The sequence below is a fragment of the Triticum urartu genome, chromosome 3 (assembly GCF_003073215.2).
Source record: "Triticum urartu cultivar G1812 chromosome 3, Tu2.1, whole genome shotgun sequence".
Classification (NCBI taxonomy): domain Eukaryota; kingdom Viridiplantae; phylum Streptophyta; class Magnoliopsida; order Poales; family Poaceae; genus Triticum; species Triticum urartu.
This window is the reverse complement of record NC_053024.1, coordinates 184,235,295-184,307,383: the sequence shown is the minus strand read 5'-3', so window position 1 is coordinate 184,307,383 and position 72,089 is coordinate 184,235,295. Positions and strand designations below refer to the sequence as shown.

General features: G+C 44.1%; 1 protein-coding gene across 2 annotated transcripts; it reads right to left on the bottom strand.

Moving 5' to 3' along the window:
• Positions 1 to 44,885: 44,885 nt before the first annotated feature.
• Positions 44,886 to 49,066, bottom strand: LOC125543525. Of its 2 annotated transcripts, none has more exons than XM_048706896.1 (5): positions 48,753 to 49,066; positions 47,134 to 47,587; positions 46,383 to 46,417; positions 45,301 to 46,258; positions 44,886 to 45,211 (listed from the first exon to the last, which is right to left on the bottom strand). In XM_048706896.1, the coding sequence occupies exons 2-4, from the start codon at positions 47,459 to 47,461 to the stop codon at positions 45,335 to 45,337; spliced, it is 1,287 nt and encodes a 428-aa protein (XP_048562853.1). In that variant the 5' UTR covers positions 47,462 to 47,587; positions 48,753 to 49,066; the 3' UTR covers positions 44,886 to 45,211; positions 45,301 to 45,334. The 2 variants fall into 2 exon arrangements, with proteins under 2 accessions (XP_048562853.1, XP_048562852.1); XM_048706895.1 differs by having other exon boundaries at positions 45,313 to 46,258.
• Positions 49,067 to 72,089: the final 23,023 nt, after the last annotated feature.

The window sequence follows — 72,089 nt, the reverse complement described above, 5'->3', positions numbered from 1 at the left end:
GACGCGACCACTAGGAAAAGCCACTGGATACTCTTCTCTACTCATTTCTAACTCTTCTTTATTTCTACACTATAGATGTCGGACCCAAGGAACAAGTTCACTCAACCGGATGACGAGACCCCTTTCGGACGACACTTGAAGGAAGTCACTAGGTACCTGAACATCGGTATACCAAGCTTCACCGGAACCTTCACCGCCACTTTACTAGAAGAGAAGCGCTGGACGATACAAGTTCGTGTTCCAGGAATGACTTTTGCACCAATTACCGAGCCCATCGAGTTTTCTTTTGACGCACCAACCTGGAGTTTAGGAAAGCGTTGATACGTCTCCAACGTATCTATAATTTTTTTGGTTGTTCCATGCAATTATATATTCTGTTTTGGATGTTTAATGGGATTTATTATACACTTCTATATTATTTTTGGGACTAACCTATTAACCCAAGGCCCAGTGCAAATTGTTGTTTTTTTGCCTATTTCAGTGTTTTGCAGAAAAGGAATATCAAACGGAGTCCAAACGGAATGAAACCTTTGGGAACGTGATTTTTGGAACAAACGTGATCCAGAGGACTTGGAGTGGACGTCAAGAAACAACTGAGGAGGCCACGAGGCAAGGGGCGCGCCTACCCCCTAGGCGCACCCTCCCCCCTCGTGGGCCCCTCGTGGCTCAACCGACCTACTTCTTCCTCCTATATATACTCATATACCCTGAAAACATCCAGGAGCACCACGAAACCCTATTTCCACTGCCGCAACCTTCTGTACCCAAGAGATCCCATCTTGAGGCCTTTTCCGGAGCTCTTCCCGAGGGGGCATCGATCACGGAGGGCCTCTACATCAACTCCATGGCCCCTCCGATGATGTGTGAGTAGTTTACTTCAGACCTTCGGGTCCATAGCTATTATCTAGATGGCTTCTTCTCTCTCTTTGGATCTCAATACAAAGTTCTCCTCGATCTTCTTCGAGATCTATTCGATGTAACTCTTTTTGTGGTGTGTTTGTAGAGATCCGATGAATTGTGGGTTTATGATCAAGTCTATCTATGAACAATATTTGATTCTTCTCTAAAATCTTTTATGTATGATTGGTTGTCTTTGCAAGTCTCTTCGAATTATCAGTTTGGTTTGGCCTACTAGATTGATCTTTCTTGCAATGGGAGAAGTGCTTAGCTTTGGGTTCAATCTTGCGGTGTTCGATCCCAGTGACAGAAAGGGAAACGACACGTATTGTATTGTTGCCATCGAGGATAAAAAGACGGGGTTTATATCATATTGTTTCAGTTTATCCCTCTACATCATGTCATCTTACCTAATGTGTTACTCCGTTCTTATGAACTTAATACTCTAGATGCATGCTGGATAGCGGTCGATGTGTGGAGTATAATAGTAGTAGATGCAGGCAAGAGTCGGTCTACTTGTCATGGACGTGATGCCTATATACATGATCATGCCTAGATATTCTCATAATTATTCGCTTTTCTATCAATTGCTCGATAGTAATTTGTTCACCCACCGTAATACTTATGCTATCTTGAGAGAAGCCACTAGTGAAACCTATGGCCCCCGGGTCTATTCTCCATTATATTAATATTCTGTCAACAAGCTATTTCTATTACCTTTTATTTTGCAATCTTTACTTTTAATCTTTATTATAAAAATAACAAAAATATTATCTTGTCATCTCCATCAGATCTCACTCTCGTAAGTGACCGTGAAGGGATTGACAACCCCTTTATCGCATTGGTTGCGAGGTTCCTATTTGTTTGTGTAGGTACGAGGGACTTGCGTGTGGCCTCCTACTGGATTGATACCTTGGTTCTCAAAAACTGAGGGAAATACTTACGCTACTTTGCTGCATCACCCTTTCCTCTTCAAGGGAAAACCAACACAGTGCTCAAGAGGTAGCAAGAAGGATTTATGGCGCCGTTGTCGAGGAGTCTACGCACAAGTCAAGACATACCAAGTACCCATCACAAACTCTTATCCCTCGCATTACATTATTTTCCATTTGCCTCTCGTTTTCCTCTCCCCCACTTCACCCTTGCCGTTTTGTTCGCTCTCTTTTTCCGATTGCTTTTTCTTTCGCTTGCCCCTTGTATCCCGTGTGTCGTCATGGCTAGTCTTTTATCCACTCCTTTATCTCCCGAGAATGAAGTCCTTAATTTTAAACAAAGGGAGGGAGAAAATCTAAAAGATGCTTGGTACAGAATTTGTAATGCGCAAAATAGATCTATTAGGAAGCAATCTACTTCCGTTCTTATTCGCAATTTTTATGTAGGAATCACTCCTTGGAATAGATATATTCTTGGTACCATTACCGGAGTAAATTTCTTGGGTGGCCACATTTTTTATTCTTATAATGCTATGATAGATTTGTTTGGCACACCACCTCTCTTGGTTAATGGAACTATGTTAACTTTGGAACATGTTATGCAAAGGCTCGTAATTATTGAAAATAAAGTTGCCACTGTGGAATTGATTGAGAATTTGGATAAAAATATCCACAACAAAATTACCCAATATGGATCTAAGGTAGGAGTTACTATGAAAAGTTTTAAAGAAAAAGAACCCATAGTTAATGAAAGAATAGACCAAGATTCCGCTAGAATGGATAAACTTGAGGGTATTATTACCAACTTGGGGTCCGCTTTTTCTGCCGTAAGGAATACTCCAAATCCTCCTACCACCAAAGTTGCCAAATTAATGTATGTTCCTAAAAATAATGGTGAAACTTCTAGTAAGGAAAATGCGGATCTCAAATCCATAGGTGTTCACCCCAACTTTCTCGCTATCATTAAGGAACCTTTTGCTACAAATGATTTTCTTGATTTCTTGCCTAGGAGTTTAATCATTAATAGAAATAAGGAAACTCCTAAGGGTTATAAGTGTTCTATTGAAGAATTGCACACCAAAGATGATAATACTTGGATCTATCCTTGCTTTTATGCCTAGCTAGGGGTGTTAAACGATAGCGCTTGTTGGGAGGCAACCCAATTTTATTTTTGTTTCTTGCTTTTTGATTCTGTTTATTAATAAATAATTCTTCTAGCCTCTGTTTAGATGTGGTTTTATGCTTTTAATTAGTGTTTGTGCCAAGTAGAACCTTTGGGAAGACTTGGGGAAAGTCTTTGCGATCTTGCTGTAAAAACAGAAACTTTAGCGCTCACGAGATTTGCTGCCGTTTTTTACTGAAGAGTGCTATTTAGTTAATTATTTTTTAAGATGATTAATAGATAAATTCCTCACCTCCAGAAATTTAGTTTAGAATTTTTGGGGTTCCAGAAGTATTTGAAACCTACAGATTACTACAGACTGTTCTGTTTTTGATAGATACTGTTTTTCCTGTGTTGTTTGCTTATTTTGATGAATCTATGGCTAGTAATAGAGTTTATGAACCATAGAAAAGTTGGAATACAGTAGGTTTAACACAAATATAAATAAATAATGAGTTAATTACAGTACCTTAAGTGGTGGTTTGTTTTGTTTTACTAACGGAGCTCACGAGATTTTCTGTTTAAGTTTTGTGTTGTGAAGTTTTCAAGTTTTGGGTAAAAGATTTGATGGATTATGGAACAAGGAGTGGAAAGAGCCTAAGCTTGGGGATTCCCAAGGCACACCAAGGTAAAATCCAAGGACAACCAAAATCCTAAGCTTGGGGATGCCCCGGAAGGCATCCCCTCTTTCGTCTCCGTCCATCGGTAACTTTACTTGGAGCTATATTTTTATTCACCACATGATATGTGTTTTGCTTGGAGCGTCTTGTATGATTTGAGTCTTTGTTTTTTAATTTACCATAATCATCCTTGCTGTACACACCTTTTGAGAGAGACACACATGAATCGGAATTTAGTATAATACTCTATGTGCTTCACTTATATCTTTTGAGTTGGATAATTTTGCTCTAGTGCTTCGCTTATATCTTTTGGAGCACGGCGGTGGTTCTATTTTATAGAAATAATTGAGCTCTCATGCTTCACTTATATTATTTGAGAGTCCTTTAGAACAGCATGGTAATTTTCTTTGGTTATAAAATTAGTCCTAATATCATAGGCATCCAAGATAAAAACCTGAAAGTGCATTAAAAACTAAGAGAAGTTTGATACTTGATAGTTGTTTTGAGATATAAAGGTGGTAATATTAGAGGTGTGCTAGTTGAGTAATTGTGAAATTGAGAAATAATTGTGTTGAAGTTTGCAAGTCCCGTAGCATGCATGTATGGTAAATGTTGTGTGACAAATTTGAAGCATGAGGTGTTCTTTGATTGCTTTCCTTATGAGTGGCGGTCGGGGACGAGCGATGGTCTTTTCCTACCAATCTATCCCCCTAGGAGCATGCGCGTAGTGCTAGGTTTTGATGACTTGTAGATTTTTGCAATAAGTACGTGAGTTATTTATGACTAATGTTGAGTCCATGGATTATACGCACTCTCATCCTTCCATCATTGCTAGCCTCTTCGGTACCGTGCATTGCCCTTTCTCACCTTGAGAGTTGGTGCAAACTTCGCCGGTGCATCCAAACCCCGTGATATGATACGCTCTATCACACATAAGCCTCCTTATATCTTCCTCAAAACAGCCACCATACCTACCTATTATGGCATTTCCATAGCCATTCCGAGATATATTGCCATGCAACTTTCCACCGTTCCGTTTATTATGACATGCATCATCATTGTCATATTGCCTTGCATGATCATGTAGTTGACATCGTATTTGTGGCAAAGCCACCATGCTTAATTTTTCATACATGTCACTCTTGATTCATCGCATATCCCAGTACACAGCCGGAGGCATTCACATAGAGTAATATTTTGTTCTAAGTATTGAGTTGTAATTCTTGAGTTGTAAGTAAATAAAAGTGTGATGATCATCATTAGAGCATTGTCCCAAGTGAGGAAAGGATGATGGAGACTATGATTCCCCCACAAATCGGGATGAGACTCCGGACGAACAAAAAAGAGAGAAAGAAAAAAGGCCAAGAAAGAAAAAAAAGAAGGCCCAAATAAAAAATGAAAGAAAAAGAGAGAAGGGACAATGTTACTATCCTTTTTCCACACTTGTGCTTCAAAGTAGCACCAAGATCTTCATGATAGAGAGTCTCTTATTTTGTCACTTTCATATAATAGTGAGAATTTTTAATTATAGAACTTGGCTTGTATATTCCAATGATGGGCTTCCTCAAATGCCCTAGGTCTTCGTGAGAAAGCAAGTTGGATGAACATCCACTTAGTTTCTTTGATGAGCTTTCATATATTTATAGCTCTAGTGCATCCGTTGCATGGCAATCCCTACTCCTTGCATTCACATCAATCGGTGGGCATCTCCATAGCAAATTGATTAGCCGCATCAATGTGAGACTTTCTCCTTTTTTGTCTTCTCACACAACCTCAATCATTATATTCTATTCCACCCATAGTGCTATGTCCATGGCTCATGCTCATATATTCCGTGAAAGTTGAAAGAGTTTGAAAAGGCTAAGTATGAAACAATTGCTTGGCTTGTCATCGAGGTTGTGCATGATGAGAGCATTTTGTGTGACGAAAATGAAGCATGGCCAAACTATATGATTTTGTAGGGATAAGCTTTCTTTGGCTATGTTATTTTGATAAGATATAATTGCTTGGTTAGCATGCTTGAAGTATTATTATTTTTATGTCAACATTAAACTTTTATCTTGAATCTTTCGGATATGAACATTCATGTTGAAATAAAGAAAATCACATTGAAGAATATGCTAGAAAGCATTCCACATCAAAAATTCTGTTTTTATCATTTACCTACTCGAGGACGAGCAGGAATTAAGCTTGGGAATGCTTGAAACGTCTCCAACGTATCTATAATTTTTTATTGTTCCATGCTATTATATATTCTATTTTGGATGTTTAATGGGCTTTATTATACACTTTTATATTATTTTTAGGACTAACCTATTAACCCAAGGCCCAGTGCAAATTGCTGTTTTTTTTGCCTATTTCAGTGTTTCGCGGAAAAGGAATATCAAACGGAGTCCAAACAGAATGAAACCTTCGGGAACGTGATTTTTGGAACAAATGTGATCCAGAGGACTTGGGGTGGAAGTCAAGAAACAACCGAGCAGGCCACGAGGCAGGGGGCGCGCCTACCCACCTGGGCGTGCCCTCCCCCTCGTGGGCCCCTCGTGGCTCAACCGACCTACTTCTTCCTCCTATATATACTCATATACCCTGAAAACATCCAGGAGCACCACGAAACCCTATTTCCACCGCCGCAACCTTCTGTACCCAAGAGATCCCATCTTGGGGCCTTTTCCGGAGCTCCGCCGGAGGGGGCATCGATCATGGAGGGCCTCTACATCAAATCCATGGCCCCTCCGATGATGTGTGAGTAGTTTACTTCAGACCTTCGGGTCTATATCTTTAGCTAGATGGCTTCTTCTCTCTCTTTGGATCTCAATACAAAGTTCTTCTCGATCTTCTTGGAGATCTATTCGATGTAACTCTTTTTGCGGTGTGTTTGTCGAGATCCGATGAATTGTGGGTTTATGATCAAGTCTATCTATGAACAATATTTGATTCTTCTCTAAAATCTTTTATGTATGATTGGTTGTCTTTGCAAGTCTCTTCGAATTATCAGTTTGGTTTGGCCTACTACATTGATCTTTCTTGCAATGGGAGAAGTGCTTAGCTTTGGGTTCAATCTTGCGGTGCTCGATCCCAGTGACAGAAAGGGAAACGACACATATTCTATTGTTGCCATCGAGGATAAAAAATGGGGTTTATATCATACTGCTTGAGTTTATCCCTCTATATCATGTCATCTTACCTAATGCGTTACTCTGTTCTTATGAACTTAATACTCTAGATGCATGCTGGATAGCGGTCGATGTGTGGAGTAATAGTAGTAGATGCAGGCAGGAGTCGGTCTACTTGTCACGGACATGATGCCTATATACATGATCATGCCTAGATATTCTCATAATTATTCGCTTTTCTATCGATTGCTCGACAGTAATTTGTTCACCCACCGTAATACTTATGCTATCTTGAGAGAAGCCACTAGTGAAACCTATGGCCCCCGGGTCTATTCTCCATTATATTAATCTTCCATCAACAAGCTATTTATATTACCTTTTATTTTGTGATCTTCACTTTTAATCATTATCATAAAAATACCAAAACTATTATCTTATCATCTCTATCAGATCTCACTCTCGTAAGTGACCGTGAAGGGATTGACAACCCCTTTATGGCGTTGGTTGCGAGGTTCTTATTTGTTTGTGTAGGTACAAGGGACTTGCGTGTGGCCTCCTACTGGATTGATACCTTGTTTCTCAAAAACTGAGGGAAATACTTACGCTACTTTGTTGCATCACCCTTTCCTCTTCAAGGGAAAACCAACGCAGTGCTCAAGAGGTAGCAAGCTCCCACATCGCCATTGGACGCATAGACGAGGTGTACAACAAGGATCTTAAAGACACCACCTACTAGATATGTGGACGCCGAGATGAGGAATGGGAGATGATTCGCACCAGGAAGGATAAATCTATTGCAGCCTACATACATGAGTTGAATCAGCATATTTGTCGTTATGAGAACCAGATGTGCGCTAACATGATAGATATGAAGAAGGTGATGACCCGGAACATGGAGCTAGAAGAACTCAAGGCTACACGTGATGGATATGGAGAAGAAATTTCTATACTACTGCAGAAGAATGAAGACCTGAAGAAGAAGCTAGGAATACCAGTGGTGATGCCCGAGCATGGAGTGGACATTCGTTCTGAAGACTACATCATACTAGATGACACAGACTCCGACCCCGACAGCGATGATGATTATGAAGACGAAGCTGGAGCAGATATTATGGAGTCTTCTACCGATCAAAATTTTTAGTCGACCACCATATCACTATTAGTATTCTTCCAAGTAGTTACAAATCATGCGAGATCTTGTAATAGTAGTTAGGTCAATTGTATGAATCTTGTTTGAATTGAGTGGTGTGAATTGAATATGTTTGTCTCATGTGCATATGGGTAGTGAAATATCTCTTTAGACCTTACTCTATTCTGTTCTCACCCCTATAAACCTATCAGATGCCTCCGAGACGTGACCCCGGATTCGTTTTCCCGCCGGAGCTCACTCAGTTGATCCAACAGCAGAATGCGTTGATGTAGTTGCTACAACAACAACAACAAACCCACCGCCACCACCCCTAGTTGATAACTTAGCCCGTTTTCTAAGGTTGAATCCGCTGGTGTTCTCTAGCAGCATCGAGCCGATTGTTGCTGATGACTGGCTCCACAAGATTGGAAGGGAGCTGACAACTGCAGGTTGCACAGATGCTGAGAATGTGCGCTTTGCCGCACATCAACTGGATGGACCCGCAGCATCATGGTGGGAGAACTACACCGCCACTTTCCCCGTGGCCAATGTCACTTGGGATCAGTTTTGGCAAGCATTCCGCATTGCACATGTCTCAACTGGAGCCATGAGTATGAAGAAGCTTGAGTTCCGCAACTTACGCCAGGGGAATCGTACTGTGGCGCGGTACGTGGATGAGTTTAGCAAGTTAGTACGCTACGCCCCAAATGATGTGGCCACAGATGCCGCGAAGCAAGAGAAGTTCCTGGAGGGACTGAATGATGAGCTGAGTATGCAGTTGATGGTGGCAACTGAAGCAAATATGCCCTAGAGTGGTAGACTTCTTCGATCATATATAGTCCTTCCCACTTGGAAAGAAGTTTTCCTGCAAAAAATCTAAAAAAAGAATTGTGTAGTAGAACATGTTCACCTACTTTGAATTCCCGTATTTGGATTCTCTTATCATGTAATCTTTTAACTTTCTCTTTAAACAATTTGGCATTTTCCTAAGCTTGGGTTCTCCATTCGTCTAATGAGCTAACATCAAATAAGCTCTTTTCACCGGCAAGTTTCAAATCATAATTGAACTCCTTAATTGCCCAATATGCTTTATGCTCTAACTGAAGGAAATATGCCCTAGAGGCAATAATAAAGATGTTATTTATATTTCCTTATATCATGATAAATGTTTATTATTCATGCTAGAATTGTATTAACGGGAAATTTAGTACATGTGTGAATGCATAGACAAAACAGAGTGTCCCTAGTATGCCTCTACTTGACTAGCTCGTTAATCAATGATGGTTAAGTTTCCTGACCATAGACATGTGTTGTCATTTGATGAACGGGATCACATCATTAGAGAACGATGTGATGGACAAGACACATCCATTAGCTTAGCATTATGATCATTTAGCTTTATTGCTATTGCTTTCTTCATGACTTATACATATTCCTCTGACTATGAGATTATGCAACTCCCGAATACCGGAGGAACACTTTGTGTGCTACCAAATGTCACAACGTAACTGAGTGATTATAAATGTGCTCTACAGGTGTCTCCGATGGTGTTTGTTGAGTTGGCATAGATCAAAATTAGGATTTGTCACTCCGAGTATCGAAGAGGTATCTCTGGGCCCTCTCGGTAATGCACATCACTATAAGCCTTGCAAGCAATGTAACTAATGAGTTAGTTACGGGATGATGCATTATGGAACGAGCAAAGAGACTTACCAGTAACGAGATTAAACTAGGTATTGAGATACCGACGATCGAATCTTGGGCAAGTAACATACCGATGACAAAGGGAACAACTAATGTTGTTATGCGGTTTGACCAATAAAGATCTTCGTAGAATATGTAGGAGCCAATATGAGCATCTAGGTTCCTCTATTTGTTATTGACCGGAGACGTGTCTCGGTCATGTCTACATAGTTCTCGAACCCGTAGGGTCCGCACGCTTAACGTTCGATGACGATCGGTAATATGAGTTTATGTGTTTTGATGTACCGAAGGTAGTTCGGAGTCCCGAATGAGATCGGGGACATGACGAGGAGTCTTGAAATGGTCGAGACGTAAAGATCGATATATTGGACGACTATATTCGGACATCGGAAAGGTTCCGAGTGATTCGGGTATTTTTCGGAGTACCGGAGAGTTACGAGAATTCGTCGGGGAGTATATGGGCCTTATTGGGCTTTAGGGGAAACAGAGAGGGGAGGCTGCGCCCCCCCCCCAAGGCTTAGTCCGAATTGGACGAGGGGGAGCGGCGGCGCCCCTCCTTCCTTCTCTTCTCTTTTCCCTTTCCTTCTCTCCTACTCCTACTATATGGAAGGGGGGAATCCTACTCCCAGTGGGAGTAGGACTCCCCAGGGCACGCCGTAGTAGAGGCCGGCCCTCCCCCTCCTCCACTCCTTCATATACGAGGGAGGGGGCACCCCATGGACACACAAGTTGATCAGTTGATCTTTTAGCCATGTGCGGTGCCCCCCTCCATCATAATCCACCTCGGTCATATCGTAGCGGTGCTTAGGCGAAGCCCTGCATCGGTAGCATCATCATCACCGTCATCACGCCGTCGTGCTGACGGAACTCTCCCTCGATGCTCTGCTGGATCAGAGTTCGTGGGCCGTCACCGAGCTGAATGTGTGCTGAACTTGGAGGTGGCGTACGTTCGGTACTTGGATCGGTCGGATCGTGAAGACGTACGACTACATCAACCGCGTTCTCATAACGCTTCCGCTTACGGTCTACCAGGGTACGTGGACGACACTCTCCCCTCTCATTGCTATGCATCACCATGATCTTGCGTGTGCGTAGGATTTTTTTTGAAATTACTGCGTTCCCCAATAGTGGTATCCGAGCCAGGTTTATGCGTAGATATTATATGCACAAGTAGAACACAAAGGAGTTGTGGGCATGGGTATATACATATCGCTTGCCATCACTAGTTGATTCTTGATTCAGCGGCATTGTTGGATGAAGCGGCCCAGACCAACGTTACGTGTACGCTTACGCGAGACTGGTTCTACCGACGTGCTTCGCACACAGGTGGCTAGTGGGTGTCTGTTTCTCCAGCTTTAGTTGAATCAGATTCAATGAACAGGGTTCATTCTGAAGATCAAAAAGCAATCACTATACCGCGTTGTGGTTTTTGATGCGTAGGTAAGAATGGTTCTTGCTCAGCCTGTAGCAGCCATGTAAAACTTGCAACAACAAAGTAGAAGACGTCTAACTTGTTTTTGCAGGGCATGTTGTGATGTGATATGGTCAAGACATGATGCTAAATTTTATAGTATGAGATGATCACAGGCACAAGATGATGATGGCCATATCATATCACTTATATTGATTGTATGTGATGTTTATCTTTTATGCATCTTATTTTGCTTAGATCGACGGTAGCATTATAAGATGACCTCTCACTAAATTTCAAGGTGTAAGTGTTCTCCCTGAGTATGCACCATTGCGAAAGTTCGTTGTGCCGAGACACCACGTGATGATCGGGTGTGATAAGCTCTACGTTCACATACAATTGGTGCAAGCCAATTTTGCACACGCAGAATACTCGGGTTAAACTTGACGAGCCTAGCATATGCAGATATGGCCTCGAAACACTGAGACCGAAAGGTCGAGCGTGAATCATATAGTAGATATGATCAACATAGTGATGTTCACCATTGAAAACTACTCCATCTCACGTGATGATCGGACATGGTTTAGTTGATTTGGATCGCGTGATCACTTAGATGACTAGAGGGATGTCTATCTAAGTGGGAGTTCTTAAGTAATATGATTAACTGAACTTTAATTTATCATGAACTTAATCCTGATAGTATTTGCATATCTATGTTGTAGATCAATAGCTTGTGATGTAGCTCCCCGTTTATTTTTGAAATGTTCCTAGAGAAAAATAAGTTGAAAGATGTTAGTAGCAATGATGCAGAGTAGCTCTATGGTTTGAGGGTTATCCTCATTGCTGCACACAAGTATTATGCCCTTGATGCACCGCTAGGTGACGGACCTATTGCAGGAGCAAATACAAACATTATGATGAACGTTTGACAAAGCTCGGTATGATGACTACTTAACTGTTTAGTGCACCATGCTTTACGGCTTAGAACCGGGACGTCAAAAACGTTTTGAATGCCATGGAGAATATAAGATGTTCCAAGAGCTGAAATTGGTATTTCAGACTCATGCCCGAGTCGAGAGGTATGAGACCTCTAACAAGTACTTTGCCTACAAGATGGAGGAGAATAGCTCAACCAGTGAGCATGTGCTCAGATTGTCTGAGTACTACAATCACTTAAATCAAGTGGGAGTTAATCTTCCAGATAAGATAGTGATTGACAGAGTTCTTTAGTCACTATCACCAAGTTATTAGAACTTCGTGATGAACTATAAAATGCAAGGGATAGCGGAAATGATTCCCAAGCTCTTCATGATGCTAAAATCGACGAAGGTAGAAATCAAGAAAAGCATCAAGTGTTGATGGTTGACAAGACCACTAGTTTCAAGTAAAAGGGCAAGGAAAGAAAGGGAACTTCAAGAATAATGGCAAGCAAGTTTCCACTCCCATGAAGAAGCCCAAAGCTAGACCCAAGCCTGAAACTGAGTGCTTCTACTGCAAAGAAAATGGTCACTGGAAGTGGAACTGCCCTAGATAACTGGCGGATAAGAAGGATGGCAAAGTGAACAAAGGTATATTTGATATACATGTTATTGATGTGTACGTTACTAGTGTTTATAGAAGACCCCTCGATATTTGATACTGGTTCAGTTGCTAAAAGTAGTAACTCGAAACGAGATTTGCAAAATAAACAGAGACTAGTTAAGGGCGAGGTGATGTGTAATGCCCCGTGACCGATGTGCTAGGTGTCATGCAGTTATTCGCTGTTGTTGCCTTGTCATTGCTTGCGTGTCATGCATTGCATATCATGTCATCATGTGCATTTCATTTGCATACATGTTCGTCTCATGCATCCGAGCATTTTTCCCGTTGTCCGTTTTGCAATCCGGCGCTCCGTTCTCCTCCGGTGGTCATTTCTACCTTTCTTTCGTGTGTGGGGATTAAACATTTCCGGATTGGACCGAGACTTGCCAAGCGGCCTTGGTTTACTACCGGTAGACCGCCTGTCAAGTTTCGTATCATTTGGACTTCGTTTGATACTCCAACGGTTAACCGAGGGACCGAAAAGGCCTCGTGTGTGTTGCAGCCCAACACCCTTCCAATTTGGCCCAAAACCCACCTAAACCTCTTCCATCATCTCGGTCGTTCGATCACGATCACGTGGCCGCAAACCGCACCTCATTTGGAATCTCCTAGCTCCCTCCACCTATATATATGTGTTCCACTCCGAAATTCGCGGTGCAAACCCTAAAAATCCTTCTCCTCGCGCCGCCGGATGCGTCCACGCCGCCCGGACATGTCCGCCGCCCCGCCGCCACATCGCTCCGTCCAATCAGGACGCGACACGTCGCCCCGCCACCGATCTCCACCAACCATTCGCCGCCACCTCATCGCGCCGGCCCTCCCCTCTCTCCTCCCCGCCGCCAGGCCCGCCAGGCCCGTGACCGGCCCACGCCTCGCCGCTCCGGGCCGCGCGCTTCCCTCCTCCGCCTCAGGAGCCCGCCGCCTCCCGCTCGCGGCCGAGCCTCCCGCCGCCCGGCTGCCATTCACCGGCGCAGCCGCCCGCCGGGGCTGCAGGCCGCCGGCGCCCTGCTCCTCCACCGCCGCGGGCCGCCATCTCCGATCTCCGCCGCGTGCTTCACCACCGGAAGCCGTCCCCGCCACCCGCGCCGCGCCGCTCCAGTCGCCGGCCGCCGCCGCCGTCGCCGGAGCTCGCCGGAGAAGACTCCGGCCGGATCCACCCAGTGTGGACCAGATCCACCCGCTCGCTCAACCAAACTCCTCCCCTCGTCCCGATCCGCTCCGTCCGGGATATCTTCGTCCCGGTTTGACTTTTTCTGGAGGTATATTTTCACTAAGTCCCGAAAATCCCAGATCCAAGTGCCTCTGTTCGTGGCCCCATAACTTTGCAACCGTAGCTCCGATTCATGCATATAGCATATCAAAATGTTCATCTCAGAGAGTACATCATTTCATTCCATTGCGTCATTTTAATTTGAGTTCATATTGATGCCCGAAATGCTGTTAGAAGAGGGCTACTTGAGTTAATTGTCAGACCTGCTACTCCGTTTAGGTTTTTGTTATTTTTGCCATGATTAATGTGTGCATGCTATGCCCATGAGTTCTACATGTGTTTTGTTAAGGGTTTTGTCATCTTCCCAGAGGTGCAACCCATGTATTTTTGTGATGTGCTTGGTGACTTGTGCAAGCTTGCAAAGTGGTGCACTTGCTAATTCTGTTTTGAGGGACTTAGTAATTTCACTAAGTCCTGCAGCTGTTTACCTCATGTTGCCATATGTTCATATTGTTTCCTAGTGATCTGTGCCTCTTTTGAGGATGATCAGTAAGGATGTTTTGTTAATTTTGTAGTTCTCTTTCCATCTATGTCTTTTTTTGCAATTATGGAGCACCCTAGCTTGAATCAATCGAGCTCTACTTTTGCTACTTTGTGAATCTGGGCAGATTGTCAACTTGTTTGCAATTTTGCCGGTGATGTTGTAGTTGATCCATGCATGCTATGCTATTGTTCTTGCCATGTCTAGATTGCATTTTGTGCCTTCTTGATGGGTGTATGCTTGTCTTGCCATGACTTGCACCGTAGTGAGTGCATCGAGCTCATAAACATGCCTACTTGAGTTATATTTCAGCATGTGCCAGTTTTCACTAAGTCTGAAAACTGATTATGTTTTTGCTATGTTCACATGCTTGCAATTGTATTTTCTGATCCCTTTTGGCTCAAGGTCACTAAGGGACTTTTGTTAAGCTCTTTGAGTAGCTCCATTCCATGCTTTACTTTGCCATGTTCAGGTCCTATAGCATGTAGTTTTGTGGCTCCGAAGAGGGCTACCTGATCTGAAATTCTAGACAAGTGTTGATTTCACTAAGTCTGAGATCTGTTTGCCATATGCATTTTTGCCATGCTTGTTTGAACCTGTTAATGGACGAATTGGCTGTAGCTCAGTGCTAGACTTTTGTTAAGCATATTGTGTGCATCCCTGCCATGTATTTTGTTGTCATGTTTGGGTGCTGTAGCATGTTCATTTCGTTGCATTTAGATGCCTACTTGCTGTAAATCGCAGACCGGTGTCATTTTTGAATCGCTTGCCATTTCCAAACCGTAACTCCGTTTCCGGCGTTCTTTATATCGTTTTCAAGCGATTTCATCTCATCTTTCCAGTGGCACACTTGGATTTCCAATTTGAGGCCAGGTTCATGCTTTCCTTGTCAATTCTTGCATATGCATCGCATCCCGCATCTTGCATATCATATCATGTTCATGTGTTGGTTGTTTACTATGTCGTGTGCTTCTTTTCCGGTGTTTGCTTCTTCGGGTTGGTTCCGGTAACGTCGTGTTTGTGAGGATCCGTTCGTCTATGTGCGTTTGTCTTCTTCATGGACTCGTTCTTCTTCCTTGCGGGACTTCAGGCAAGATGATCATACCCTCGAAATCACTTCTATCTTTGCTTGCTAGTTGCTCGCTCTTTTGCTATGCCTATGCTGCGATACCTACCACTTGCTTATCATGCCTCCCATATTGTTGAACCAAGCCTCTAACCCACCTTGTCCTAGCAAACCGTTGTTTGGCTATGTTACCGCTTTGCTCAGCCCCTCTTATAGCGTTGTTAGTTGCAGGTGAAGATTGAAGTTTGTTCCTTGTTGGAACATAGAGATGTTGTTCCTTGCTTGGAACATGTTTACTTGTTGGGATATCACAATATCTCTTATTTAATTAATGCATCTATATACTTGGTAAAGGGTGGAAGGCTCGGCCTTATGCCTGGTGTTTTGTTCCACTCTTGCCGCCCTAGTTTCCGTCATATCGGTGTTATGTTCCCGGATTTTGCGTTCCTTACACGGTTGGGTTATAATGGGAACCCCTTGATAGTTCGCCTTGAATAAAACTCCTCCAGCAAGGCCCAACATTGGTTTTACCATTTGCCACCTAGCCTTTTTTTCCCTTGGGTTCTGCAGACTCAAGGGTCATCTTTATTTAAACCCCCGGGCCAATGCTCCTCTGAGTGTTGGTCCAACCCAGAGCATCGTGCAGGGCCATCCCTTGGAAACTTGGGTTACGTCGGCTCCTGTACGCTTAGCTTATCCGGTGTGCCCTGAGAACGAGATATGTGCAGCTCCTATCGGGATTTGTCGGCACAGCGGGTGGTCTTGCTGGACTTGTTTTACCATTGTCGAGGATGTCTTGTAGAACCGGGATACCGAGTCTGATCGGAATGTATCGGGAGGAGGTCTATTCCTTTGTTGACCGTGAGAGCTTGTGATGGGCTAAGTTGGGACACCCCTGCAGGGATTTGAACTTTCGAAAGCCGTGCCCGCGGTTATGGGCAGATGGGAATTTGTTAATGTCTGGTTGTAGAAAACCTGAACTTGACCTTAATTAATATGAATCAACAGCGTGTGTAACCGTGATGGTCTCTTTCCGGCAGAGTCCGGGAAGTGAACACGGTTGTTGGAGTTATGCTTGACGTAGGTTGGTTTAGGATCACTTCTTGATCATAGTTTCATCGACCGTGCTTTGCCTTCTCTTCTTGCTCTCATTTGCGTATGTTAGCCACCATATATGCTAGTCGCTTGCTGCAGCTCCACCTCATCCCTTTTACCTTACCCATAAGCTTAAATAGTCTTGATCGCGAGGGTGCGAGATTGCTGAGTCCCCGTGGCTCACAGATACTTCCAAAACCAGCTTGCAGGTGCCGATGAGTCCGTGCAGATGACGCAACCAAGCTCAGGAGGAGCTCGTTGATGATCTTGTCCTTTGTGTTGTTCCGTTCTAGTTGATCAGTAGTGGAGCCCAGTTGGGGTCGATCGAGGACCTTTGTCGCATTTGGGGTTCTTCTTTTATTTTGGTTCCGTAGTCGGACCTTGAGTGTATTTGGATGATGTAATGCTTTATTCATGTAATTGTGTGAAGTGGCGATTGTAAGCCAACTATGTGTCCTTTTCCCTTATGTATTACATGGGTTGTGTGAAGATTACCTCTCTTGCGACATTGCTTTCAATGCGGTTATGCCTCTAAGTCGTGCTTCGACACGTGGGAGATATAGCCGCATCGAGGGTGTTACATGATGATGTGAGTTGGAAGTGATTCCAAGGTTGATAAGATCACCAACACACACTCTGTTTACCTTCGGGATTAGTGTTAAACCTAAAATAAATGTTATTTGGTGTTTGCGTAAAGCATAATATGATTGGATCATGGTTATTGCAATACGGTTATTCATTTAAGTCAAGGATAATTGTTATTCTGTTTACATGAGTAAAACCTTCTGAGGTCATACACCCAAGGTGAATGGTTTATTGAATCTTGATCGTAGTAATACACATATTTATAATATTGAAGCCAAAAGATGCAAAGTTAATAATGATAGTGAAAATTATATGTGGCACTGCCGTTTAGGTCATATTGGTGTAAAGCGCATGAAGAAACTCCATGCTGATGGGCTTTTGGAATCACTTGATTATGAATCACTTGATATTTGTGAACCATGCCTCATGGGCAAAATGACTAAGACTCCATTCTCCGGAACAATGGAGCGAGCAACTGACTTATTGAAAATAATACATACTGATGCATGCGGTCCGATGAGTGTTGAGGCTCGCGGCGGGTATCGTTATTTTCTGACCTTCACAAATGATTTGAGAAGATATGGGTATATCTACTTGATGAAACATAAGTCTAAAACATTTCAAAAGTTCAAAGAATTTTAGAGTGAAGTGGAAAATCATCCTAACAAGAAAATAAAGTTTCTACAATCTGATCGTGGAGGAGAATATTTGAGTTATGAGTTTGGTCTTCATTTGAAACAATGCAGAATAGTTTCACAACTCACGCCACCAGGAACACCACAGCGTAATGGTGTGTCCGAACGTCGTAATCGCACTTTACTAGATATGGTGCGATCTATGATGTCTCTTACTGATTTACCGCTATTGTTTTGGGGTTATGCATTAGAGACAGCTGCATTCATGTTAAATAGGGCACCATCTAAATCTGTTGAGATGACACTGTATGAACTGTGGTTTGGCAAGAAACCAAAGTTGTCGTTTCTTAAAGTTTGGGGTTGTGATGCTTATGTGAAAAAGTTTCATCCTGATAAGCTCAAACCCAAATCAGAGAAATGTGTCTTCATAGGATACCCAAAGGAGAAAGTTGGGTACACCTTCTATCGTAGATCCGAAGGCAAGACATTCGTTGCTAAGAATGGATCCTTTCTAGAGAAGGAGTTTCTCTCGAAAGAAGTGAGTGGGAGGAATGTAGAACTTGATGAGGTAACTATACCTGCTCCCTTATTGGAAAGTAGTTCATCACAGAAATTTGTTACTGTGACTCCTACACCAATTAGTGAGAAAGATAATGATGATGATCATATAACTTCAGATCAAGTTACTACCGAACCTCGTAGGTCAACCAGAGTGAGATCCGCACCAGAGTGGTACGGTAATCTTGTTCTGGATGTCATGTTACTTGACCATGACGAACCTACGAACTATGAGGAAGCAATGATGAGCCCAGATTCTGCGAAATGGCTTGAGGCCATGAAATCTGAGATGGGATCCATGTATGAGAACAAAGTATGGACTTTGATTGACTTGCCCGATGATCGGTGAGTCATTAAGAATAAATGGATCTTCAAGAGGAAGACGAATGCTGATAGTAGTGTTACTATCTACAAAGCTCGAATTGTCGCAAAATGTTTTCGACAAGTTCAAGGTGTTGAATACGATGAGATTTTTTCACTCATATCGATGCTTAAAAGTCTGTCCGAATCATATTAGTAGTTGCCGCATTTTATGAAATCTGGCAAATGGATGTCAAAATTGTATTCCTTCATGGATTTCTTAAAAGAAGAGTTGTATATGATGCAACCAGAAGGTTTTGCCGATCCTAAAGGTGCTAACAAAATGAGCAAGCTCCAGCGATCCATCTATGGACTGGTGCAAGCATCTCAGAGTTGGAATATATACTTTGATAAGTTGATCAAAGCATATAGTGGTGTAGCCTATATTTACAAGAAAGTGAGTGGGAGCACTACAACATTTCTGATAAGTATATGTGAATGACATATTGTTGATCAGAAATAATGTAGAATTTTCTAGAAAGCATAAAGGATTGTTTGAAAAGAGTTTTCAAAGAAAGACCTCGATGAAGCTGCTTACACATTGAGCATCAAGATCTATAGAGATAGATCAAGACGCTTGATAAGTTTTTTCAATGAGTACGTACCTTGACAAAGATTTTGAAGTAGTTCAAAATGGAGCAGTCAAAGAAGGAGTTCTTGCCTGTGTTGCAAGGTGCGAAGTTGAGTAAAGACTCAAAACCCAGCCACAACAGAAAATAGAAAGAGAATGAAAAGTCATTCCTTATGCCTCAGTCATAGGTTCTATAAAGTATGCTATGTTGTTTACTAGTCCTATTGTATACCTTAGCATCTTTCTGGCAAGGGAGTACAATAGTGATCTAGGAGTAGATCACTGGACAACAGTCAAAATTATCCTTAGAGGACTAAGGAAATATTTCTCAGTTATAGGAGGTGATAAAAGAGTTCGTCGTAAAGAGTTACGTCGATGCAAGATTTTTACATCGATCTAGATGACTCTAAGTCTCGATCTGGATACATATTGAAAGTGGGAGCAATTAGCTAGAGTAGCTCCATGTAGAGCATTGTAGACATAGAAAATTTGCAAAATACATATGGCTCTGAATGTGGCAGGCCCGTTGACTAAATTTCTCTCGCAAGCAAAACATGATCACTCTTTGGGTGTTAATCACATAGCGATGTGAACTAGATTATCGACTCTAGTAAACCCTTTGGGTGTTAGTCACATGGAGATGTGAACTAATCACATAAAGATGTGAACCATTGGTGTTAAATCACATGATGGTGTGAACTAGATTATTGACTGTAGTGCAAGTGGGAGACTGAAGGAAATATGCCCTAGAGGCAATAACAAAGTTGTTATTTATATTTCCTTATACCATGATAAATGTTTATTATTCATGCTAGAATTTTATTAACCGGAAACTTGGTACATGTGTGAATACATAGACAAACATAGTGTCACTAGTATTCCTCTACTTGACTAGCTCGTTGAATCAAAGATGGTTAAGTTTCCTAGCCATAGACATGAGTTGTCATTTGATTAACGGGATTACATCATTAGAGAATGATGTGATTGACTTGACCCATCCGTTAGCTTAGCACGATGATCGTTTAGTTTGTTGCTATTGCTTTCTTCATGACTTATACATGTTCCTATGACTATGAGATTATTCAACTCCCGAATACCGGAGGAACACTTTGTGTGCTACCAAATGTCACAACGTAACTGAGTGATTATAAATGTGCTCTACAGGTGTCTCCGGTGGTGTTTGTTGAGTTGGCATAGATCAAGATTAGGATTTGTCACTCAGAGTATCGGAGAGGTATCTCTGGGCCCTCTCGGTAATGCACATCACTATAAGCCTTGCAAGCAATGTAACTAATGAGTTAGTTATGGGATGATGTTGGAAATATGCCCTAGAGGCAATAATAAAATGGTTATTATTATATTTCCTTGTTCATGGTAATTGTCTATTATTCATGCTATAATTGTGTTATCCGGAAATCATAATACATGTGTGAATACATAGACCACAACATGTCCCTAGTGAGCCTCTAGTTAACTAGCTCGTTGATCAATAGATAGTCATGGTTTCCTGACTATGGACATTAGATGTCATTGATAACGGGATCACATCATTAGGAGAATGATGTGATGGAAAAGACCCAATCCTAAGCATAGCACAAGATCGTGTAGTTCATTTGCTAGAGCTTTTCCAATGCCAAGTATCATTTCCTTAGACCATGAGATCGTGTAACTCCCGGATGCCGTAGGAGTGCTTTGGGTGTATCAAACGTCACAACGTAACTGGGTGACTATAAAGGTATACTACAGGTATCCCCGAAAGTATCTGTTGAGTTGACACGGATCGAGACTGGGATTTGTCACTCCGTATGACAGAGAGGTATCTCTGGGCCCACTCAGTAATGCATCATCATAATGAGCTCAAAGTGACCAAGTGTTTGGTCACGGGATCATGCATTACGGTACGAGTAAAGTGACTTTCCGGTAACGAGATTGAACGAGGTATTGGGATACCGACGATCGAATCTCGGGCAAGTAACGTATCGATTGACAAAGGGAATTGAATACGGGATTGACTGAATCCTCGACATCGTGGTTCATCCGATGAGATCATCGAGGAACATGTGGGAGCCAACATGGGTATCCAGATCCCACTATTGGTTATTGACTGGAGAGTCGTGTCGGTCATGTCTGCGTGTCTCCCGAACTCGTAGGGTCTACACACTTAAGGTTCGGTGACGCTAGGGTTGTAGAGATATTAGTATGCGGTAACCCAAAAGTTGTTCGCGGTCCCGGATGAGATCCCAGAAGTCACGAGGAGTTCCGGAATGGTCCGGAGGTGAAGATTTATATATAGGAAGTCCAGTTTCGGCCATCGGGAAAGTTTCGGGGGTAATCGGTATTGTACCGGGACCACCGGAAGGGTCCCGGGGGTCCACCGGGTGGGGCCACCTATCCCGGAGGGCCCCATGGGCTGAAGTGGGAGGGGAACCAGCCCCCGGTGGGCTGGTGCGCCCCCATGGGCCTCCCCCTACGCCTAGGGTTGGAAACCCTAGGGGTGGGGGGCGCCCCACCTGACTTGGGGGCCAAGCCCCCCCCCTTGCCCCCCCCCTTGGAGATCCCATCTCCTAGGGCCGGAGCCCCCCCCCCTAGGGGTCCTATATATAGTGGGGGGAGGGAGGGCAGCTGCACCAAGTCCCTGGCACCTCCCTCTCCCCTCGTAACACCTCTCTCTCTCGTTGGAGCTTGGCGAAGCCCTGCCGAGATCACCGCTGCTTCCACCACCACGCCGTCGTGCTGCTGGATCTTCATCAACTTATCCTTCCCCTTGCTGGATCAAGAAAGAGGAGACGTCTTCCCAACCGTACGTGTGTTGAACGCGGAGGTGCCGTCCGTTCGGCGCTAGGTCATCGGTGATTTGGATCACGACGAGTACGACTCCATCATCCCCGTTCTCTTGAACGCTTCCGCTCACGATCTACAAGGGTATGTAGATGCACTCCCCTCTCCCTCATTGCTAGATGACTCCATAGATTGATCTTGGTGATGCGTAGAAAAATTTTAAAATTCTGCTACGTTCCCCAACAGTGGCATCATGAGCCAGGTCTATGCGTAGTTTCTATGCACGAGTAGAACACAAGTTGTTGTGGGCGTCGATTTTGTCAATTTGCTTGCCGTTACTAGTCTTATCTTGATTCGGCGGCATCATGGGATGAAGCGGCCCGGACCGACCTTACACGTACGCTTACGTGAGACTGGTTCCACCGACTGACATGCACTAGTTGCATAAGGTGGCTAGCAGGTGTCTATCTCTCCCACTTTAGTCGGATCGGATTCGATGAAAAGGGTCCTTATGAAGGGTAAATAGAAATTGGCATATCACGTTGTGGTTTTGGCGTAGGTAAGAAACGTTCTTGCTAGAAACCTATAGCAGCCACGTAAAAACTTGCAACAACAATTAGAGGACGCCTAACTTGTTTTTGCAGCATATGTCGTGTGATGTGATATGGCCAAAAGGATGTGATGAATGATATATGTGATGTATGAGATTGATCATGTTCTTGTAATAGGAATCACGACTTGCATGTTGATGAGTATGACAACCGGCAGGAGCCATAGGAGTTGTCTTAATTTATTTATGACCTGCGTGTCAACTTATACGTCATGTAATTACTTTAGTTTATCGCTAACCGTTAGCCATAGTAGTAGAAGTAATAGTTGATGAGACAACTTCATGAAGACACGATGATGGAGATCATGGTGTCATGCCGGTGACGACGATGATCATGGCGCCCCGAAGATGGAGATCAAAAGGAGCAAAATGGTATTGGCCATATCATGTCATTTTTTGATTGCATGTGATGTTTATCATGTTTTACATCTTATTTGCTTAGATCGACGGTAGCTTAAATAAGATGATCCCTCACAATAATTTCAAGAAAGTGTTCCCCCTAACTGTGCACCGTTGCGAAGGTTCGTTGTTTCGAAGCACCACGTGATGATCGGGTGTGATAGATTCCAACATTTGAATACAACGGGTGTAAGCCAGATTTACACACGCAATACACTTAGGTTGACTTGACGAGCCTAGCATGTACAGACATGGCCTCGGAACACAAGAGACCGAAAGGTCGAACATGAGTCGTATGGAAGATACGATCAACATGGAGATGTTCACCGATGATGACTAGTCCGTCTCACGTGATGATCAGACACGGCCTAGTTGACTCAGATCATGTATCACTTAGATGACTAGAGGGATGTCTGTCTGAGTGGGAGTTCATTAAATAATTTGATTAGATGAACTTAATTATCATGAACTTAGTCTAAAAACCTTTGCAAAATATCTTGTAGATCAAATGGCCAACACTCATGTCAACCTCAATTTCAACGTGTTCCTAGAGAAAACCAAGCTGAAAGATGATGGCAGCAACTATACGGACTGGGTCCGGAACCTGAGGATCATCCTCATAGCTGCTAGGAAAGCATATGTCCTAGAAGCACCGCTAGGTGATGCACCCATCCCAGAGAACCAAGACGTTATGAACGCTTGGCAGTAACGTGCTGATGATTACTCCCTCATTCAGTGCCGCATGCTTTACAGCTTAGAACTGGGGCTCCAAAAGTGTTTTGAGCGACATGGAGCATATGAGATGTTCGAAGAGCTGAAAATGGTTTTCCAAGCTCACGCTCGGGTCGAGAGATATGAAGTCTCCGACAAGTTCTACAGTTGTAAGATGGAGGAAAATAGTTCTGTCAGTGAGCACATACTCAAAATGTCTGGGTTGCACAACCGCTTGTCCCAGCTGGACATTAACCTCCCGGACGAGGCGGTCATTGACAGAATCCTTCAGTCGCTCCCACCTAGCTATAAGAGCTTTTTGATGAACTACAATATGCAGGGGATGGTGAAAACTATTCCTGAAGTATTTTCAATGCTGAAATCAGAGGAGGTGGAAATCAAAAAGGAACATCAAGTGTTGATGGTCAATAAAACCACTAGTTTCAAGAAAGACAAGGGTAAGAAGAACTTCAAGAAGGACGACAAGGGAGTTGCCGCGCCCGGTAAACCAGTTGCCGCGAAGAAGTCAAAGAATGGACCCAAACCTGAGACTGAGTGCTTTTATTGCAAGGGAAAGGGACACTGGAAGCGGAACTGCCCCAAATACTTAGCGGACAAGAAGGCCGGCAACACTAAAGGTATATGTGATATACATGTAATTGATGTGTACCTTACCAGTACTCGTAGTAGCTCCTGGGTATTTGATACCGGTGCGGTTGCTCACATTTGTAACTCAAAACAGGAGCTGCAGAATAAGCGGAGACTGGCGAAGGACGAGGTGGCAATGCGCGTCGGGAATGGTTCCAAGGTCGATGTGATCGCCGTCGGCACGCTACCTCTACATTTACCTACGGGGTTAGTTTTAAACCTCAATAATTGTTATTTAATGCCAGCTTTGAGCATGAACATTGTATCTGGATCTCGTTTAATACAAGATGGCTACTCATTTAAATCCGAGAATAATGGTTGTTCTATTTATATGAGAGATATGTTTTATGGTCATGCCCCGCTGGTTAATGGTTTATTCTTAATGAATCTCGAACGTGATGTTACACATATTCATAGTGTGAATACCAAAAGATGTAAGGTTGATAATGATAGTCCCACATACCTGTGGCACTGCCGCCTTGGTCACATCGGTGTCAAACGCATGAAGAAGCTCCATACAGATGGACTTTTAGAGTCTCTTGATCTCGAATCATTTGACACGTGCGAACCATGCCTCATGGGTAAAATGACCAAGACTCCGTTATCCGGAACAATGGAGTGAGCAACCAACTTATTGGAAATTATACATACTGATGTGTGCGGTCCAATGAGTGTTGAGGCTCGCGGTGGCTATCGTTATGTTCTCACTCTCACTGATGACTTAAGTAGATATGGGTATGCCTATTTGATGAAACACAAGTCTGAGACCTTTGAAAAGTTCAAGGAATTTCAGAATGAGGTAGAGAATCAATGTGACCGAAAGATAAAATTCTTACGATCAAATCATGGGGGAGAATATTTAAGTCATGAATTTGGTACGCACTTAAGGAAATGTGGAATCGTTTCACAACTCACGCCGCCTGGAACACCTCAGCGTAACGGTGTGTCCGAACATCGTAATCGCACTCTATTGGATATGGTGCGATCTATGATGTCACTCACTGATTTACCGCTATCATTTTGGGGATACGCTCTAGAGACAGCTACATTCACTTTAAATAGGGCACCGTCTAAATCCGTTGAGATGACACCGTATGAATTATGGTTTGGGAAGAAACCTAAGCTGTCGTTTCTAAAAGTTTGGGGATGCGATGCTTATGTCAAGAAACTTCAACCTGAAAAGCTCAAACCCAAGTCGGAAAAGAGCGTCTTCATAGGATACCCTAAGGAAACCATTGGGTATACCTTCTACCTCAGGTCCGAAGGCAAGATCTTTGTTGCCAAGAACGGGTCCTTTCTGGAGAAAGAGTTTCTCTCGAGAGAAGTAAGTGGGAGGAAAGTAGAACTCAATGAAGTACTGCCTCTTGAACCGGAAAGTAGCGCAGCTCAGGAAGATGTTCCTGTGGTGCCTGCACCGACTAGAGAGGAAGTTAATGATAATGATCAAGGTACTTCGGAACAAGTTACTACTAAACTTCGAAGGTCCACAAGGACATGTTCCACACCAGAATGGTATGGCAACCCTGTCCTGGAAATCATGTTGTTAGACAACGGTGAACCTTCGAACTATGAAGAAGCAATGGCGGGCCCAGATTCCAACAAATGGCTTGAAGCCATGCAATCCGAGATAGGATCCATGTATGAAAACAAAGTATGGACTTTGACACCCGATGATCGGCGAGCAATAGAGAATAAATGGATCTTCAAGAAGAAGACAGACGCGGATGGTAATGTTACCATCTATAAGGCTCGACTTGTCGCTAAGGGTTATCGACAAGTTCAAGGGGTTGATTACGATGAGACCTTCTCACCCGTAGCGAAGCTGAAGTCCGTCCGAATCATGTTAGCAATTGCCACATACTATGATTATGAGATATGGCAAATGGACATCAAAACGGCATTCCTTAACGGCTTTCTTAAGGAAGAATTGTATATGATGCAGCCGGAAGGTTTTGTCGATCCTAAGAATGCTAACAAGGTATGCAAGCTCCAACGCTCCATCTATGGGCTGGTGCAAGCATCTCGGAGTTGGAACATTCGCTTTAATGAAATGATTAAAGCGTTTGGGTTTATGCAGACTTATGGAGAAGCCTGCGTTTACAAGAAAGTGAGTAGGAGCTCTGTAGCATTTCTCATATTATATGTGGATGACATACTTTTGATGGGAAATGATATAGAACTTTTGGACAGTATTAAGGCCTACTTGAATACGTGTTTTTCAATGAAGGACCTTGGAGAAGCTGCTTACATATTAGGCATCAAGATCTATAGAGATAGATCGAGACGACTCATAGGTCTTTCACAAAGCACATACCTTGATAAGATATTGAAGAAGTTCAATATGGATCAGTCCAAGAAGGGGTTCTTGCCTGTGTTGCAAGGTGTGAAATTGAGCTCAGCTCAATGTCCGACCACGGCAGAAGATAGAGAAAAGATGAGTGTCGTCCCCTATGCCTCAACCATAGGGTCTATCATGTATGCCATGCTGTGTACCAGACCTGATGTAAACCTTGTCGTGAGTTTGGTAGGAAGGTACCAAAGTAATCCCGGCATGGAACACTGGACAGCGGTCAAGAACATCTTGAAGTACCTAAAAAGTACTAAGGATATGTTTCTTGTATATGGAGGTGACGAGGAGCTCGTCGTAAAGGGTTACGTCGACGCTAGCTTCGACACAGATCTGGATGACTCTAAGTCACAAACCGGATACGTGTATATTTTGAATGGTGGGGCAGTAAGCTGGTGCAGTTGCAAGCAAAGCGTCGTGGCGGGATCTACATGTAAAGCGGAGTACATGGCAGCCTCGGAGGCAGTGCATGAAGCAATCTGGATGAAGGAGTTCATCACCAACCTAGGAGTCATACCCAATGCGTCGGGGCCAATCACTCTCTTCTGTGACAACACTGGAGCTATTGCCCTTGCTAAGGAGCCCAGGTTTCACAAGAAGACCAGGCACATCAAGCGTCGCTTCAACTCCATTCGTGAAAATGTTCAAGATGGAGACATAGATATTTGCAAAGTACATACGGATCTGAATGTCGCAGATCCGTTGACTAAACCTCTTCCGCGAGCAAAACATGATCAACACCAGAACTCTATGGGTGTTCGATTCATCACAATGTAACTAGATTATTGACTCTAGTGCAAGTGGGAGACTGTTGTAAATATGCCCTAGAGGCAATAATAAAATGGTTATTATTATATTTCCTTGTTCATGGTAATTGTCTATTGTTCATGCTATAATTGTGTTATCCGGAAATCGTAATACATGTGTGAATACATAGACCACAACATGTCCCTAGTGAGCCTCTAGTTAACTAGCTCGTTGATCAATAGATAGTCATGGTTTCCTGACTATGGACATTAGATGTCATTGATAACGGGATCACATCATTAGGAGAATGATGTGATGGACAAGACCCAATCCTAAGCATATCACAAGATCGTGTAGTTCGTTTGCTAGAGCTTTTCCAATGTCAAGTATCATTTCCTTAGACCATGAGATCGTGTAACTCCCGGACGCCGTAGGAGTGCTTTGGGTGTATCAAACGTCACAACGTAACTGGGTGACTATAAAGGTATACTACAGGTATCCCTGAAAGTATCTGTTGAGTTGACACGGATCGAGACTGGGATTTGTCACTCCGTATGACGGAGAGGTATCTCTGGGCCCACTCGGTAATGCATCATCATAATGAGCTCAAAGTGACCAAGTGTTTGGTCACGGGATCATGCATTACGGTATGAGTAAAGTGACTTGCCGGTAACGAGATTGAACGAGGTATTGGGATACCGACTATCGAATCTCGGGCAAGTAACGTATCGATTGACAAAGGGAATTGAATACGGGATTGACTGAATCCTCAACATCGTGGTTCATCCAATGAGATCATCGAGGAACATGTGGGATCCAACATGGGTATCCAGATCCCGCTGTTGGTTATTGACTGGAGAGTCGTCTCGGTCATGTCTGCGTGTCTCCCGAACCCGTAGGGTCTACACACTTAAGGTTCGGTGACACTAGGGTTGTAGAGATATTAGTATGCGGTAACCCGAAAGTTTTTCGCGGTCCCGGATGAGATCTCGGACGTCACGAGGAGTTTTGGAATGGTCCGGAGGTGAAGATTTATATATAGGAAGTCTAGTTTCGGCCATCGGGAAAGTTTCGGGGGTAATCGGTATTGTACCGGGACCATCGGAAGGGTCCTGGGGGTCCACCGGGTGGGGCCACCTATCCCGGAGGGGCCCATGGGCTGAAGTGGGAGGGGAACCAGACCCTGGTGGGCTGGTACGCCCCCCCCATGGGCCTCCCCCTGCGCCTAGGGTTGGAAACCCTAGGGGTGGGGGCGCCCCACCTGACTTGGGGGCCAAGCCCCCCCCCCTTGGCCGCCCCCCCCTTGGAGATCCCATCTCCTAGGGCCGGCGCCCCCCCCAGGGGTCCTATATATAGTGGGGGAGAGGGAGGGCAGCCGCACCAAGTACCTGGCACCTCCCTCTCCCCTCGTAACACCTCTCTCTCTCTCGTTGGAGCTTGGCGAAGCCCTGCCGAGATCACCGCTGCTTCCACCACCACGCCGTCGTGCTGCTGGATCTTCATCAACCTCTCCTTCCGCTTGCTGGATCAAGAAGGAGGAGACGTCTTCCCAACCGTACGTGTGTTGAACGCGGAGGTGTCGTTCGTTCGGCGCTAGGTCATCGGTGATTTGGATCACGACGAGTACGACTCCATCATCCCCGTTCTCTTGAACGCTTCCGCTCGCGATCTACAAGGGTATGTAGATGCACTCCCCTCTCCCTCGTTGCTAGATGACTCCATAGATTGATCTTGGTGATGCGTAGAAAATTTTTAAAATTCTGCTACGTTTCCCAACAGATGATGCATTGCGGAACGAGTAAAGAGACTTACCGGTAACGAGATTAAACTAGGTATTGAGATACCGACGATCGAATCTCGGGCAAGTAACATACTGATGACAAAGGGAACAACGTATGTTGTTATGCGGTTTGACCGATAAAGATCTTCGTAGAATATGTAGGAGCCAATATGAGCATCCAGGTTCCGCTATTGGTTATTGACCGGAGACGTGTCTCGGTCATGTCTACATAGTTCTCGAACCCGTAGGGTCCGCACGCTTAACGTTCGGTGACGATCGGTAATATGAGTTTATGTGTTTTGATGTCGAAGGTAGTTCAGAGTCCCGGATGAGATCGGGGACATGACGAGGAGTCTCAAAATGGTCGAGACGTAAAGAACGATATATTGGATGACTATATTCGGACATCGAAAAGGTTCCGAGTGATTTGGGTATTTTTCGGAGTACCGGAGAGTTACGGGAATTCGTCGAGGAGTATATGGGCCTTATTGGGCTTTTGGGGAAAGAGAGAGGGGAGGCTGCCCCCCCCAAGGCTTAATCTGAATTGGACTAGGGGAAGGGGCGGCGCCCCTCCTTCCTTCTCTTCTCTTTTCTCTTTCCTTCTCTCCTACTCCTACTACATGGAAGGGGGGAATCCTACTCCCGGTGGGAGTAGGACTCCCCAGGGCGCGCCATAGTAGAGGTCCGGCCCTCCCCCTCCTCCACTCCTTTATATACGGGGGAGGGGGCACCCCATGGACACACAAGTTGATCAGTTGATCTTTTAGCCGTGTGTGGTGCCCCCCTCCACCATAATCCACCTCGGTCATATTGTAGCGGTGCTTAGGCGAAGCCCTGCGTCGGTAGCATCATCATCACCGTCATTACGTCGTTGTGCTGATGGAACTCTACCTCGAAGCTCTGCTGGATCGGAGTGCGTGGGATGTCACCGAGTTGAACGTGTGCTGAACTCGAAGGTGTCGTATGTTCGGTACTTGGATCGATCGGATCATGAAGACGTATGAATACATCAACCGCGTTCTCATAACGCTTCCGCACGAGGGTACGTGGACGATACTCTCCCCTCTCGTTGCTATGCATCACCATGATCTTGCGTGTGCGTAGGAAATTTTTTGAAATTACTGCATTCCCCAACAGCAACATTCACCAACTACCAGGAGTTGGTAGACAGGGCCCTCGTGATTGAAGGCAAGCAGCAGCAGATAGAGAACCGCAAACGGAAGTATGGACAGTGGAAGTACAACTCTGGAGCTCAGCAGAAGCCTTGTTTTACCCCGTACTCGGGAGGACACGCTCATAACCATGGAGGCCATTCTCACAATGGAGGAAGTTCACACAACCACAGTGGCCCTAAGAATGGAAATGGGAATGGAGGAAACAACAGTCAGAACTGTTCCAACCCTGCTACACCCGCCAAGAAGGATCTGAGTCACATTACTTGTTTCAAGTGCGGGAAAACTGGACACTATGCCACAGAGTGTCCTGAAGTAAAGAATGGAAATGGCAATGGAAGCTCAGGAAAGAAGCCAAACCCCTTCACCAGAGGTCAGGTGAACCACATCAACATGGAGGAAGTTGAAGAACAGCCTGATGCAGTGATTGATAAGTTTTTTATTAAGTCATTCACCGCCCTTGTTCTTTTTGACACTGGTGCATCGCATTCATACATATCAAGGGGATTTGTGGAAAAGTTTGAATTGCCAACCTTAGCTCTTAGGTCACCCATGTTAGTAAGCTCACCAGGAGTGGAATATGGCCAGACGATGGTGTGGTCGGTTGCCATTGACCATTGGAAAGCATGTTTTCCCCTCAGGCCTCATTATTTTGGAATCAGAAGGATTGGATATAATACTAGGCATGGATTGGCTCCTGAAGTATGGAGGAAACATCGATTGTGCTAGTAAGTCAATTCTTCTCACCACCCCAGAAGGTAAACGGATCAAGTATGTGTCTAGGCATGTGCCAAGGAGGACTCAAGTAAATTCACTCTCGGGAGTTGTTCAAGAGGAAGTGCCAGTTGTGAAGGATTATCCACATGTATTCCCGGAGGAATTACCAGGCATGCCACCAGACTGAGACATAGAGTTTTTGATCGAGCTGTTACCAGGCACCGGACCAATATCTAAGAGACCGTATCGGATGCCCGCAAATGATCTGGAGGAGATTAAGAAGCAGATTAAGGAGTTATTGGAGAAAGGTTATATTCGACCAAGTTCATCACCATGGGGAGCCCCGGTGCTCTTAGTTGAGAATAAGGATGGATCCTTGAGAATGGTTGTTGATTATCATGCATTGAATGAGGTGACGATCAAGAACAAATACCCTCTACTAATGATCAATGATTTGTTTGACTAGCTGCAGGGAGGTAAATTATTCTCCAAGATCGATCTACGATCAGGATATCACCAGCTGAAGATCCGAGAACAAGATATACCCAAGACAGCTTTTACCACAAGGTATGGGCTATATGAGTAAACGGTCATGTTTTTGGTTTGACCAACTCCCCTGCCTACTTTATGAGTATGATGAATAAGGTGTTCATGGAGTTCTTGAATAAGTTTGTTGTGGTGTCCATTGATGATATATTGGTGTACTCAAAGAATGAAGAAGAACACAAGGAACATTTGCGCTTGGTTCTCGAGAAACTCAGGGAACATCAGTTATATGCCAAGTTCAGCAAATGTGAGTTTTGGTTGAAGGAAGTTGGATTTCTAGGACATGTTATATCTGGAGAAGGTATATCAGTAGACCCTTCAAAGGTTCAGTCTGTCACAAAGTGGTTGGCACCCACCTCAGTTGGAGAGATACGCAGTTTCCTTGGATGCAGGATATTATCAGAGATTCATTGAATTTTTTCCAAGATTGCGAAGCCCATGACGGAGTTATTGAAGAAGGACACTAAGTTAAAATGGACCGAAGAGTGTGAAGCTAGTTTTCAGGAGTTGAAGAAATGTTTGGTTACAGCCCCAGTGCTAATTCTCCCGAATATATGCAAGGATTTCCAAGTATATTGTGATGCTTCTCATCAGGGACTTGGAGGCGTTCTTATGCAAGAAGGAAGAGTTGTTCCATATGCCTCACGATAGTTTCGACCTCATGAGTTGAATTATGCCACACATGATTTGGAGTTAGCAGCCGTAGTGCATGCGCTCGAGACCTGGAGACATTTTCTTATTGGAAACCATTGTGATGTATACACGGATCATAAGGGTTTGAAGTACATCTTCACACAGAAGGAGTTGAACCTCGGGCAGAGGAGATGGTTGGAGCTCATAAAGGATTATGACATGAAACTACACTATCATCCAGAAAAGGCCAATTGTGTAGCAGACGCGTTGAGCCCAAGAGTTATGCTAATACCCTCATAACTGGAGGTTTACCTTAGGAGTTAGCCGACGATCTCAGAGAACTTCGAATGGAGATAGTTCTGAGAGGTTTTGTTGCATCGTTGGAAGTTCAGTCCATGTTGTTGGGAAAGATTCGAGAAGCTTAGAAGACTGATAAGGATAATGTGGAGATAAAGGAAAAGATGAGTAAAGGAAAGGAAAGGCCAAAGGTTTTCGTGAGGATGAACCCGAGACTTTATGGTTTGAGGATCGTATCTATTTGCCCAATGACCCAAAGATCGGGAAGTTAATACTGCAGGAAGCTCATGACTCACCATACTCGATTCACCCAGGAAACACCAAGATGTATTTGGATTTGAAGGAACGTTTCTGGTGGACAAGTATGAAGAAGGATATTGCCGAGTACGTAGCAGTATGTGACGTATGTCAAAGAGTTAAGGCAGAACACCAGAAGCCAGCAGGATTACTTCAGCCTTTGTCGATACCCGAATGGAAGTGGGATAAGCTTGGCATGGATTTCATCACCGGATTACCTAGGACACGTTCAGGATATGACTCCATCTGGGTAGTAGTAGATCACTTGACCAAAGTGGCTCACTTTATCCCTGTGAAAACCACTTATACGAGTGCAAAGTTGGCCAAGATATATATGACCAGGATCGTATGTCTGCATGGAGTTCTGGGGACCATCGTATCATATAGAGGAACACTGTTTACCTCAAAGTTTTGGAATCAGTTACACCAAACTTTGGGTACCAGGCTAGAGTTCAGCACAGCCTTTCATCCGCAGACAGATGGACAGACCGAGAGAGTCAATCAGATTCTGGAGGACATGTTGAGAGCTTGTGCACTAGATTATGGATCTAGTTGGGATGATAATTTGCCTTACGCAGAGTTCTCATACAACAACAACTACCAAGCTAGTTTGAATATGGCCCCCTTTCGAAGCTTTGTATGGAAGGAGGTGCAGGACACCATTGATGTGGGATGAAGTTGGAGACCGACAATTGTTTGGGCCAGATTTAATTAGAGAGTCTGAAGAGAAGGTCAAGTTGATTCGTGATAGACTCAAGGTAGCTTAGTCCAGACAGAAGAGTTATGCCGATACTAAATGCAAGGAGGTAGCCTATGAAGTCGTAGACAGAGCATATCTTCATGTGTCACCACTTCGAGGAGTTAAACGATTTGGAGTCAAAGGAAAGTTAGCCCCACGATTTGTAGGACCATACCAAGTTTTGGAACGTATGGGTGAAGTTTCCTACAAGTTGGAGTTACCCGAAGGTTTGTCAGGAGTGCATGATGTGTTTCACGTTTCCCAGTTGAAGAAGTACCATGTAGAGATGGCCGATATTCCTTTGAGAGATACAGTGCCCCTAGAAGCAATTCAATTGGAGAGTGACCTAACCTACGAGGAGAAACCCATCAAGATTCTCGAGTTTGCCAGCCGAGTTACACGCAGCCAGGTCATCAAGTTTTGTAAAGTTCAATGGAGCCACCATACCGAGGAATAAGCCACCTGGGAGCGAGAAGAAGACCTCCGGAAAGACCACCCACACCTTTTTGCTAACCAACCTGAATCTCGAGGGCGAGATTTATCTTAAGGGGGTAGGTTTGTAACATCCCAATTTTCAATTTGGATGTTAATCATTAGGTCATCATATGCATCCATTATTTGTGCATTTTGAATTTGTTTTATTTGGACTTTTGATCCATGAAGCCTTAAGCAGCTCAAGGACCAATCGAGAGAGTTGGAAGTCTTCACAAAAATCAATTTTTGATAGGGATGGAAGTTTTTCCCATGGGTATGGGTACCCCTGGGTACCCTACACATACATAGTGGGCATGGGTGAGACTTTCTATCAGTTCATACCCATGGGTAATGGGTATCCATATCCGCAAAATTCATGGGTAGCGTATGGGTATGAAATTATACCCATGGGTAACCCAATGGATACCTAGAAAATTAATAAATTAATTAAGACCTATAATATCTTGGTAAACATACAGTAATTAGCATTGCAAGTTTGAAAACTTTTTTTAAGTTAGTTTGTAATGGAGATTAAGGGGTTGTTTGGTTGGTGACCTAAGCACTTTGCCTGAAGAAAATCGGTGCTTGGTAGGCATGAAAGTTTTTCGTGACTTTGGCCTCTGACGCAGCTTGGAGAGAGGCTGTTTGGTTCATTCCCTGAACATTTCTTGAGCCTGAGCATTATTAAAATAATATAGCATACAGCCGAGGACATGCATGGGAGCGTGACAAATGTTAAAATAATAGCATGCATGCACTGATTGCGTTTTCCTGAGTCAGGCCTCTGATTTTGCTGGCCTGACTCCGGCTAACTACTCGCCCGAGGATCTCAGGTCAGGCTACTCCAAATAGTGCTCAGGCACCAAGCAAACAAGATGTGGATGCTTGTCCGGCTTGCTTCTGGCCAAGCAAATCTCTCTCAGGTAGCAACCAAACAGCACCTAAGACCTTTGTGTCTCAATCATCATTGTGAACTTTTGATGTAAGTGCAAACCAGATTGTGATGGTCAAGTGCCTAAGTTTAGCTTTAGACAATTTCTTGTCTTACTTTTATCATGCCGATGTTATATAATGTATCCACCGGATACCCATTGGGTATAATATACCCGATGGGTATGGGCATGGGTAACAATTTGTGCCCATGGATATTGAAATGGGTGGGTATGGAAAAAAGATTTGGGTATGGATTTGGGCACAAAAAGATCGTACCCGCCCATACCCTACCCATTGCCATCCCTACTTTTTGAATTTTCAAAATAGGTAAATTGGATCAAAGTGGTTTTATTCAAATTATTTCAAATAAATAAAATAATGGGAGAAGATAATATGACTTCTTCAAAACAGTTACGAAATATTGGAAATTTAATTTTGAATAAAATTAAATTTTTATTTGAATTTTTTTTGGAATTTTATTAGGTTGAATTTTATTAAATTAGGGGGAAATTGCATTTTTAATAATTGCATTTTAGCCCAGAAAAATGTTCACATTGTCCCAAATATTAGGAGGGGATGGTGAAAATTACTTCTGGTATTTTAGGATTTTTATTTTATTTTATTTTGGATTTTATTCGCGGTGTTATTTAAAAAACAACTTTTTCGGACCGACTTGGCCGAAGCCCAGCCGGCCCAGCACCGCGTCGCCCCGACCGAGTCCGGCTCCTGCCCGACACCGCCGCCGCGACTCCATCGGCTTCCGTACCGAGGTCAGACTTCGGCCGCCATTCCCCTCCTCCAAGCCACCACCTCCCCCGGCCCTCTATAAGGCCGAGGCCCCCGGCCCCCTCCTCCTCACACCACCCGCCGCCGCCTTCCGCCGCCAAGCCGAGCCGCCGCACGCCGCTGCCCCGCGTCGCCACCCCGTGCCGCTAGCCGTCGTTGACGCCACCTTGCTGTCGCCCCGCACCACCCCGCCGCTGCCGCACCACCCCGCCCTCGACGGACTTTGCCGCCGCCAATTTTTTCCCGTTGAACCGCCGAACCGGTATAAACCGAACCGCCGACTCGTTTTTTCGGTTTTTCTTTTTAGTCCGTTTATTATTTAGGTTAGATGAGTTAGCGAACGTTCGTCCGATAGATTTTTATTTTTCTGTTTATTTTTGGCCAGGGACCTATCCGTAATAATTTCATCGCAGATTAGTCCCTGATCTTCAAACCCTCACTATTTTTTGCTCGTTTGTCCAAATCCAACAAAACCAACGCCAAATTCTTCGTTACGTTCTCATCTATTTAGATAATCAACTTGAACATGTTTTTGAAAGTTTTAAAATTTGGTTTCAAACAAATTTAAATTTGAACTTTTTTTTATCGTAGTTTGAGTTTCGTATCTCTGATTTGATTGATTCTTTTTGCAAATCAAAGCTCTTCGCTTGTAATTTCTATTCAGATATTTTTATTTGGTTTTACCTTTGCATCTTATGCTTGAGTGCTTATGTATGATATTGTTTGTTTATGATAGAGTACCCGGAGTGTGAAGCTTGCTACTACGAATCTCTAGGGTTTTCCGATTGTCAGCAAGGCAAATTACACTTTGATCATATCCCTTTATTACCTAGTTTATATGCATTAGTTTCAACCCTCAAACATTGCGTGAGTAGGATTGTAAACATGTGGTTATGGGTAAGTAGTTGATGAGGTAGGAACCTATTGTCTTTTTATCAACCCCGGGATTATACACTATGTTCATATTGCTTAGCCATGCTCGTAGAGGGGATTGGTATGTGAGTTTCATGCAAGTTGTGAGATTTAACTAAGGAAAACTTAAGGTGGCTAATTTAATACACATCTGGGTGGATTGGTTGCAGGCACCTAGAGCAATCTAGTGTTGTCCTAGGATATCCCGGAGTACCTGTGTGATCATCCTATGGAATGCCACCCAGGCTCAAAGGGATCATAATATTATTCATGCTCAGAAACTTCCGTGTGGAGCCACAAGCCATTATGGGCTCTGGCATAGTTGAGTAAGTTGTATGACCTCTTTCAGTGGTAGGCTAGCAGATGTAGGGGAAAGTAGGATGGTACTATCTACCCAGAGCAAAGAGTTAATGCTTCAGAAAGACTATGTCTCGATCATCCGATCATGGATGTGGTCGAGTCTTCTGGGGAAAAGTGCGCAAACCTCTGCAGAGTGTATAAACTAATCATGGTTAGCCGTGTCCCCGGTTATGGACATTTTGAGTATCTGGTATTTGAATTATTGATTGATCTCATCACTTACTTAATGAATTTGTTGGGTTATTAATATTATTTTGGGATTGAGTTGGAGGAACCTTCTCAATAATGACATAAACTTGGTAGTTAATTAAAATCTATTCCTTTGCTGTAGGGAAAAATTAGCTTTATGCAAATATTAAACTTAGAGCCTCCACCAGCCAAATATGCATGTAGTGATAGTTATTCTTGCATCATTATTCTCTATAGTTTGATCTTGCCAGCATATTCCATGTGCTGACCTACACGGCTGCAATGTATCGTGTTGCAGAATTTTCAGACGAAGAGTAAGGTGCGATAGGTCGTTGTCATGCACTCAGTTTTGCCGTGGAGTTGGATGGACTCATTTATGTTTGATGCTTCCACAAGTTATTTAGATGGCCTTCAGCCATATTATTGTAATAAGTACTCTTTTTGGGACACTCGATGTTATAAGTGTGTGATTGAACTCTGTTATAAATCCTCGAGTATTGTGTGTGTCAGCAATACCGATCCAGGGATGAAACTTAAGCACAGAGACTACGGTCCATTGGGATCGGGTCGCTACACCACAGGTCGTTGACGGTGAGCGTGCGATTGTGGGTGCCCTTGAAGTTGGGGATGAGCTGCTCGCAGGGCTCGCTCCACGAAGAGATCGACTCCTCTGGCAGGTTCATGAGCCAGGAGCGCGCGCCGTCCTTGAGGGCCATGGGGAACCAGTTTGCCATGACTACCTTATCGACGATGTTCGCCGCCTCGATGCTCCGTGCGTAGAGCTGGAGGAACTCCATGGGGTCGGGAATGCCATCGTAGTGCGGTGTCAGCTCTAGCTTGCACTTGACAGGCCAAACCACCCGGCACAGCTCGTGAGTGAAGGCTCGGCAACCCACGCTACTCGAGGGAACGCCACGCATTGGGGCGGCTCGATTCTGGTGCCCAGTCGCCATGACCTCTTGGACGATCCGATCCTCGTGCTGGCGCTGCTTCTCAAGGAGCGCGCGTGTGTCAGGCGGCGCGTGGTGGACGATCTGGTAGCTGGCTTCATCTCGGGCCGGCAGTGGCGCTCCGCGAGGCGGGTCACGCGGCCGCGCAAGGTTGTCAAAATCGTGATTCTATTATACGATTCTATGACTTTACGATCCAAATTAACCTCTTTGATTCTATGATTTTGCTCTCTAAAATCTACGTTTCTATGATCCTGATAGTGAAGATTCCATGATTTGCGATCCTACAATTGGACCTACGATCTGATTCAGAATCACGATTCTGACAACCTTGGACCGTGTGTCACGTCGGGGTTTGGCGTAGTCGCTGTGCAAGGGAGGAGGCGGAGGCGCATCGTGTGCCATGTCACCAATGTGAGACGGCAGAGGATGGAGCGAGTGGGAGGGCATTAGGGCTTCTTCAACAGCGTTGACGAGCTCAATGATGTGACCAAGCCATGCGTCATAGCCGATGTCGGTCAGATGATAGCATAGCAGCTCATGCGCCATGAGTAGCGCGGCTTGCGCGTTCAGCGGCCCGCGACGGCCTAGGAAGGAGGAGGCCGTAGTGGTACGGCCGTCGAGTTGGACAGAAGGGTGCATGGAGGAGTCCTGCTGCTCGTGGGTGGCGGGGTCGGTGGCAGCTGCCCCAGCCTCAGCAGAGTGGCGGCGGTTGCCACGGCCTGCGGGCTATGTCTGGGGGATGCGAGCCGCCCGGCGCTCAGCACGAACACGGTGAGCGTCAGCCATGGAGTTGGTGGAGCGGAGATCGGACCGAAGTGGAAGAACAGCGGCGCACCACTACCTGACGCGCCAAATGTCGAAATCGGGGATTCGGGGACCCAAGTGGTTTGACCTCTGGGGTGCGCTCACTGCTCTCGCCCTACTCTGCCTCACGACCTCACAACGATGCCCGACAAGCACGAACTAGAGAAGAAGAACAGTAGACACGGCAGTTTACCCAGGTTCACGCCACCTTATGGTGTAAAACCCTACTCCTACTTTTTGGTTGGATTCCTCTCGCAGGGGGATGTGAGTACAAGAGTCGTGGGGGAAATGGAGTCGATTCACCACCACGGCGCCACCCTGCCATCTTTTATACTAGCCTTGGTCCTCTTCCCCCGAAAACACTTGGCGGGAAGGGTTGCCACAGTGGCCATTTTCAAGGGGGACATGGGCGCGGCTTATCCTGACTAAAGGTAGTCTTCGTCTGCAAAGCTACTGCCCACGACGCACCGGTGGGCTCGGTGATGACCTCCCCCTGGTGTGCCATCGCCTTGGTCTTCATGCACCGAATCGTTAACCTTTGGGGATTGCCTTGGGAACTGGTGGATGGCCTTGCTCCCTTAGCACAGAAGAGGAAAGCCTCCTCATCCGTGCCTGCTGGCGCTCCTCTGGCTTCACTCGTCGCCGCGCGCGTCACCCACGTGAAGGCGCAGGGCCGTGTGACTCTGCCGAACTGCTCTTGACTTGTACGCCTCTGCGAGGAGACTCGGGAGGTAGCCTTGGGAAGCCGCCTCTTGACTACTAATTCTTGATCTTGTGTTGGTTTTTCCCTTGAAGAGGAAAGGGTGATGCAGCACAGTAGAGATAAGTATTTCCCTCAGTTAAGAACCAAGGTATCAATCTAGTAGGAGAAATGCGCAAGTCCCCAATAGATGCACCTGCACAAACAATCAAACACTTGTACCCAACGCGATAAAGGGGTTGTCAATCCCTTCAGGGTCACTTGCAAAGGTGAGATCTGATAGAGATAAATAAAACTAAACAAAAGATAAAATATTTTTGGGTTTTTGGTTTATAGATATGAAAATAAAAGATTGCAAGAATAGTAAATCAGAAACTAATATGATGGAAAATAGACCCAGGGGCCATATGTTTCACTAGAGGCTTCTCTCATGAAGGCAAATAATACGGTGGGTGAACAAATTACTGTCGAGCAATTGATAGAAAAGCGCAAAGTTATGACGATATCCAAGGCAATGATTATGTAATATAGGCATCACATCCGTGTCAAGTAGACCGACTCCTGCCTGCATCTACTACTATTACTCCACACATCGACCTACTCCTTCCTGCATCTAGAGTATCAAGTTCATAAAGAACAAAGTAACGCATTAAGTAAGATGACATGATGTAGAGGAATAAACTCAAGCAATATGATGTAAACCCCATATTTTTATCCTCGATAGCAACAATACAATATGTGCCTCGCTACCCCTACTTTGTCACTGGGTGAGGACACCGCAAGATTGAACCCAAAACTAAGCACTTCTCCCATTGCAAGAAAAAACAATCTAGTTGGCCAAACCAAACCGATAATTCAAAGAGAAATACAAAGATATCAAATCATGCTTATAAGAATTTAGAGAAGACTCAAATAATATTCATAGATAATCTAATCATAAATCCACAATTCATCGGATCTCGACAAACACGCCGCAAAAGAAGATTACATCGGATAGATCTCCAAGAACATCGAGGAGAACATGGTATTGAGAATCAAAGAGAGAGAGAAGAAGCCATCTAGCTACTAGCTATGGACCCATAGGTCTGTGGTAAACTATTCACGCTTCATCAGAAGGGCAATGGAGTTGATGTAGATGCCCTCCATGATCGAATCCCCCTCCGGCAGGATGCCGAAAAAGGCCGCAAGATAGGATCTCATGGGAACAGGAGGTTGCGGCGGTGGAAAAGTGTTTTTGTGGATGCTTCTGGAGGTTCTGGAATATATGTGAATATATAGGAGGAAGAACTAGGTCAGGAAGGCCATGAGGGGCCCACAAGGTAGGGGCGCCCCCCCCCTAAGGCGCGCCCTCCACCTTTGTCGCCGCCTCGTGGCTCTTTTAACTTGCACTCCAAGTCTCCTGGGTGTCTTTTGGTCCAAGAAAATTCATCACGAAAGTTTTATTCCGTTTGATATTCCTTTTCTGCGAAGCATGAGTAGAAGGAAAAAAACAGAAACTGGCACTAGGCTCTAGGTTAATGAGTTAGTCCCGAAAATAATATAAAATAGCATGATAATGCATATAAAACATCCAAAACAGATAATATAATAGCATGGATCAATCAAAAATTATTGATACGTTGGAGACATATCACTGACGTGCTCCTCATGAGGCGAGGGCCTTGCGAGAGTCTTGCTCATGAAGCTCTGGTGGTGGGCCAACCTTGGGCTTCCTGGCGGGCGCTGCGCACTGGGCCACAGGCAGACGTGCCTGCGCACCCCCAGTCCCATGGGCCCGACGGCGGTCATTGAACCCGTACAGATGGAAACCGTTGGGGACGGTCACCGATGCCGTACAAATTGCTCGAGAATTCTCCACAACTTAATTGGAGACCCCAATGCTTGCCCGGAGCTTTACAGCACAATGATTGAGCTTCGAGACACAGCCAACAATCTAGGACGCCCAAGCACCCAAGAGAAACAAGCTCTCAAACTTCATTTCCATGTATCACAATGGACAACTCAAACCTATGCACCAAATGCAATTACAAGAGCACACAGAGTGCCCAAGTCCTTCTCCCACAAATCCCACCACAACAATTAATGCTATGGAGGAAAATGAGAGGAAGAACAAAGAAGAGAACACAAAGAACTCCAAGATCTAGATCCAAGGGGTTCCCCTCACATAGAGGAGAAAGGGGTTGGTGGAAATGTAGATCTAGATCTCCTCTCTCTTTTCCCTCAAGAACTAGCAAGAATCATTGGAGGGATTGAGAAATAGCAAGCTCAAAGAAGGTCAACAATGGGGGCAAAACACAAGCTTAGAACATAAGATCCATTGGGGAAGAAGACCCCATTTTATAGGCGGGGACAAATCCAACCGTTATGCCTTCAGCCCGCACACAAGCGGTACTACCACTTACGGGAGCGGTACTACCACTTGGGTGGTAATTCTAGGTGTAGCACTGAGAGAATGCAAGTCCAGGCACGGTAGTGTCGCCGGTGTGGTACTACTGTCCTCACAAACGGTAATGCCGCTTAGTGTCTCAGGATACAAAGAACTAGCGGTAGTAGAGGGAGGGTAGGACGGCAGTAGCGCATAAAGCGGTACTACCGCTCTGCTACCGTGCAAGCTGCGAGGGACTACAGAAGCAAAAGGATAAGCGGTAGTGTGACGGTAGTCGGCAGCGGAAGTACCGGGAAGCGGTACTACCGCTGGTAGGAGTGGTACTATCGTATGCAACGCTACTACCGTGCCCAACTGTTGTTGATGCGAAAAAGAGTTCAGTATACCCAAAACAAGCGGTAGTGCCTGCGGCACTAGAACCGCGGAAGTACCGTGCAAGCGGTACTGCCGCTTCCTAGAACGGTACTACCGCTAGAGTGCAACAAAAAGGCCTCAGCAAAATAGATGGATGCGGGAAAGCCAGAACTGCCATAACTCAAGCTTGTTGGATAAATGTGACAAATATGATCAGTGGGGTATGCCTATGATATAGAGGTGTGAAACCTCCATCAGTGAAGAACTGGCATAAACTCCATCATCGAAAACATCATAGAAGATGCATATGAACTCCGCTTTCGATGAAGTCGAGCTTGTCATGAAGATGACCATAAGCTCAAACACTCACACAAAGAAAAACCAAACAAGAACCAAGAAATATGATGCGAGGATGCAATGGTTTGAGCTCTCTACGAACGATACGATCAAGCTACTCACTTGAGAGCCCCCTTGAGTACGGCAATCGATCATATAACCTGGTCTCCCAACTACCAGCGTGAGACCGGTAAAATAGAAAACCTATCAAGGGCAAACCTTTGCCTTGCACATAGTCCACTTGAGCTAGATGATGATGATCTTGACTTCCTCAAGTTGGACCACATTTCTTGATTGTGTTGGCTCGGTGAAGACTAGTTGATTGCTCCCCCATACTCCACTATCGGTGACCACTCTTCGACACCTCTTCACAAGTCCATTATCACCACAATGGACGGCAAGCTTCAAGCATGATCTCTTCGTGATGCTCCACTTGAATTTGCACACTACAATCTTGACTTGATGTCATCCTCCATAGGTTGTATGAGATCTTCCTCTTGACGCAAGCCCATGGAAGAATACCTAACCCCACGCAGAACTCTCACATAGACCATGGGTTAGTACACAAAGCGTAATGGACAATGCTTACCATACCATGGGATCAGTTGATCCCTCTGAATGCATCTTGTTCGCTTTGTGTGTTGATCAACTTGATTCACTCTTTGACTTAGTCGTGATCAACCTTGTATAATGTCCTCTCTATATCCGATCTTTGGATGGTTCCTTGAATAGCACCTTGGTCATCACATAATCTCCTTGAAAGCCTAGTTTAAAAAACTGGACCAGATCAGCGATCGAATCAGGAAAAACCGGAACCGGCGACATTGGTGGTTTTTAAGCTAATAAGACTATTCTGCAATTAGACCGAAGGAAACTGGTCGAACCGGCCGGTGAAAAAACCGGGCCATTGAACCGGGAAAAACCATGAAAATGTTTTAATAGAAATTGGGAGAAGTGGGATTTGATCCCAGGCCGTGTGAACAATACACGGGCCTGCCCATGGCCCAATAACCAACTCGATTATGCCACTTTGTTGTCCATTGCATGGAAATAATTTTATTTGACCATTGTTTCACACTATATAGCACATATATTATTTTATTGCTTTAAAACCCAAAAATTGAACCAATGAACCGGCAGTCTGACCGGTAAAAACCTGAACCGACAACCTTTTCGGTTCAATTTCCAGTTCGACTTCTTAGACTATGCTTGAAACCAACAAATGGACTTCAATAAATGTCTATATATAAACTCTTCAAATATAGCTTAAGGCAACCATTAGTCCATAAAGATTGTCATCCATCACCGAAATCAAACATTGGGCACCATGCTTTTTCAGTCGCGGGTACTCCATAGCGACGGTTGGTGGCGTGGCGAGGCAAGACGGCAAGATCGGGGGGCAGCGAATGGAAGCGAGAATGGAAGGGACGAAAGTTTCCTTCACGCCAACAAGTGGGTGGGGGGGGGGGGGGGGGGGGGGGGGGTCTCCTGCAAAAATATTGAGATTGGCAGATCTGCTAGAGTTGGTCTAATACTCGTTCTAGAAATGCATAGGCAGATTTATCTATATGTGGTAGCCGTTTCTTAGGCTCCCTATCCGGAATCGAACCCTAATTCTTCGTCACCCGTCAGCCCCTATCCTACCATCAAAAATTGATAGGGCAAAAAGTTGAATGATGTGTCGCCGACACGAAGGCCGTGTGATTACCATGAATCATCGGATCAACGAGCAGAGCCCGCATCAATCTTTTATCTAATAAATGCGCCCCTAATCAACTAATCCGACAGAGGAAAATACCACCGATGCATGGTTACACACGCCGAACAAACACACCGGGGCACACTAAAGAAAAACACTTAAAAGACAATAATCCTCGGGTTAACCATTCAGCACCGGTGCCACTTGCACATCTTGTAAAATCTACTCCCACTGTCTCAAAATGTACGTTTTTTGGTCTAAATCTAGACCAAAAAAGGTCATATATTTTAAGACAGACGGAGTAACATAGTACATATGCATCGCCAGATGAGCTATTTATATTTGAACTCCTGCATCTTTCAGTCTGAAATCCTTCTGAGCAGTCTCCAAACACTCGTGTTCTGTGAGGAGAACTATCTGGATGCTAGTCTTTAAATTATGCTAACTGACAAATAACGATTACAAAGGAGAATGGAAAGATAACGATATAACATAGCAGATTTAAACCCTTAAATCCACCCTGGGAGACTATTCCCATTTTCTATTCTGTTACATTGCCTAGGAATAAAGTTAGACCGCAACAATCCTCAGCTGCAGGTGCAAGACAATTTCTAGTCTCACTAGATTTGTTCAGCACAAAGTGTGCTTTAATGAATAGTACCAAAACATAAAAATATGTAGCTTCACTTCTATCCTTGCTCATTCAAGAGCTCACACCATGTAATGATTTCCTAAGGAAAAGATAAAGACAGATAAGACACTATTATTTCCATACGAAAAGAGCCATCAACATTGAATTTACAGAATAAGAAACACATATGAAGATGCTAACCACGTTGATGATATGTAGCTGGCTATTCTCTCCAGTGTCTTGCCCAGAAACCTTTCTTTCCTGTTGGCTCACTCCTCAGAACTGATCTTGGCGGTCGAGAACCAATTGAAAAATGCCTCTTTAAAAATGGTCGACGAAATGAATCCTTCATGCTAGAACTTGTGCCTAACCTGGGTTCCCTCATACTTCTCTTCTTGTGCTTAGAGCTCCTATCTATATCAGTATCTAAGATCACATTTTTAGATTTCCTGCTCTTAATCTTTGAGTCCAACTTACCAAATAGCTTTGCTGCACCTTTCTCACCATGGGTGCATACAGGACATGGAGGATCATATTTCTCACACTCAGAAGTAGTACTATCCAAACAGTTTGCATGATATGCATGACCACAGAATAAAACAGCTACTACACCCAGATCATGAGCACTCCATGTAGACCGTTCCTTTAATAGCTTTGAACACAGCTTGCATATCCCTTCGTCAGGAGAGAGAGCAGTTGCATGTGAATCATTTGGTCTAGCTATTTTACTGCTGATAGAGCCAAAGAGCTCACTGTCAACTGACCACCTCTCTCTTTGAGATGAGGCCACTAAGTCAGAAAATGTGCGAGTTGACCATCCATCTGATGATCCACCATGTTGTGATCCTCCTCCAAATGGATCATTACTGCAGGTCGAGAGCATGGAACTCGATGGCCTTCCTCCTGCATAGCTACTCTCACTGAAGGACTTGAGAGATGGGATCTTGCTGTCCGAGATCTGCCTACATAGTTGATGTCCAGGTGATCGACGTGCTTTCCTCATTGAGAATGAGTCCACATGAAGAGAATGACACCTAGAGGATGAAGGATCTGTTCTGGATACTAGGGGTGGTGTTGAAGGAAGGGACTTTGATGTCTTTATGTCTGAAGCAACATTTACCATATCTGATGATTTGCAGGACTTTGCCTACACAAAAATAGTGATTGGATAAGGAAATAACCATAAAATAATAACTGCTAATTTTAAATAGCACTTGGAAAATAAGAGTGCTAAGTCGGGAGATATAGCTGCAATACTCAATACTGCATACCTCAGGAGGTGAATTGCTCGCTGTAGATTGAACGGCTGAAAACATGAAACAGGTAGTGAAAAACTGCTCAATATAAGTGCAAATTTTGCTCATTTCTTTAGTGAAGTTTGAATTTTGATACTTAATAGAACTGATATTTTTTCAGTTACTAATTCTATACATGGAAGGGGAACCTTGGTGCAGCGGTAAAGCTGTTGCCTTGTGACCATGAGGTCATGGGTTCGAGTCCTGGAAACAGCCTCTTGCAAAAATGCATGGAAAGGCTGCGTACAATAGACCCAAAGTGGTCGGACCCTATGCAAGCTGGAGCTACATGCACCGGGCTGCCCCTTTTTAATTTTTTTTGTAGGCATGATAAATATCCAGTGAAAAAAAAAAGAATGTAAGCGCATTTGGACTCGAGTGAGTCAAGACAAAGTGAGGCGGGTTAAAAAATGCTTCTCGTTGTCAATTATTCATGTACTCCCTCCGTTCCAAAATAGTTGACTTGAATTTGTCTAAACACGGATGTATCTATACTTGTTTAGTGTCTAGATACATCCGTGTCTAGATAAATATGGGTCAAGTAATTTGGAACGGAGGGAGTAATATTTACACCGCCATAACCAGCTTCATTTTGTGGTCCTAAATATATACAACATGCAATCACCAACTATTGAGACTGTAAATATGAAATCCAGATGGAAAAAAAGGAAACCACATAAAGAAGCAGAGATAAAATCACAGAACATCAATTTATTTAAAACTATACCTTGAAGACCAGCTTTGGAACGTTTGGATGCTTCCATCTTCTTGTCAGGTTTTTGACATTTGACCCCGCGGAAAACATCAGGGAGATTGTCCTCATTGGGATGGCCTTCGGTTGGTGCAATGGAACCACTCTTTAGTTCTGGACGAATGTTTCCACTACTGTGATTGGAAAACAGTGCAGCGTTTTCCATTATATCCTCTATGTGTGTGCGGTTGTCCCACCGGAAGCTCCATGACGGCGAGTGTCTTGTCCTGTATGCCGAAACTTCAACTGAAGCTACTGATGGCTCAGGCCTCTGCTTGGCAGCTATGCAACAATTAGCCCCCATATTGATTGTTGAAATAAATCAATGTCCCTTACTGTCTCGACTTATATACAACCAAATCTTCAGAATTCATCCATGTGATGAAAAATCAGATATCACAAATAGCATATTCACCCTCCCAAGATGAAACTGCAAAACAATGACAGACTTCAAAGAAATGATGAAACATGGGACATTCTAAGTTATACTAGAGGCATCGAGAGACTCCAGATCTAAAGGCAGAAACCAATCTTAGCAAGAATAACAAGCATCAAGGGCAGGCTTGTTTAAGACCATGCAGGACCAGTGTTTTTTTATTTAACTTTGAGGCAGCTAAACCCCTTGCTTGGGACAATTGTCTACTGGACCTACAATCCAGAAAGAAAGAAATGCAGGAGGGGTCCAAATTTAATTGTCACTTTGAATTTGTCAAGTTAAAGAAATGATACAGCTTCATATATATAAATGAAGGGATTTACAACCGAAGATCAAGTGTGTTTTCTAGACATCTGAACAGATGTAGCTCACTTAAGTTTGGGTGATTAACTGATTATATCCAGAACCTTCTGAACATACAAACATCCTCAAGCTGCCACTAAGCTATTTACTTCACCTGGGAGCAAGCTAACAAATTTACCCAGCACAAACCTATACAAGATTGATAGAAAAATACGTTTGCTTATAATTTTGGCGGCAGTATGCTAGGAAGGCCAACAACTTTCAAGGGAAGTAGGTGAAGGAAGGCATGTTAAGTACCACTGAAGATATTCCAAAACCAGTGCACACTCAAAAAGAACTTATCCGTTGTGTGCAATGTGAGAGCATCTCATACTTATGTGTATGTGAAATCAAGAATTGAGGAAACACGAGGCTGAATGACACGTATGATATATTTCTTGGGTATCAGGTTAAATCACACTGGCAAATAAGAATATAAGAATTTTCTGAAATTGATGGTTACTATGACTGCATTTCCCAACAATAATAAATCGGCGATGAACATACCAGCTGAGACCAACAATGTAAAAGATAGACCCGTGTGACTACAATTCATTTTGAAGTATGTAAAATAAACTCAATCTATCTGTTTGAACGGAACAATCTGCAGTTTCCGTCAAAAAATAACTAACTCTTACGATGTGAACTATGGAAAATATTTTATCGTACCAGTAATTCAGACTGCAGACAGACTAGGCCTGGGTGCAAAATTTTCTCCGCCTAAGGTCGTCGATTCTTCGCAAAAAAAAAAGTGGCTCCTAATTCCCCAATTATTCCCCCATGGCCCAAAATCGAGTCCACAGTTCCCAGAAATTACCTCGAGCCTATGGGGAAATTTAGCCCCAATCGGAAGCTGGGGCGGGCACAAAATCGAGCAACCACGGGCGCAGCTCCACCGACACGGACCAGGCGGAGGCAATCCAGAGGTCCAGATCAGATCCCACGACGTCGTCGCCGTCGCCGTCGGATGGCTCTTCGCGGGGGGGCTAGGGTTACGGCCGCGAGACGCGGAGGGGGAATAGGAGGAGGAGCCGAGGAGAGAGAGAGAGAGAGAGAGAGAGAGGAGCGCGTGGGTATGTGACGGAGTGGGTACGAAGACTGGTGGGAAATGGTTTATTTCCGTTCCGTGGTGCTGCTAGGTGTAAACTCTCCGGCCACCCGAGCACGTACACATATACTACACCCGGCGGTGTCGCGGGGAAGCCGTGTTGCTCTTGGTCCACGTCGCGTGGGCCCATGCTTAGCGGAGCCGGTCCCACCTGCATCGACAGTGGAGTCTCGGTGCCGGAGATGTTTTGGTACGCGTGGTGCGTTTCTGTTCGTGGACGTTTCAAGAAAGCGAATCGAGCACTCACTCGCTCCCGCTGACTCGTCACGCCACGTGGCGTATGTCGGCCGTAGGTGCGGTCAGCCATATACGGACTCGTCGGCGTCGCACGCAGCTGTTGAATGGCCGTGAGCCCTTCAGGGCCCAGGCCGCTGGCCTGAATCTCTACTCGAGACAAGAGAACGGCCCACTAATGTATGTGCACAGCCCAGGTGTGTTTGTACTCATTTGCACACAAAAAACATCTCTTTTCTAAAAAAACACAAAAACCATTTTCTGTTTAATGTTTTATTTGACAAAAAACATTGCTCAGATTAAATTAAATTTTTACATTCGGTTCTCTTTGTAATGCCACCGGTTCTCGGCCGTTACGTTTCAATACTAGTTTTCTCTTTCCTTGTGAGGTTCTTTACGAATGGGCTCTCGAAAAAGAAGTAATTTCTTCTTGATATGAGCAGTCTAGCATTCCTATGAAGTTAGGATGTCACATACAACCTCATTTAAGGAACCAATGTCGACAAGTTCCAACATGCGGGAAGAAACTGCACCGATACACACACCCATACAAGAAGCACTCTTACTAAACTTCTCTTATAATGTGCTTAACTGGCCTTTTAGGGACGATCGGGCTTGTCTCGGTAAGTTGGTGTTATGTTGGGTTAAATCTATTCAAATAGTCGTGTCCGCGACTATGGACGACTTGGAGCTTGCTAACTTGATCATAGCACAACATCAACATAATTGCTAAAAATTGCCCACCCTTAATTTTGTAAGCTAACGTATCTTAACAACTTCAACTAATTAATAAAACTTGCCAATTGTGTGAATGCCTTGGGGATTCTTCTTCATGGGTGGTACAAAAGGGGAATGTAAGGTTGTCTTATGTTTTGACGATAAGCATAGATGGTCCACATGCAATCATTTTTCTTATGTGCTCTCTTTTTTTATCTATGATAGACGAAAATTATTAGGTGTCTATATAGAATGCTTAGTCCTTTGTTGTCGCTTAACCCACGAAATCCCTATAATGAGTAGCATTTGTAGCTGCCGAATAAACCAACTTTAAGATGGGATAAGATGCTACATACTTTTCCCTTGAGAATGATGCATACCTAGATAGATTTGGCGTAAGTCATGCGAGTACAGTTGTGCACCTAGCTTAATTTGCCTTTTTCCCATCGAAATTGTTGCAAATGAGATGGTAGCATTTCAAGAACAAGTTTGTTGAAGGACAACATCAGCTGGTTATCCAAGAGATTATGGTCTGCACAGGGGTATGGACGCCCTTTGTTTTTCATTAAATCCTTCTTAAGGCATTTGTATTCTTTACCTGTATATAAGGTACATTCGCTTCTGTTGTATGTGTTGTATCTTGGTCGAAAGACCCTTGTTGTATTGACTCGCTAAATTTGACTCCTCGAAGTTGTTGTATATATATGTTGTTGTCGTAGATTCTTTCGTGACTTGTGTTGTGATACCGACTGTTCCACCCACATGGCGTTCACGTTTCCACGTGTACGTTGTGTGAAGATGGAACCTTAGGATCGATATTGTGCGGTGGCTAGAGGAAGTTGGTAGATCTGCATAGTGTCAGTCCTAGTGTGCTACAAAACTTCCCAAGCTCAAGTCCACTACTCCCATGAGTTACTTTGACTTTGATGACGACATTGAGATACCATTCTATGGGACTGATGAACCCGAAGTGTGCCTCGAGAGGGAATGGAGAATGAACGACTGTCTAAAATTTCGTCAAGTCTCCTCCGAAGAACAAGTGATGCACACCACAAGATACTTCCACGACTACGGGTCGACATAGTGGCTTCAGACAACCTTCGAAGAGCTTTCACATGAGTTGGTCCAAGATGAAGAAGGCTATGGAGTGTGAGTTTATGACATCCACGTCCTCGGATCATCTTCTTCGCCAATTGGAGAATACCACACAAGGAACCAAGTCCATATCGATGAGCACTTCTTTGAGTTGAAGCAAGCCTTGTCGAGCTGGTGAAGAAAATCTTGTTTGGATGAAGTACCACTTCACGGTGGGATTGAACCACTACATCACCAAGGCCACCTCCCTCAAGAACTACAAGTCCCTCGATGACCTATACAATGGTGCTCTAAAAGCGGAAAGACACATCAAGGAGGCCGGTTCTACTCACGCCAATGCACACTTCAAGATGACCAAGCCACAAGAAGGCGAGCATGAGGATAGTTTCACCGAGATGTTCAAGCCCGGTGAGATGATGCTCCGAGATCACGCTCCAAAGTTTGACATCATGACTATCCGTCTTTTTCATGGCATTCAAGATGCTGAATCGACCGTGACTCATTTTAAAGACGGCGTGGTGACTACTTCGACTATGGAGATATTTAGGAACCATGCTTTGGAGGCAAGTAACATGTTGGCAAGCAAGGAAGAAGTTTCCACTTATGGAGGTGATTCTAGAGAGATGGCTGAGCGGCTTCCTTCTCGGCCTTCTCAGCCGCTTCCTTGTCAGCCTTCTCACAGATGCGTTGTTGGGCATGCCGCTCCCCCCAGGCAATAGACTCCATGGACCTATCCTCCATGGCTTGGGCGGACGACAACGTCTAGAATAGAGGAGGGGGTCGGCGGCGCGGATGAGGATAAGGGCTGAGGGTGGTGATGACACGGACACGGGAAAGGAAGGATGGACACGGGAAAGGGAAGGCAGTTGATTTGGTCAATTTAGAGGGCTTTGGGTAGGATCCGACGTGGCGAACGCGTCCGGACGACCCCAAATCCGTCGCACACATGAGCTAGATTTGAGGGGTACTGAACAACCTGGCCATTTAGGCTTGGTACAGAAGTCCGATTAGGTGGTGTTTTTTATTAAGACTGTGCTCAAACCATTCGCTCAAATGTATAGGGTGGAGGGGGGAGGGGGTTGTCTAGTTGAAGATGCTCTTAGGTGGCTGTCACGCACTAAGGGCCAGTTCTTTGGGGCTTATAGGTAGCTATGGAAATGAACTATTCCTTCCCAAAGGCTGCGGAAATATACTCTTTCTCGCCCGCTCCACTGCGCCGCCGGCCACTCCGGCCCCGGCGCCCACCCTCAAGCCCGCCGACCACCGCTCTGGTGCCGGCGCCCACCCCATGGCCATGCCACCCGCTCCTGGCCGTGCCCGCTCGCAGCGCTGGCTAGATTCCAGCCCCTCCTCTATTAGATCTGCTCCGCGCTCCTACCGTCAGGTGCTCGCATCCTCCCCCGCCATCCTGGAGCCCACTTCGGACACCCGTTCCGACCGTCCCCCGTCCTCCTCGCCGCTGGCTATCATGGGGCCGCCGACCGTCGTACGCCTCCGCTCTGAGGTTCACCGGGTTGACCGGGGCGACGAGGCCACTCCCCATGCGGGGTGGGAAGTCGCCACGGGCCATAGACGCCCCCGCTCCCGTACTCGTCACCGCCGCCCCCCTCGGCGTGATCCACCTGCCGCCTACCGCCCGCCCCCACCATCGCCGCCAGATGAGTGCCCGCGTTGTTTCCATCATGGGCACCCGCCTCTGAATGCCGGCAGGCGGTGTGCTGTCGTCGCTGCCGCTTCCCTGGCCATGTGGCCCGCTTCTGCACCGCGTCCCGCCCAAGGTCGGCGTCCCCCGCGTCCTCCGGGGGTGCGCCGGCATCCAAGCGACCTCGCGTGTCTTCCCCTGGTCAGGGTTCGTCAGCTTCCAGCGTGGTCGGGCCCAGCCGCCCCACGTCTTCTGGGACGACGACCTCGCCTTCTCCCCCGTCCTCCCCGAGCGCGCCGTCCGTCCCCGCGCTCTCGGCCTCGCCGCTGCCGCCTAGTCATGCCTCGTCATCGCGCGAGGTCTCCCCCCTCTCCGGCCACCCCTCCCTCCGCCCTGCCGCTGCGGTGTGCTACCTTCCCCGCATGGCACGAGTCATTGCCGTCGAGCTTGCGCTGGAGCGTGCCCTCATTGCCACGGTTGCTGGCAACCGCTCCGGCGTCTGCGTGGACAACATCTCTGCTCTCATGCTCGAGAAGTTCGACCTCGGCCCCAGGGACTTCTTCCTTCACCCCCGCCGCCTGCCCGCAAAGTTCCTCATCCGCTTCCATGATCGGCGTCCGCGTGCTCTTGTGGCGGTCGGGCCTGTTCGCGGCCGGCGCTTTCGCCTCATTCTCACACCCTGGAGCCGCCTCGAGGGTGCCGAGCTAGTCGCCCTCCGCATTCGGGTCGACATCGTGATACACGGCATCCCCGAGCACAACTGGGACATGGCCTCCGCGCAACAACTGCTCTCCCCGTTCTGCCTGATTGACGCCCTTGCGCCAGAGACCCTGGACGGGAGCGACATGTCGGTGTTCCGCCTTTCGGCGTGGACCATCAACCCCGACGCCATCCCCCGCTCCTCCGAGCTCCTCCTCGCCGAGCCCGACGCGCGCGAGGGTGCTGATACGTCTCCATCGTATCTACTTTTCCAAACACTGTTGCCCTTGTTTTGGACTCTAACTTGCATGATTTGAGTGGAACTAACCCGTACTGACGCTGTTTTCAGCATAATTGCCATGATGTTATTTATGTGCGGAAACAAAAGTTCTCGGAATGACCTGGAACTTCACGGAATGTCTTTTTGGAAATAATAAAAAATCCTTGCAAAAGATGAAGACCAGGGGATCCACACCCTAGCCACGAGGGTGGGGGGCGCCCCCTACCTCGTGGGCCCCCTGGAGCTCCTCCGACCTCAACTCCAACTCTATATATTTCCTTTCGGGGAGAGAAAAAATAAGAGAGAATGATTCATCGCGTTTTACGATACGGAGCCGCCGCCAAGCCCTAAAACCTCTTGGGAGGGCTGATCTAGAGTCCGTTCGGGGCTCCGGAGAGGGGAATCCGTCGCCATTGTCATCATCAACCATCCTCCATCACCAATTTCATGATGCTCACCGCCGTGCGTGAGTAATTCCATCGTAGGCTTGCTGGACGGTGATGGGTTGGATGGGATCTATCATGTAATCGAGTTAGTTTTGTTAGGGTTTGATCCCTAGTATCCACTATGTTCTGAGATTGATGTTGCTATGACTTTGCTATGCTTAATGCTTGTCACTAGGGCCTGAGTGCCATGATTTCAGATCTGAACCTATTATGTTTTCATCAATATATGAGTGTTCTTCATCCTATCTTGCAAGTCTATAGTCACCTACTATGTGTTATGATCCGGCAACCCCGAAGTGACAATAATCGGGACCACTCCCGGTGATGACCGTAGTTTGAGGAGTTCATGTATTCACTATGTGTTAATGCTTTGGTCCGGTACTCTATTAAAAGGAGGCCTTAATATCCCTTAGTTTCCATTAGGACCCCGCTGCCACGGGAGGGTAGGACAAAAGATGTCATGCAAGTTCATTTCCATAAGCACGTATGACTATATTCGGAATACATGCCTACATTACATTGATGAATTGGAGCTAGTTCTTTGTCACCCTAGGTTATGACCGTTACATGATGAACCGCATCCGGCATAATTCTCTATCACCGATCCATTGCCTACGATCTTTCCATATATTGTTCTTTGCTTATTTACTTTTCCATTGCTATTGTTACAACCACTACAAAATACCAAAAACATTACTTTTGCTATCATTACCTTTTGCTACCGTTACCACTACTATCATATTACTTTGCTACTAAACACCTTGCTGCAGATATTAAGTTATCCAGGTGTGGTTGAATTGACAACTTAGCTGCTAATACTTGAGAATATTCTTTGGCTCCCCTTGTGTCGAATCAATAAATTTGGGTTGAATACTCTACCCTCGAAAACTGTTGCGATCCCCTATACTTGTGGGTTATCAAGACTATTTTCTAGCGCAGTTGCCGGGGAGCATAGCTCTATTCTTTGAGTCACTTGGGACTTATATCTGCTTATCATTATGAAGAACTTGAGAGATCCAAAAACCAAGATTTATCCCTCAACTACGAGGGGAGGTAAGGAACTGCCATCTAGCTCTCCACTTGATTCACCTTCTGTTTTGAGTAAGCTTGCGACACCTAAACCTGCTTCTGCTATTCATTCTGATATGTCGCATGTTATTGATGATGCCACTTCTGCTATGCATGATACTTATGATGAAACTACTTCTATGCTTGATACTACTGTGCCACTTGGTGAATTTCTTGATGAACAACTTGCTAGGGCTAGAGAGAATGAAATTATTGAAACTGATAATATTGAAGATAGTGATGATGAGGACTCTCCCCCTAATAAATATGAATTGCCTGTTGTGCCTGAGGGCTATGTTATGGATGAAGAAATTGCTAAAGCTATTTTTGCTTGCAAAGATAGATATGATCTTAAGAAGTTATTAGCTAAATGGAAGCAGCAATCCCTTAATGTTAGAATGAAACCTGACCCTACTTTTGCTACTTCACCTATCTGTGTTACTGATAAGGATTATGAATTCTTAGTTGATCCTGATATAATTACTTTGGTTGAATCTGATCCTTTTTATGGCTATGAATCTGAAACTGTTGTGGCACATCTTACTAAATTAAATGATATAGCCACCTTGTTCACTAATGATGAGAGAACTCGCTACTTTTATATCCTTAAAATATTTCCGTTCTCATTAAAGGGTGATGCTAAGATATGGTTTAATTCTCTGGATCCTGGTTGTGTGCATAGTCCCCAGGATATGATTTATTACTTCTCTGCTAAATATTTCCCTGCTCATAAGAAACAAGCTGCTTTGAGGGATATATATAATTTTGTGCAAATTGAAGAAGAGAGTCTCCCACAAGCTTGGGGGAGGCTTCTCCAATTACTTAATGCTTTGCCTGATCATCCTCTTAAGAAAAATGAAATACTTGATATCTTTTATAATGGACTAACCGATGCTTCAAGAGATTACCTGGATAGTTGTGCTGGTTCTGTTTTCAGGGAAAGAACACCGGATAAAGCTGAAATTCTATTGAATAATATGTTGACAAATGAAAACAATTGGACACTTCCTGAGCCAACTCCTAAGCCTATTCCTAAACCAACTCCGAAAAAAGAGGTGTTCTATTTCTCAGTCCTGAAGATATGCAAGAGGCAAAGAAATCTATGAAAGAAAAGGTATTAAAGTTGAAGACGTTAAGAATTTACCTCCTATTGAAGAAATACACGGTCTTAATTTACCGCCTGTTGAAGAAACATATGATCTTAATCCATTACCTATTGAAGAAATACATGGTCTTGATAACCCGACACAGGTAGTAAAGGTAAATTCTCTCTATAGATATGATAAAGCTGAAATCCCATTTACTGAGTTTGCTAGCCCATGCTTAGATGAGTTTGATAAATTTATGGTTAAGCAAGAAAATTTCAATGGTTATTTTGGTAGAGAATTAAAACGCGGTGCTGGTATGCTTGAACACTTGGGTGATTATATGGCTAATGTCAAAGGTGAACTTAAACTTATTAGCAAACATGCTTCTATGGTTACCACTCAAGTAGAACAAGTACTTAAGGCTCAAAATGATTTGCTCAATGAATTGAATAGTAAGAATAATGATTATGCTGTTAGAGTGGCTACTAGAACTGGTAGAATGACTCGGGAACCTCTATATCCTGAAGGCCACCCTAAGAGAATTGAGCAAGATTCTCAGAGAAATAATATAGATGCACCTAGTCCTTCTAAAAGAAAGAAAAAGAAAAATGATAGGACTTTGCATGCTTCTAGTGAACCTATTGCTGAAACACCTGAGAATCCAAATGATATTTCTATTTCTGATGCTGAAACACAATATGGTAATGAACCTGAAACTAGTAATAATGTTAATGATAATGTTCATGATGATGCTCAACCTAGTAATGATAATGATATAGAAATTGAACCTGTTGTTGATCTTGATAACCCACAATCAAAGAATCAACATTGTGATAAGAGAGACTTTGTTGCTAGGAAACATGGAAAGGAAAGAGAGCCTTGGGTTCAGAAACCCATGCCTTTTCCTCCCAAACCATCCAAGAAAAAGGATGATGAGGATTTTGAGCGCTTTGATGAAATGATTAGACCTATCTTTTTGCGTATGCGATGAACTGATATGCTTAAAATGAATCCTTATGCTAAGTACATGAAAGAAATTGTCACTAATAAAAGAAAGATACCGGAAGCTGAAATTTCCACCATGCTTGCTAATTATACTTTTAAAGGTGGAATACCAAAGAAACTTGGAGATCCAGGAGTACCCACTATACCATGCTCCATTAAAATAAACTATGTTAAAACTGCTTTATGTGATCTTGGAGCCGATGTCAGTGTTATGCCTCTCTCTTTATATCGTAGACTTGATTTGAATAAGTTGACACCTACTGAAATATCTTTGCAAATGGCTGATAAATCAACTGGTATACCTGTCAGTATTTGTGAGGATGTGCCTGTTGTAGTTGCAAACGTTACTATTTTAATGGACTTTGTTATTCTTGATATTCCCGAGGACGATAGTATGTCTATTATCCTTGGAAGACCCTTTTTGAATACTGCAGGGGCTGTTATTGATTGCAACAAAGGTAATGTCACTTTTCATGTTAATGGTAATGAGCATATGGTACACTTTCCGAGGAAACAACCTCAAGTCCACAGTATCAATTCTATTGGAAAAACTCCATCGATTATTTTTGGAGGTTTTGAATTTCCTCTTCCTACTATCAAGAAGAAATATGATATTCTTATTGTTGGGGATGTGCATATCCCCATTGAGGTAACCTAGTGTTAGTCGATAATTCTCCGGTTCCATGTTATTCGGAATGAGTTTGTTAACAAGACTTGATCAACCTTGTTAATGGGTTCCTTTTGATGATCATGAGATGGATGAATTTAGAGGGTGCTTGGATACGTTTTAGTCTCATGACTAAAAGTAGTGGGACTAAAACTTGCTAGCCTCACCCATGCTTGGATGCAAATACTAAAGAGGCTAAAATCAATTTAATGAGCATTTATTATCCTTCAAACCCCCCAATCCAGAACTCGCATGTGTTAAAGGAGAGGAGTTAAATGAGGAGAGAGAGGACTAATCCATATTTTAGTAGGGGTACCCCTGACTAAAGAATTTTAGTCTCAAGACTAGTTTTAGCCCCTCTTTAGTCAGGGGTGCTTGGAACTTTAGCCTCTTAAAGAGACTATTTTTAGTCAGACTAAAATAAGTCCCTTGGATCCAAGCACCCTCTTAGAAAACACAACTCTCTGTACCCTCCTTTTACTTTCTGTTATTTATATTAAATAAAATAAAAACAGTATTTTCTGTCTGTTATCTGAATTATCCGTGCAATATAAAAATACCCCGAAAATAAAAGTTCTCCAAATGCCCTGAAATTTAAATATGTTTTTTTTCTGGAATATTTGAGAATATTTGGCACTGAGAACACAGTAGGGGGCATCCACCTGGCCACGAGGGTGGAGGGCGCGCCCTACCCCCCTGGGCGCGCCCCCTGCCTCGTGGGCCCACGGTGGCCCTCCTCCACTTATTCCTGCACCGACACACTCCTTCTTCCTCCCACAAACACGATTATCCAGTTCAAACCCGAGTCCAAGCTCATTTTGCTACCATTTTCGATCTCCTTGCTCAAAGCACCTCTCACAAAACTGCTTGGGGGATTGTTCCTTGGTATGTGACTCCTCCATTGGTCCAATTAGTCTTTGTTCTAGTGCTTTATTCATTGCAAATTTGTGTTGCCTAGGTGACCATGTTCTTGAGCTTGCATGTCAAATTTATATGGTTCCAAGTAGTTCTAATGCATGATATAGGCTCTAGGCACTTGTAGGAGTTGTTGCTATCAATTTTGTTGAGCTTGGATCACTTTTATTTGAAGTTACTAAAAATTTCAGGAATTTTCAGAGGAAGAAATATGTTTAGGAAAATGTACCAAGGTGGCTCTTCAAGGAAACAAGAGCCCAGGCTTGCACTGCGTGATGCTGATGATGAGCCACCAAGGGACGCTCCAGTGCGGCCCTGTGAATGGCCTTCAGAGGACTTTATGGATTGAGCGGAAATCAAGTAAGAATTTAACGCATATTTGCGTAACGCTGATCTTGTGAGCTTCGAGGAGGAAAAGTGCCGCCAGTACCACTATCTCACTAGTTCCTTTGTGAGGAGGTTAGAATTTTCATCTTCACGCAATTCTCCAACTGTCCTGTTTGATCTTTATGAAAAATCTTATACGATGGACTTAGAGGATTTTACCACTGCTTGCAAACTTCCACAATGGGGTAGTGTCAGGGAACCTCACAAATTTGAATTTAGAGATTTTATTGCTAGTATAACTGTGGGGGAATCTAGAGATATAACACAAGCTACCATAGGGAGCATTCACTTTCCTGCTATACATTATTTTGCTCTCTTCATAGGTAGGTGCATAAATGGTAAAGATGAAGCATGTCATATGTGTGTTCCTGACCTCAGTATTCTTAGGAGTGCTGTGTTAGGAGATAAATCTTATAATTTGGGAGCCATTGTTGCACGTAGGTTGCATCTTAATAGATTTAATGGAGATTTATTTGGAGGAATTTATGCAACCCGCATAGCTAATTTTCTTGGTATAACCATACGTGAAGATGATATTGAGTTGCCTCCTGCTTATTTGGATTATGATGCTATGGTTTGTCATCAGTTTGTTGAGAGGAATGATCAGTTCCTCCAGTACCGACTAATCTTTGACAGACGATGCACCTATCACGTCGCTCTCCCTACTTCTACTTTCTTTGACTTTCAGGCAAAAAGGAGATATTTTATAACCAGAGAAGAGGCGGAAGAGTATAAGAGGAGAGCTGAGATAGCTCGCCTCCAAGCTGCAGCCCACGATGCAATGACTGCTGCATCGCAGTACGACCCCAACTATTACTATGGATATCTGCTAGGCCAACCATGGCCATGGACCAACTTAGGCCAAAAGCCTAAGCTTGGGGGAGTACGTATTTCTCACCGACATTATATTCATGTTCACACACTCATTGCTAGATGTCGGTGCTCATACTTTTTCATTTTATCATCCATGCTAGTTTATTTCCTTTTTATGCTTTCTTCTTGTGTGTTTAATAAACCTTAAGAAAAACCAAAAAATTTAGTTGTAGCTTTTAGATAGTTTTAATTTCCATTCTTGTAGTAGTAATTAAAAAGAAAACCCAAAAAGATTTCCTGTTCTTCTTTTGCTTGTTGGGAGCTTTCCCATGTAAATAGTTTCTTTTCTTTTCTTTTCTTTGGGGGTCGATAGGAGAAGACCATAATTAAATTGTTGAAGTGGATCTTATATGAATTATTGTTGATCTGACAAAAGAGCCCATATTGCCTTGTCTTCTCATGTTTATTGAATGCTTGCAGATTCCAGCTTAGTCCAATGCATGCGCACTATTATTATTATTCACATCATTCGGTCGTGCAAGTGAAAGGCAATTATGACGATATATGATGGACTGATTGAGATGAGAAAAGCTGGTATGAACTCGACCTCTCTTGTTTTTGTAAATATGATTAGTTCATCATTCCTGATTCAGCCTATTATGAATAAACATGTTTGCAATGACAACTAGAGATCATAGTTTCTTGTGCCATGCTTGATTAGCTAGGAGCTTATAATGGTTTACCTTGCGTGCCAACATGCTATTAAAATGGTTGTGATGTGGTACGATAGGGTGGTATCCTCTTTTGAACGATTCAAGTGGCTTGACTTGGCACATGTTCACGCATGTAGCTGAAACAAAATCAACATAGCCCCTACGATATTTATGTTCATGGTGCATTATATCCTACTCATGCTTGCATTCGGTGTTGATTAATTTTAATGCATATTCATGACTGTTGTCGCTCTCTAGCTGGTCGCTTCCCAGTCTTTTTCTAGCCTTCACCTGTACTAAGCGGGAATACTGCTTGTGCATCCAATCCCATAAACCCCAAAGTTATTCCATATGAGTCCACCATACCTACCTATATACGGTATCTACCTGCCGTTCCAAGTAAATTTGTATGTGCCAAACTCTAAACCTTCAAATAAATATCCTGTTTTGTATGCTCGAATAGCTCATGTATCAACTAGGGCTGTCTGTATCTTCCATGTTAGGCGGGTTATTCTCAAGAGGAGTGGACTCCGCTCCTCACTCACGAGAAAATGGCTGGTCACCAGGATGCCCAGCCCCATGCTTTATGCAAACTAAATCAAAATAATTGCAAACAAAACTCCCCCTGGGACTCTTGTTAGTTGGAGGCACTCGTTGTTTCGAGCAAGCCATGGATTGATGCTTGTTGGTGGAGGGGGAGTATAAACTTTACCATTCTTTTTGGGAACCGCCTATAATGTGTGTAGCATGGAAGATATAGCCATCTCTTGGTTGTTATGTTGATAATGAAAGTATACCGCTCAAAATATTATTCACCTCTATTTCAAAACCGAGCTCTGGCACCTCTACAAATCCCTTCTTCCCTCTGCGAAGGGCCTATCTATTTACTTTCATGTTGAGCCATCATCCTCTTATTAAAAAGCACCAGTTGGAGAGCACAACTGTCATTTGCATTCATTACTGTTAGTTTACATTGAGTATGACTTGACTGGATCTCTTTTACCATGAATTACATTGTCTAGTCAGTCCTAGATCTTTAAAGGTGCTCTGCATTTATGTTTTGCGGTCTCAGAAAGGGCTAGCGAGTTACCATCTTGTTATATCATATTATGATTGTTTTGAGAAAGTGTTGTCATCTGAGATTTATTATTATTGCTCGCTAGTTGATTATGCCATTGATATGAGTAAACATGAGACCTGAGAGTTATTGTGAATGTGGTTAGTTTATAATCTTTGCTGAAAACTTGAACGCTTGCTTTACATATTTACAACAACAAGAGCAAACAGAGTTTGTAAAAGTTTTTCTTTATCACTTTCAGTTTATCAACTGAATTGCTTGAGGACAAGCAAAGGTTTAAGCTTGGGGGAGTTGATACGTCTCCGTCGTATATACTTTTCCAAACACTTTTGCCCTTGTTTTGGACTCTAACTTGCATGATTTGAATGGAACTAACCCGGACTGACGCTGTTTTCAGCAGAATTGCCATGATGTTATTTATGTGCAGAAACAAAAGTTCTCGGAATGACCTGAAACTTCACGGAACGTCTTTTTGGAAATAATAAAAAATCCTTGCAAAAGATAAAGACCAGGGGGCCCACACCCTAGCAACGAGGGTGGGGGCGCGCCCCCCTACCTCGTGGGCCCCCTGGAGCTCCTCCGACCTCAACTCCAACTCTATATATTTGCTTTCGGGGAGAAAAAAAATAAGAGAGAAGGATTCATCGCGTTTTATGATACGGAGCCGCCGCCAAGCCCTAAAACCTCTTGGGAGGGCTGAACTGGAGTCCGTTCGGGGCTCCGGAGAGGGGAATCCGTCGCCATCGTCATCATCAACCATCCTCCATCACCAATTTCATGATGCTCACCGCCGTGCGTGAGTAATTCCATCGTAGGCTTGCTGGACGGTGATGGGTTGGATGGGATCTATCATGTAATCGAGTTAGTTTTGTTAGGGTTTGATCCCTAGTATCCACTATGTTCTGAGATTGATGTTGCTATGACTTTGCTATGCTTAATGCTTGTCACTAGGGCGCGAGTGCCATGATTTCAGATCTGAACCTATTATGTTTTCATCAATATATGAGTGTTCTTGATCCTATCTTGCAAGTCTATAGTCACCTACTATGTGTTATGATCCAACAACCCCGAAGTGACAATAATCGGGACCACTCCCGGTGATGACCGTAGTTTGAGGAGTTCATGTATTCACTATGTGTTAATTCTTTGGTCTGGTACTCTATTAAAAGGAGGCCTTAATATCCCTTAGTTTCCATTAGGACCCCGCTGCCACGGGAGGGTAGGACAAAAGATGTCATGCAAGTTCTTTTCCATAAGCACGTATGACTATATTCAGAATACATGCCTACATTACATTGATGAATTGGAGCTAGTTCTTTGTCACCCTAGGTTATGACTGTTACATGATGAACCGCATCCGGCATAATTCTCTATCACCGATCCATTGCCTACGAGCTTTCCATATATTGTTCTTTGCTTATTTACTTTTCCGTTGCTATTGTTACAACCACTACAAAATGCCAAAAACATTACTTTTGCTATCATTACCTTTTGGTACCGTTACCACTACTATCATATTACTTTGCTACTAAACACCTTGCTGTAGATATTAAGTTATCCAGGTGTGGTTGAATTGACAACTCAGCTGCTAATACTTGAGAATATTATTTGGCTCCCCTTGTGTCGAATCAATAAATTTGGGTTGAATACTCTACCCTCGAAAACTGTTGCGATCCCCTATACTTATGGGTTATCAGGTGCTGACCCGGACCGTGTTTTCCGGTTCGCCGTCAGATGCTTCGGTGGCCGGTCTCCATGCATGTTCGGCACTCCTCCGACTACAGATCCCCCTCGCCGCCGCCACCTCCGCCCCCGGGCTCTGATGGTGCGCACAACTTTGGCTCACCTCCGCTACCCCCTGCATGGCCCCGTCATCATGGCTTCCCACGAGCGCCAGGCCGTGCCTCCTCGGGCTCTTCCCGGCGCTCCTGCGGTCGCGGCGACGCTGCTGGCTCCGGCGGCACGCGCCATGGTGGTGCCCCTCCAGCGCGTTCCTGGCAGGGTGTGTTGGGTCCATACCCAGTCGCGTGTGTGGGGCCTCGGAGGGCCCCAGTCCACGCACGGCTGTCCTCCGCTGCTCGCTCCAAGCTAGGTCGGGCCCCAAGGTGCAGCGTGATCAGGGCCCCGTCAGGTAGACCGATCATCGTACTCCTAATCATCTGGTGCTTTTGACCGGGTCAGCGTCCAGTCCTGCCCCCTCATGCGGATGCTCGCCCAGTCCTCATCCAGTCCAATGCACGGGTGTCGGGGATATACCCTGCGGTGTAACCCGGCTGGATGTATGACCCAGTTGGATCTTGGCGACTCATTGTTGACCCGCCCGGAGCATGGCGACTCACGGGTAACCCGCCCGATCTTGGCGACTCATTAGTAACCCGGCAGGCGGGTCAGACAGACGACAAGGCCCAAGGCCCAGTATGCCGGTTCGTATGATGGTGGGCCGGTTTAAGATGAAAGGTATAAGGAATATTCTCCTACAAAGGAAGCAAGACTAGGACTCCACTTGTAATAGAGTAATCCTAATCCTACTAGGACTAGTCATGTAAGCCGCCCCTTCAACTTATATAAGGAGGGGCAGTGCACCCCAAGAGGGATAGAAGATAATCACTAAGGCTAGACACAACTAAAGGGGAGCCGGTTTATGCGGCGACTCCCTCATGAGCATAATGAGATCTAGCCACAAACAACATGTAGGGTTATTACCGGATGATGTTTCCCGGGGCCCGAAGCTGTCTAAATCCTTGTCTTGTGTGTTGACCCACCTCGCCGGCTGCGAGCCGCCTTGAGCCGCCGCTGCAGGCTCGCCGGTGCTCCGTCCGCCTTCAACCTTACAAGTCGCCATGCAGGGACCTGCCTCGTTCCGCTGTTGCTCTGAATCACCTGGAGCCACCCCTACGGGGTCATGCCTGGCCTCTGTCCCGAGCTCCCCGAGCTGCTGATTCCACTTTGAGCCGCCCTGGCCGTGGGCCGCCTATGAGCCGCCCCTCACCGGTGTACTAGGCTACTACCGCGACCATGCCTGCTTCAACCTCTGCTCTGAGCCATCTTGAGCCACTGCTCGAGCACATGTTCAAGGGCTGTAGCGGTTACGGCATATCAAATACGAGCACAAGATCATCCCATCCATGCGGTCACACCAGATTCTCGCAGCTACCAGTCCAAAACAAGCCACTATAAAGTATAATTCCTTGGCGCAAGGTTCAAGGTTGGATGGACTATGGAGCCAACAATGTGAAGAGAAGAAAGTAAAAAGAAAACCGCCAGGAGATGCAAATACAAGTAGTACTAATTGATGAACAGTACAAAGCTTGCACACGCTAGCCGAGAGACACACACAGACCCGCCATCTCTCTGTCCCATCAATCGGACATTCAGCGGATCAATCCATATGTCATCCTAATGCATCACGTGATATCCATCCAAGTTTATTTTATTAACACATCTTGTTTTTTTCAAAAACAAATACTTTGGCTTGCGATACTTTTTTATGCAGGACAATTGTTCACTACAAATGAGGCGTTTGATGTCTACTACACAACCTTCTTCTTGTAGACGTTGTTGGGCCTCCAAGTGCAGAGGTTTGTAGGACAGTAGAAAATTTCCCTCAAGTGGATGACCTAAGGTTTATCAATCCGTGGGAGGCGTAGGATGAAGATGGTCTCTCTCAAGCAACCCTGCAACCAAATAACAAAGAGTCTCTTGTGTCCCCAACACACCCAATACAATGGTAAATTGTATAGGTGCACTAGTTCGGCGAAGAGATGGTGATACAAGTGCAATATGGATGGTAGATATAGGTTTTTGTAATCTGAAAATATAAAAACAGCAAGGTAACTAATGATAAAAGTGAGCGTAAACGGTATTGCAATGCATTGAAACAAGGCCTAGGGTTCGTACTTTCACTAGTGCAAGTTCTCTCAACAATAATAACATAATTGGATCATATAACTATCCCTCAACATGCAACAAAGAGTCACTCCAAAGTCACTAATATCGTAGAACAAACAAAGAGATTATTGTAGGGTACGAAACCACCTCAAAGTTATTCTTTCCGATCAATCCGTTGGGCTATTCCTATAAGTGTCACAAACAGCCCTAGAGTTCGTAGTAAAATAACACCTTAAGATACGAATCAACCAAAACCCTAATGTCACCTAGATACTCCAATGTCACCTCAAGTATCTATGGGTATGATTATACGATATGCATCACACAATCTCAGATTCATCTATTCAACCAACACAAAGAACTTCAAAGAGTGCCCCAAAGTTTCTACCGGAGAGTCAAGACGAAAACGTGTGCCAACCCCTATGCATAAGTTCATGAGGTCATGGAACTCGCAAATTGATCACCAAAACATACATCAAGTGGATCACGTGATATCCCATTGTCACCATAGATAAGCACATGCAAGACATACATCAAGTGTTCTCAAATCCTTAAAGACTCAATACGATAAGATAACCTCAAAGGGAAAACTCAATTCATCACAAGAGAGTAGAGGGGGAGAAACATCATAAGATCCAAATATAATAGCAAAGCTCACGATACATCAAGATCGTGCCGACTCAATAACACGAGAGAGAGAGAGAGATCTAACACATAGCTACTGGTACATACCCTCAGCCCCGAGGGTGGACTACTCCCTCCTCGTCATGGAGAGCGCTGGGATGATGAAGATGGCCACCGGAGAGGGTTCCCCCCTCCGGCGGGGTGCCAGAATGGGTCTACATTGGTTTTCGGTGGCTACGGAGGCTTCTGGCGGCGGAACTCCCGATCTATTCTACTCTCTGATGTTTTTAGGGTATATGGACATATATAGGGGAAAGAAGTTGGTCAGGGGAGCCACGAGGGGCCCATGAGGGTGGGGGGCGCGCCCAGGGGGTAGGGCGCGCCTCCCTGCCTCGTGGCTTCCTCGAAGCTTCCCTGACGTCTACTCTGAGTCTCCTGGATTGCTTCCGTTCCAAAAATAACTCTCCCGAAGGTTTCATTCCGTTTGGACTCCGTTTGATATTCCTTTTCTTCGAAACACTGAAATAGGCAAGGAAGCAACAATTTGGGCTGGGCCTCCGATTAATAGGTTAGTCCCAAAAATAATATAAAAGTGTTTAGTAAAGCCCATAAACATCCAAAACAGATAATATAATAGCATGAATACTTCATAAATTATAGATACGTTGGAGACGTATGAGCATCCCCAAGCTTAATTCCTACTCGTCCTCGAGTAGGTAAATGATAAAAGAAATAATTTATGAAGTGTGAATGCTAACAGGTGCACAAGTTTGATCAATGATAATTTCAATCACCTTTTCTAGCATCATTATATGTCATAACAATGGCTCAACTCATAAGACTTTTCATGATCAAGTAACAAACTATTCACATGTTAAAGTATAGATCATAAACTTTCTTGAAGACTAACAAACCGTGTTATTAGTCATCAAACAATTACAATTCATCTTATTTTCAGGAAGGGTCTATGTCAGAGCTTTGATTCAGCAAACTTCACATACTCAACTATCATTTAATCTTTCACAATTGCTAACACTCACGTGATATTTATGGGTTCAAAGTTTTAATCAGACACAGAGAAGATAGGGGCTTATAGATTCGCCTCCCAACCTTTTACCTCAAGGGTAATGTCAACAATAATAGTTCATGATGCCTTACATCCAATTGGATGTATATATCAGGATCTTTCCAACACAATGTGATTGCCAAAGGATAAAATGTAAAAAGGAAAGGTGAAGATCACCATGACTCTTGCATAAGGTATAAGACAAGAATAAAAGATAGGCCCTTCACAGAGGGAAGCAGAGGTTGTCATGCGCTTTTATAGTTGGATGCGCAAAATCTTAATGCGAAAGAACGTCACTTTATATTGCCACTTGTGATAGGGACCTTTATTATGTAGTCTGTCGCTTTTATTGCTTCCACATCACAAGATCGTATAAAGCTTATTTTCTCCACACTAATAGATCATACATATTTAGAGAGCAATTTTTTATTGCATGCACCGATGACAACTTACTTGAAGGATCTTACTCAATCCATAGGTAGGTATGGTGGACTCTCATGGCAATACTGGTTTAAGGGATGTTTGGAAGCACAAGTAGTATCTCTATTTGGTGCAAAGAATTTGGCTAGCATGAGGGGGAAAGGCAAGCTCAACATGTTGGATGATCCATGACAATATACTTTATTTCAGATATAAGAGAACATAACCCATTACGTTGTCTTCCTTGTCCAACATCAACCTTTTAGCATGTCATATTTTAATGAGTTCTCACAATTACAAAAGATGTCCAAGATAGTATATTTATATGTGAAATCTCTCTTCCCTCAATATTCTTACATGAATTGTTCAAGTGACCAATACAATGTTTGCTAACCTTCAATAAATTTACCACCTCTACTTCTTATATGTGAAGTCATTACTCCCCATGGGATAAGCATATGAAACATATATAATTTCAGATTTATTATATTCAATTCATTCAACCATTTACTCATAGGATATAAGTGAAGCACACGAGTAAATGACAAACTACTCCAAAAAGATATAAGTGAAGATCAATGAGTAGTTAAATAATTATTTAGCTATGTGAAGACTCTACCATTTAAGGATTTCAGATCTTGAGATATTATTCAAATAACAAGCAAAACAAAATAAAATGACAATTCAAGGATAGCACTCATCATGTGAAGAAGCAAAAACTAGGATCAACCGATACTAACCGATAGTTGTTGAAGAACAAAGGTGGGATGTCAACCGGGGAATCCCCAAGCTTAGACGCTTGAGACTTATTGAAATATTATCTTGGTATGCCTTGGGCATCCCCAAGCTTGAGCTTTTGTGTCTCCTTAATTCCTCTCATATCACGTCCTGCCGATGAACGAAGACGAAAGAGGGGATGCCTTCCGGGGCATCCCCAAGCTTAGGCTCTTGGTTGTCCTTGAATATTACCTTGGGGTGCCTCGGACATCCCCAAGCTTAGGCTCTTGCCACTCCTTATTCCATAGTCCATCGAATCTTTACCCAAAACTTGAAAACTTCACAACACAAAACTTAACAGAAAACTCGTAAGCTCTGTTAGTATAAGAAAATAGATCACCGCTTTTGGTACTGTTGTGAACTCATTCTAAATTCATATTGGTGTAATATCTACTGTATTCCAACTTCTCTATGTTTCATACCCTCCGATACTACTCATAGATTCATCAAAATAAGCAAACAACACACGAAAAACAGAATCGTTAAAAACAGAACAATCTGTAGTAATCTGTAGGTTTCGAATACTTCTAGAACCCCAAAAATTCTAAAATAAATTGTTGGACGCGAGGAATTTATCTTTTAATCATCTGAAAAAAGAATTAACTAAATAGCACTCTCCATTAAAAAATGGCAGCAAATCTCGTGAGCGCTAAAGTTTCTGTTTTTTACAGCAAGATCGCAAAGACTTTCCCCAAGTCTTCACAAAGGTTCTACTTGGCGCAAACACTAATTAAAAGCATAAAACCACATCTAAACAGAGGATAGATGAATTATTTATTACTAAACAGGAACAAAGATAAAGGAACAAAAATTAAAATTGGGTTGCCTCCCAATCAAGCGCTATCGTTTAACGCCCCTAGCTAGGCATGATGATTTCAATGATGCTCACATAAAGGATAAGAATTGAAACATAAAGAGAGCATCATGAAGAATATGACTAGCTCATTTAAGTCTAACCCACTTCCTATGCATAGTGATTTTGTGAGCAAACAATTTATGGGAACAATAATCAACTGGCATAGGAAGGTAAAACAAGCATAACTTCGAAATTTTGAGCACATAGAGAGGAAACTAGATATTATTGCAATTCCTACAAGCATATGTTCCTCCCTCATAATAATTTTCAGTAGCATCATGAATGAATTCAACAATATAACTATCACATAAACCATTCTTTTCATGATCTACAAGTATGCAAAGTTCACACTCTTCCAAAATAGTGAGATTAACAATAACTAAAGTCATGACCTCTCCAAACCCACTTTCATAAATATAATCATCATAAATAGTAGGCATGCTATCATCAAAATAATTTTGCTCATCAAAACTTGGTGGACAAAAATATCTTCTTCATCAAACATAGCATCCCCAAACTTGTGGCTTTGAATATCATTAGCATCATGGGTATTCAAAGAATTCATACTAACAACATTGCAATCATGCTCATCATCCAAAGATTTAGTGCCAAACATTTTAATGCATTCTTCTTCTAACACTTTGGCACAATTATCGAAATCCTTATTTTCATGAAAGATATTAAAAAGATGAAGCATATGAGGTACCCTTAATTCCATTTTTTGTAGTTTTCTTTTATAGACTAGACTAGTGATAAAACAAGAAACTAAAATAATCGATTGCAAGATCTAAAGATATACCTTCAAGCGCTAACCTCCTCGGCAACGACGCTAGAAAAGAGCTTGATGTCTACTACACAACCTTCTTCTTGTAGACGTTGTTGGGCCTCCAAGTGCATAGGTTTGTAGGACAGTAGCAAATTTCCCTCAAGTGGATGCCTAAGGTTTATCAATCCGTGGGAGGCGTAGGATGAAGATGGTCTCTCTCAAGCAACCCTGCAGCCAAATAACAAAGAGTCTCTTGTGTCCCCAACACACCCAATACAATGGTAAATTGTATAGGTGCACTAGTTCGGCGAAGAGATGGTGATACAAGTGCAATATGGATGGTAGATATATGTTTTTGTAATCTGAAAATATAAAAACAGCAAGGTAACTAATGATAAAAGTGAGTGTAAATGGTATTGCAATGCATTGAAACAAGGCCTAGAGTTCATAATTTCACTAGTGCAAGTTCTCTCAACAATAATAACATAATTGGATCATATAACTATCCCTCAACATGCAACAAAGAGTCACTCCAAAGTCACTAATAGCGGAGAACAAATGAAGAGATTATTGTAGGGTACGAAACCACCTCAAAGTTATTCTTTCCGATCAATCCGTTGGGCTATTCCTATAAGTGTCACAAACAGCCCTTGAGTTCGTAGTAAAATAACACCTTAAGATACGAATCAACCAAAACCCTAATGTCACCTAGATACTCCAATGTCACCTCAAGTATCTATGGGTATGATTATACGATATGCATCACACAATCTCAGATTCATCTATTCAACCAACACGAAGAACTTCAAAGAGTGACCCAAAGTTTCTACCGGAGAGTCAAGATGAAAACGTGTGCCAACCCCTATGCATAAGTTCACGAGGTCACGAAAGTTGCAAGTTGATCACCAAAACATACATCAAGTGGATCACGTGATATCCCATTGTCATCACAGATAAGCACATGCAAGACATACATCAAGTGTTCTCAAATCCTTAAAGACTCAATCCGATAAGATAACCTCAAAGGGAAAACTCAATTCATCACAAGAGAGTAGAGGGGGAGAAACATCATAAGATCCAATTATAATAGTAAAGCTCACGATACATCAAGAGTGTGCCGACTCAAGAACACGGGAGAGAAAGAGATCTAACACATAGCTACTGGTACATACCCTCAGCCCCGAGGGTGGACTACTCCCTCCTCATCATGGAGAGCGCCGGGATGATGAAGATGGCCACCGGAGAGGGATTCCCCCCTCCGACAGGGTGCCAGAACCGGTCTAGATTGGTTTTCGGTGGCTACAGAGGCTTCTGGCGGCGGAACTCCCGATCTATTCTGCTCTCTGATGTTTTAGGCTATATGGACATATATAGGCAAAAGAAGTCGGTCAGGGGAGCCACGAGGGGCCCGCGAGGGTGGGGGCGCGCCCAGGGGGCAGGGCGCGCCTCCCTGCCTCGTGGCTTCCTTGAAGCTTCCCTGACGTCTACTCCAAGTCTCCTGGATTGCTTCCGTTCCAAAAATAACTCTCCCGAAGGTTTCATTCTGTTTGGACTCCGTTTGATATTCCTTTTCTTCGAAACACTGAAATAGGCAAGAAAACAACAATTTGGGTTGGGCCTCCGGTTAATAGGTTAGTCCCAAAAATAATATAAAAGTGTTTAGTAAAGCCCATAAACATCCAAAACAGATAATATAATAGCATGCATACTTCATAAATTGTAGATACATTGGAGACGTATCAGCGTTATACTATGGGTATGGAGCGCATGCTGGCAACGTTTCTGCCCCGGCGTTTCGTCCA

Excerpts from the sequence above, each read along its gene's own strand:
- LOC125543525 (XM_048706896.1), bottom strand. The coding sequence starts at position 47,461 with ATGGGGGCTAATTGTTGCATAGCTGCCAAGCAGAGGCCTGAGCCATCA. Across the intron at positions 46,418-47,133 it reads TTCCAAAGCTGGTCTTCAAG|CCGTTCAATCTACAGCGAGC; the intron begins GTATAGTTTTAA and ends TCATGTTTTCAG. Across the intron at positions 46,259-46,382 it reads CGAGCAATTCACCTCCTGAG|GCAAAGTCCTGCAAATCATC; the intron begins GTATGCAGTATT and ends ATTTTTGTGTAG.